Here is a 70,250-nt window from a genome sequence, read left to right as displayed (position 1 = left end):
CTAGGACAACATTCTTCATTATTCTGAGTCAGGTTTTACTGTAATTGAATGAAAGCATTTTGTTTGTTAGTCTTGTTTTGTTTTTTGAGATGGAGTCTCACTCTGTCGCCCAAGCTGGAGTGCAGTGGCGCAATCTCGGCTCACTGCAACCTCCTCCCGGGTGCAAGTGATTCTCCTGCCTCAGCCTCCTGAGTAGCTTGCCACCACACCTAGCTACTTTTTTTTTTGTATTTTTAGTAGAGATGGGGTTTCAGCATGTTGCCCAAGCTGGTCTCAAACTCCTGCTCTCAGGTGATCTGCCCGCCTCGGCCTCCCAAAGTGCTGGGATTACAGTCATGAACCACCACGCCCATCCGAAGGCATGGGTTTTAATTACACTTGCCTTTTCTTAGCTATGGACATAAACGTCCTTACACTAACTTAGGGATTGTTGGTGTATGCCCAGAGTTGCTTGTCTGCTGTCTGGATAGCCCCTGCCAAGTACAGCAAAGGGAGCAATGAAGCCTTTGACCCTTGGGAGCCTGGGAGGCCCAGGCTTTGAGTCTGAGTCAGAGCTATGCCCAGTTCTCCCCACAGGGGTCTCCCTCTGCCTAATTTCTGACTCGGAACCCAGCCCCTAACCCAGTGCAGGAACTTTCCTGCTGAAGTGGACAGCTCTAATGGCTTAATGTAAATCAGAGCATGTGTCATAAAAGCTAGGATGCCAGATGGCTGAGGGTTCAGCTGCCTGCCAGGGTGAGTGGGTGGGACCAGAAAAATGAAAGTGGGGGGAGGGAATGAATACAACTTGTGTTATTTTTAAAGCAATCATGGAAATATATAGCATCCGCCGGCTCCCTCCCTATCGCAGTCATAGTATTTTTTTTCCTTGAGCTTGGCTCCCTGAGGCTTACTTTGAGGGGAGGGAGAGGAATCAGTGTTCTTTATTAGTTGCCCTAGCAACCATGGAAAACCTGGGAGGAATGATTGTAAGACTGGCCTGAGGCTTAGGTCCCCTTGTGTTGTCTGCAGAGGCTGAGAATCATATGCTGTAATGTCTAATAACTGGGTTCTGAAGCTCCTTGAGCACCTCCAGCTCATGGGCAGGGGAGGGGAAATTAATGAAACAAAACAATATTGGCTTTAGATTTTTTTTTTTTTTTTTGAGGACTAAAGCACTCATAGGCCACACTTTGATAGTGGGAATGTGTCATGAATGAAAAAGAATTAACAAATCACAAACAATCGGCTCTTTGTGATCTAGAGAGGGACAGAACATATTAATAAAACCTGCTTCCACCATGAGCAGTAAATGCTGAACAGTTCATTTCATCTTCATCCCAAAGCCAGGCCTGCTCAGTGACCTCTGAACTGGAAGGAGCTAAGGAAAGGAAGTTGATACTTTCTGATAATTGTATCTTGCTGCATCCTGTTGTCAGAAGCCGGTTTCAGGAGGGAGTTGCTTTCCTGGAAGACCTTTATAATAGGCAGTGGCAGCTAGATTGCCAGGGTGGTGGGGAGGCTTTGCCCCGAATTGCCTGTCCCCTCTCCCCTTTGATCCTAGTTTTAGAACCTAGAGAATAGGCTTTGGGAAATTCTCTTCCCTCTAATGCACAGATCTGATTAACCACCCTTACCACCTCCACCCTACTGTTTTCCAGTAAGTTTGTATTTGCAGCCCTTTAAACTTGATAAAGGAGAAAAATCATAATTCACTAACAAATCTGCTTAATTTGATTTCAAACCTCTGGAGGCTTGTCATATGGGGATACTTGTGTTTTTCTTATTTGGGGGTTGAACATTCTCTTGTTCATTCTCTTGTTCATTCTCTTGGGGAAAAGCTCTGTTCAGTTTATCTTACCACCAGCCAGGTTCAAACTCTAGAGAGACTGATGGACATTCCTTCAAAAAAGTTGCCTTGACCCCTCCGAGTTCCCTTGTTTGGTGAAATACATTCATTCACTTTGTAAAATTTAAATTTGTGAGTGTGTTCGTTATCTAGTTACACTGGGAGAAAAATAAATCTCTTTAGTAGATTATTGAAAATCCAACTAGAAGTTAACTTGCCTACAGAGAGAAGCGTAGGAATCCTAGTTTATCTGGCTTTCCGTTTGCATTGGCTTCTACATGCAGGGTACGGCTTTGCTTTCTTCTATAAAGACCTGAATGGGTCATATTTGCTGGAGTTCCAGGGAAGTCATAAACTTTGAGATGGGCAGAAGGCAGATTCCTTAACATTTTCTCCCTGTGAGATCTGGCTGGCCTTTCTGGAACTGAGGGAGAGCCTCTTATTGACTCTGGCTGGAGAGACCTTGAGGGATATAAGGTTTGAGGGCATGCTTTAAACAAGGTTGGATAAATAGCAACATGTTGCTTTTTAGCAATAGCAGTTTTCAGGCCCAAGTTACTTCTTAATCCTGTCACTTTTACTGTCTATTTGATCTTTGCAGTTTGTCTCTTTTTAAACAATGGTTGGCTGGGTGTGGTGGCTCACGCCTGTAATCCCAGCACTTTGGGAGGCCGAGGTGGGTGGATCACAAGGTCAGGAATTCAAGACCAGCCTGGCCAACATGGTGAAACCCCATTTCTAGTAAAAATACAAAAATTAGCCAGGTGTGGCGGCACAAGCCTGTAGTCCCAAACTATTCAGGAGGCTGAGACAGGAGAATTGCTTGAATCCGGGAGTTGGAGGTTACAGTGAGCTGAGATGGCGCCACTGCACTCCAGCTTGGGCGACAGAGCGAGACTCTGTCTCAAAAAAAAAAAAGAATGATTATGTTATTGAGAATAATTAGTGGTATGTTATAAAAGTAGTGTTTGCATCTTGTCGAATACTGCCAGCTCTTATCAGTAGGGCTGCTTCCATTAGTTGGAAATGATTTCTTGATTAATTTCTTCCTCACCAAGTCTGCCTGGTTTTCCACAGAAAATATAGGAGGAATATTGCCACTTAGGTTGGGAACATTTAGATAGTGAACGAGGTGGGCAGTGTTGGCGTGTTCTGCACAGACCGAAGGCTTTGTGCTCTTAATCTCCTTGGAAGGAGGCCCAGCATTCAAAGCAGGAGGGCATTGAACATTGCCAGCTTTGTTTGAGAAGCATTTCAGTGTGACGTTTTGTGTCTTGAGAGCCTAAGAAATGCTCCATTGGCAGGGATTGGGGTCCCGTCTAGCCCAGCATTCTGTGTCTGACAATGGGCACCCATTTGTGGGAAGCATTCTTCATGCTGGCGGCCCCGTGGGCTTTGTAATATGCCCCAGCATCTCTGGCTTCCTATAATAGTCCATGGTGGATGTGTTATCCAAGAATTTTTAAAACCCTCCTTGAACCTATTAATATGTGCCAACTCTTAGGGTGACAGATTCCAGAAGTCAACAAATATTTGAACGCTTAGTTTATGCCTAGCACAGTGCTAAGCATTGTCGAAGATAGAAATGATGCTTCATAACTGTCCTTGCTCTTGCTTGAGCTTATTCTTTCTTAAGGAGACAAGAAGATGTGGTTGCAGTTGTGAAAAGGATGGGCAGTGACATCAGATGTCACCTGTAGAACACCAGGCAGACCGTGAGTGAATCAGACTCACAGTGACAGAGCTCACAGAGACTAACGTCTAAAAACAGAAACATATTATTAATAATTTATGTTGAAAAATAAAACTACCAGACTCAACACTGATTTCTCCTCATATGCAAGTCTAACAGCCAAATTGTAATCAGAAGGCTGATGAGTGAACAAGGGGAGCTTTAGTCAGTGTGATTGAGTCATTGATTATGGCAGCCTAACAGCCCTTTCCACAGTACCTAAAAAAGCCGTATGTTTGTCTTTCTGATGTCTTCTGTTCTAAACCTGGTCGATCTTTTTCATATGTTATTCCATTCAGTCCTAATAGTCCAGCCCTGTTTTTTGTTTGTTTGTTTGTTCATTTTTGAGACAGGGTCTCACTCTGTCGCCCAGGCTTGAGTGCAGTGGCGTAATCACAGCTCACTGCAGTCTTGACCTCCCAGGCTCAGGCTATTCTCCCACCTCAGCCTCTTGAGGAGCTGGGACTACAGGCGTGTGCCACCACATGTGGCTAAATTTTTGTAGGGATGGCCTTTCACCATGTTGTCCAGGCTGGTCTTGAACTCCTGAACTGAAGCAATCGTCTTGCCTTAGCCTCCCAAAGTGCTGGGATTACAGGCATGAACCAACATGCCCAGCGTCAGCCCTGTTTTTTTGTTTTTTTGTTTTGTTTTGTTTTTGAGATAGGGTCTTGCTCTGTCACCTAGGTCATCTAGGCTGGAGTGCGGTTCCACAGTCATGTCTCACTGCAGCCTGGAACTCCTGGGCTCAAGTGATCCTCCCACCTTAGCCTCCCAAGTAGTTGGGACTATAGGCACACTACAGGCACATGCCACCACATCTGGCTAATTTTTTTTTATAGAAACAATATCTTACTATGTTGCCAAAGCTGGTCTCAGACTCCTTAGCTCAAGCTGTCCTCCTGCCTCAGCCTCCTCAAATGCTGGGGGATTACAGGCATGAGCCCCTGTGCCTGGCCCCAGCCCTGTTTTGAAAGTGCCCTTGCACATCTCAGCTCTGTCTATCTTAGTTGTTTAAGAGTTTAATGCTTGAAGATAATTGTTCTTTCCTAAATATTTTGAGAGGAGGAGTGTGTATTGAATATTGATTCCTCCCCATCATCTACCTCCTACATATGCGGCAAACAATACAAAAACAATGTAGGATGAAGTGCTAAATTATGTCGTCTAGACAACATGAGCCAGAAAAACAAATCAGAGAAAAGAGAGGTCAGTGTGGGCTAAAAATGCTAAAGAAGGCGTCTGTGTGTGGCACAGATGGGAATTGAATTCCTGCTTTAAAAAGTAGACAATTAGGGAAAAGCAGATAGGAAGCATGAAGCAGGAGTAACTCCAGGGGAGGAATGCTTTCATTTTTGTTGCTGCCCTCCTCAGTGACACTGAGTTTTTCCTTGGCTTTTCCAGACAAAGAAATCTACGAGGCAGTGGCAGGGTGTGGTGGCTTATACCTGTAACCCCAGTACTTTGGGAGGCTGAGGCGGGCGGATCACTTGAGGTCAGGAGTTTGAGACCAGCCTCAACATGGTGAAACCCCATCTCTACTAAAAAAATACAAAAATTAGCCAGGCGCAGTGACTTACGCCTGTAATCGCAGCACTTTGGGAGGCTGAAGCAGGCAGATCACCTGAAGTCAGGAATTTGAGACCAGCCTGCCCAACATGGCGAAACCCCGTCTCTACTAAAAAAAAAAAAAAAGCAAAAGTTAGCCAGGCGTGTTATTGGGCGCCTGTAATCTCAGCTACTAGGGAGGCTGAGGCAGGAGGATCGCTTGAACCCAGGAGGTGGAGGTTGCAGTAAGCCGAGATCGTGTCACTGCATTCCAGCCTGGGCGACAGAGCGAGACTCAGTCTCAAAAAAGAAAAAAGAAATCTACGAGGCAGTATGAGGCAGTGGAAAGCCTGCTAAGTCCTGAGTCTCCAACTTAGGGTTTGGCATTTGCAGTTCCAGGGTGCCAACGTCCACATTTGTAAAATGGAAATAGTGTCACCTGCCTTGTTTTTACTGTTGTGAGGCTTAAGTGAGAAGGGAATGCATGTGAATATTCCTGGTGCATAATAGGCACTCAGTAGATGTTAGCTGAATCTAAATTGAGTTGATATATTTGGGGAGAAATTTCCCCTGATTTATGGATTACCTGGGATACCCATGGTGGTTGATGTGACCCTGTCTAGAGGTAATAGCATGGCTTACTTACATACAAGCTTCAGTGTACTGTGTCACAAATTTCTATGTACGCCTCTTGGGCTACTGTGGTTTTCTTTCAGTGGTCCTGTTCAGCCTTGTCAGATATTTCAGTACTAATCTAATTTTCTTTCTTGTAGGTGCGGAATGGCCACATCAAAAGAATCACTGATAATGACATCCAGTCCCTGGTGCTAGAGATTGAAGGGACAAATGTCAGGTAGGTTGCCACCTCTCTTCTCCCAGAGACATTGGATGCTAGAGAGGCAGTATGTCATAAAGGTTAATAGCACAGACTGCGGAGTCAGAGTGCCGGATGTGAGTCCAGCTCTGCTGCTTATAGCTTACCTTGGGCAAGTTACTGAATCCCCTAGACCTTAGCATACTCATCTGTACAATGGGCAGAATAATAGTACATTTTCCTTATAGGGTTATTGCGAGGAGTAAATAAGTGAATATATGTAAAACACTTAAAACCAAGCTTAGCACATAGTAAACAGGATGTAAGTATTAGCTATATTATTATTAACCAAAAGTATGTGTTGGGGTCGGGAGGGAGCAGTGTTGTACAGCTCATCCAGTGGGTGGCCAGTGTGGTTTTCAGTGCCATAGAGTTCTCAGTTTTGGTTTTCTATCATTTGATGGCTCTCATAGACCAGAATTGAGGTCTTCTCTCATTGGAGGAGCTTCTAAGATCCACTCTCTGGCTTTGTTTTTCAGCTATTTTACTGCTGCTGTCTAGTCTTTTGTTTCTGGGTCCAGCGTTTGTTAAAGCATCCACTGACTTAAGGGCTGCGGGATTCAGTGGGTGATGTGTCTGAATCTTCTAGATCTGCTTTCCAGTGTATCCTCTTGGACCGTGTGTTGTTATTGTGCATACCACAGAGGAAGAAAGACAAAGAGTGTGTTTATTGGTGTTTCCTCTCTCTACAGCACCACATATATCACGTGTCCTGCAGACCCCAAGAAGACACTGGGAATTAAACTCCCTTTCCTTGTCATGATTATCAAAAACCTGAAGAAGTATTTTACCTTCGAAGTGCAGGTAAGTATGTGCACATGAATGTGTCCAGTCTTGGCTATACCAAAGAGATAGCCTTTGAACTTACAGGGAAAAGTGACCCTACAAAAGTATCTTTATCCTTTTGCGTGTATTCTTTTCTGCTTCTACTGTAAGACCTATGCAGTCCTTGCTGTGATGTAAATTTTGTATCAAAATTTAATGCCAGGTTTTTAAAGAAACAGTAAGCACCTAGAAAATCTAGAGATTTCAAAGCATCAGAGTTAGCATGGTATCCATTTAGGAAGTGATTATTTAATACCGGGTTACTGTTCTCTGTTTTAGTATTTCTGATTTTTCAAAAGGAAGAACGTTTATGAAATCTATGAGAGCCTGCCGACTATGTCATATGTATGTCATAAGCAGCTGTTGTTGTTGTCTTGGTAACAAACAAGATAAACTTGCTACTTCCGGGCCATCTGCATGCAGTGTGTGACCTGTGTCTGGTCTGTTTATTTTCCTCTAAGTCTCAGCCTTGGGAAAGCAAGCTGTGGGAATTCAGGTCGTTGTCTGAACAAAGTCATGTGCTTCTTGTAAGACAGAGCTAGTATGACGCTTCGTCTCTGTTTCACAGGTACTAGATGACAAGAATGTGCGTCGTCGCTTTCGGGCAAGTAACTACCAGAGCACCACCCGGGTCAAACCCTTCATCTGCACCATGCCCATGCGGCTGGATGACGGCTGGAACCAAATTCAGTTCAACTTATTAGACTTCACACGGCGAGCATACGGCACCAATTACATCGAGACCCTAAGGGTGCAGGTACTGCTCCTTTTCCAGAGAGAGCCCAGACCGGGGATAGGGCATACTGTGTCTAATACTGGCTCGTGGCCCATGTAGCAGAACAGTGTGGGATTCTGGCTTCAGTTCCCAAGTCCCTATCCAGTGAGCTTTGCCCTCACAAAGGTCCAGGAAATATTCAGGAGTCAGCTCAGGCATAGAGGTGAATGCAGCAAGTAAGACCCTCCTTTTGACAAAAATCCACCGCTAAGAAAAGTCAAGGAGATGCCAGAGATGAAGCTTTTCCAGCCCTAGAAGAGGGCCTCTAAAAGATTCAGGAAAAGAGGGAGAACGGTCACAGCCTCTCAAAAGAAGCATTGCCTTCACAGATCCATGCAAACTGTCGCATCCGACGGGTTTACTTCTCAGACAGACTCTACTCAGAAGACGAACTGCCGGCAGAGTTCAAACTGTATCTCCCAGTTCAGAACAAGGCAAAGGTAAGCCAGTCTTCCCCAGGGGAAGGCCCACCAGTGAGTGAGGGGAGCTGTGTTCCTGGAAAGGCCTCTGGTCTAAGAATTCAGCTGCAGAGCCTCTCTGGGTTGACACTTGGGAGTGCCTTTATATTGCAAGATCTTACATCTCCTTCCAGCATCAGCACTGAATCAGGAATTATCCTATGAAATATTCTGTTACTGCTGTCTCCCCTCTCCATGGTGAGCCTGCCCTCCTGAGGTGCTTCCTGCTGCTTCCAGCTCCCAGAAAATGTCTTCCATCTTAACTCCTTTTTTTTTTGAGATGGACTCTTGCCGTTTTACCCAGGCTGGAGTGCAGTGGCACATTCTTAGCTTATTGCAACCTCTGGCTCCTGGGTTCAAGTGATTCTCCTGCTTCAACCTCCCAAGTAGCCAGGATTACAGGCACCCACCACCATGCCCAACTAATTTTTGTATTTTTTGTAGAGATAGGGTTTCACTGTTGGCCAGGCTGATTTCAAATTCCTAACCTCAAATGATTCCCCCTGCTACCAGCCTCCCAAAGTGCTGGGGATTACGGGTGTGAGCTACTGTGCCTGCCCCCATCTTAACTGTTAATCAGCCTGAAAGTATTATCAGCTGATAGATCCCTGCTAACACAATGGTGGGCGCCTGCCTGGCTGCTGCAGATGTATGTCCATTCTCCACAGCCACTGTCCACTCAAGTGTCGCCAGAGGCAGAAGGCCTGTGACTCCATCTATTTTCTAGTAACTTAAACTGATGCTTCTTTTCTGTTTTTTCCCTTCAGCAATAACTGGAATTGTGACTCCAGGGATAGACCCTGGATGTGACTCTTCTTTTAAAAAGGAAACTATCTGGAGGACGATGAAAAACATATTTATCTTAGTTCACTCTGCTGTAGTTCTGTTATTTATACTTGATGTTCCTTGTCGTGGACACCGGTGAACGTGCCGTGACTCTGTCACTGCATTGTAAGTGCAGTCCTGTGAGGGTAAGCAGTCCTGTGAGTGTCGTGGGAATGCTGGAGCTTATTCTGCCGCCTGCCCCAGTGTAGGGGCAGATAACCTGTACCCTGAACTCACAGAATTAAAGATGTCCCGGAAGGAATTCCAGACCAATATTTCTTCCTGCAGTTTATTCTGTGTTTTATATATTATCTAAATATATATATATGGTGTGTAATATTCATAATCTGGAAATGAATAAAATGATATATTCCTGGTTTGTAAATTTGTTCCTAGTTTTTCTTTTTTAATGGTGACATTTCTATTTCCTTTGTGATATGAAAAGAGAACTATTTCCATTGAACCTCTTATATTTCATGCTGTGAAATATCTTGTATTAAGTATTTAAAGAATGAGACATATTATGTAGTTGACCCTTGAACAACATAGGTTTAAACCATGCGGGTCCATTTATATGAGGATCTTCTTCCACCTCTGCTACCCTTGAGACAACAAAACCAGTCCCTCCTCCTCTCCCTCCACCTCCTCCTCCTCCCCTCCTTGTCAGTGTGAAGACAAGAATGATGAAGACCTTTATGATGATCCGCTTAATGAGTGGTAAATATATTTTCTCTTCCTTATGATTTTTCCTTTTTTTTTGAGATGGAGTTTTGTTCTTTTGCCCAGTCTGGAGTGCAGTGGCACGATCTTCGCTCACTGCAACCTCTGCCTTCCGGTTTCAAGCGATTCTTCTGCCTCAGCCTCCCGAGTAGCTGGGATTACAGGTGCCTGCCAGTACGCCCAGCTAATTTTTGTATTTTTAGTAGAGACAGCATTTCACCGTGTTGGCCAGGCTGGTCTCGAACTCCTGACCTCATGATCCACCTGCCTCAGCCTCCCAAAGTGCTGGGGTTACAAACATGAGCCACCGAGCTCAGCCCTTCCTTAAGATTTTCTTAATAACATTTTCTTTTCTCTAGCCTACCTTATTGTGAGAATACAAAATAGAATATGTAATTTGTACAAAGTATGTGTTAAATAGCTGCTTATATTATCAGCAAGGCCTCCAGTCAGCAGGAGGCTATAGTAGTTAAACTTTGGGAGAGTCAAAAGTCATACATAGATCTTTGCATAATGAGGTCGGTGCCTCTAACCTCTGAGTTGTTCAAGGGTCACCTGTATGAACTGGCTCAGAACAACTCTGAAGACAAACTACATGGGAAAAAAGTAGCATATGACCAGTGGAATCATTTTGCTAGGGATTGGGTCCTAGGTTGAGCTTAAGACAGAATGACATAGTGTAAATTGCACCTGAACACCTTAGGTGCAGTAATCAGCACATCTTGTATCATTGGAGCAGATCACCATTTCCCTATTTGAGTTCCAGCTGAAGTACTGGCCTCACGTGTAGGGACTTAAAGGAAAATGTTTCTTTAAACGCTGGAATTGTGCAAGGGAACTGGAACCTTATACCACTTTTCCCACTGCACTTATTCTGGGCAGATGCCTGTTTAGTGGAATGATACTGGCACTATTGCCTTTTTTTTTTTCCTTTTTTGAGACAGAGCCTTGCTCTGTCACCCAGGCTGGAGTGCAATGGCATGATCTCAGCTCACTGCAACCTCTGCCTCCTGGGTTCAAGCAATTCTCCTGCCTCAGCCTCCCGAGTAGCTGGGATTACAGGCATTGTGCCACTATTCCCGGCTAATTTGTATTTTTAGTAGAGACGGCATTTGTCCATATTGGTCAGGCTGGTCTCAAACGCCCGACTTTAGGTGATTAACTCACCTTGGCCTCCCAAAGTGCTGGGATTACAGGTGTGAGCCACCACGCCCGGCCTTTTTTTTGTGTTGTTAGGCACAGATGAATTTGCAAAACTTACACACTTTATGTGATGCAACTCTACCACATGCAACATTTCTGAGGGGAAAGCAATTTGAGGGCAGAGAAGAGCACATGTGGTACTCCTGTATCTTGAAGGATACACAACTAGTGTAGTGATTACACCTGGGCAGAATGACTTTTTTAAAATCAGTTTAAAATCAGTTTTCTTCTATTAAAAAAAAAAAAACATTTTTGGCCGGGCGCAGTGGCTCACGCCTGTGATCCCAACATTTTGGGAGGCTGAGGGGTGGGTGGATCACTTGAGGGCAGGAGTTCGAGACCAGCCTGTCCAACATGGTGAAACCCCGTCTCTATCAAATATAAAAAAGTAGCCAGGTGTGGTGGTGTGCTTCTGTAATCCCAGCTACTCGAGAGGTTGAGGCAGGAGAATTGCTTGAACCTGAGAGGCGGAGATTGTAGTGAGCCAAGACCGTGCCACTGCACTCCAGCCTGGGCAACAGAGCAAGACTCCATCTCAAAAAAAAAAATTGGGTGGAGGAGATATTTTTGTAATAAAAATTTCAAAGTTAATGCAAGAGCAAAAGGCTATTCCAGATTCTGTGCCCTCTCGCAGTCACTCCCCCTGGGTTTGCTGTTATTGCACAGACTGGAATTGTGGGCACCTGTCATTTTCACTTTGGTTAGAGGTGAAAACATCAAGTTCTGGGATTTGTCATTACCATTGCTGCCTTCTGAGAAGTTAAAAGGCGTGAAGCACGCTTTTCCCACATCCTATCCTCTAGAGTGTGCTGTGGGGAAGCACAGCCAAGTCTCTGAAGAGGCAGGGGCTACAAGAGGTGGAGAAGTGGAGGGGAGAGCGCTCCATGACTACCTGATAAGACAGCTGTCAAGTGCCTGAAACTCGGTGGTTGCATTAAGAATTTTCCCCTTGGCTGGGTGTGGTGGTTCACGCCTGTAATCCAAGCACTTTGGAGGCCAAGGCAGGCAGATCACCTGAGCTTGGGAGTTCAAGACCAGCCTGACCAACATGGTGAAACTCTGTCTTTATAAAAATAAAAAATAAAAAAAAAATTAAAAAAAAGAATTTTCCCCTTTCTCCTTCTGCCAGCAGCAGCCTGGCGCCACCTTCTGCAGGATGCTGCCCCTGTCCTTTGAGTCCCTACTTGTCAGCATCACAGAACACCCCCTCAGCCCAGGTGACAGCCTGCTCTTGCAGGGCCAACCCCAGTCAAAACTGAATGTGGTCCTGCTTCCCTGTCCTTAGCTTATCAGCTTCCCCGTTAGGCGGTGTACCTGTCTACCTCACTTTCTGGGTTACAGTAGGAATCTTGAAATGGCTGTGGGTGGGGGGTCTGGGCAGTAACTGACAGAGCATCTAGTCTCTGACCACCGTCTAGTGAAATCTTCCCTCCAATCTGGACTCGATTATGGCATGAAAGATGCTTTTGTGGTGACAAGAAAACTGGGTTAACTTCTCATCTCTTCTGGGTGCCAGGATATCAGTGAAGTGCTCCTGAGGGTTCAGAGCAACACAGCAAGGCACTCTCCTCCACACAGAGCCTCTTTCACCCCAGGCACTTGTCAGACCATGTCTAGTGATTACCTCACCACCCTCTTTGGGGTGGCAGGCAGTGACTTCCCAGATGCTTCGCATACCCATCCCAGAGGAAGCAAGGGGCCCCGGGGGTGATGGGAGGTTTTATCTGAACTGGCCCCAGGCCAGGGTGAATAGTGGCATCATGACTGCATAGCCCCTTGCCTGCAGCTTTCCAGCTCACCAGGAAGACGACAACCTCCAGTAAGGCTGAGGGAAGAGGGAATGACAGGCCGCTGCTGGGCTGAGGCGCTCTCATATTGGGCCCGGGTGATCTCAGATCAGCTTAATTGGAGCACGCAGAATTGCATTATCCCCCTCCTTGGAAGTCATGGCGTGTTTTAGAAGGAATTGCCCTCTAAATGAGAGTGTGTTAGGTAATTGGCATGAACTTGGAATAGCACACAGCCGTTCCCAACAGGGCTTATTCTGGGGGAGGGTAGATTTACTATGGCCCTTAATTACCCCTGGCCCGCTGACTGTTTCCTCTATAGCTAGGCTAGAAGACTGGCCGGCACCACACCAGTCCCCTCCTGGGGCATTTCTGAAGATTGCAAGTATCCTGGAGAACAACCCCAAACTAATGTCCCTAGCCCTTCAGTGGCTTCAGCCAGAAGTCTTAAGTGTCAGGAAATTCACTGAAAAAGATCTTGGAGCCCTTATCTGCATCCCCATCCCCCTTGTTTTACTGATGAAGATACTGAAGCCCAGAGAGGGATGGGCTAGCCCCTCTAGAAGCAATGGGGTGGAACGAGGACCCAGTGCACCTGATGGGACCCATATGGCATCCCTGTCCTCTTTTGGGTTGGCGTCCCCTTGCCTCAAGCAGTGGAGTCAGCTCTGCCTCAGCAGTGAGGGCTGGCCTGGCCAGTCACTATGTGGTCACATATTAACTGAACATCAGGGTCTGAGCCTGACAGTAAAAAGCTCATTTGTGCTTAACCAAGGAGTCATAAAAGTAATACGTGCTCATGGTACATTCATGAGCTCATGGTCCAAAGAATATGAAGGGCTGCGCGTGGTGGCTCATGCCTATATTCCCAGCACTTTGGGAGGCTGAGGCAGGCAGATCACCTGAGGTCAGGAGTTCAAGATCAGCCTGGCCAACAGGGGGAATCCCGTCTCTACTAAAATACAAAAAAATTAGCCAGGTGTGGTGGCGCGCATCTCTAATCCCAGCTACTTGGAAGACTGAGGCAGGAGAATTGCTTGAACCTCAGAGGCGGAGGTTGCAGTGAGCCAAGATCACGCCACTGCACTCCAGCCTGGGCAACAAGAGTGAAACTCCATCTCACAAAAAAAAAAAAAAAAAAAGAATATGAAGGAAGATAAGTCCCACTTCCTATTTCTGAAATGACAGCACCTGAATGTATTAATAGAATGTAGTTGCCCTTTCTTCCTGCACCCAGTCTCCTAGCATAAACAGCTTTTTCAGTTTCCTGATCACTGTCATGCATGTTCTCCCAGGAGCCTGGGAAGGCTTGGCACTGCAGGTGACTTCTAAGGAAGATGGCCACCCGTGTGGTACATTTCAATGCTTTTCAGAAGGCAGCATGCTTTCATAGCCATTCCATGTGGCACCCTTGGGATCCTGTCTGGAAGGTTATATGTGGCGCTGCCCCCATCTATGGACAAGCACAGAAGTCAAAGTGCTCACAGCGGCTGCATAGCTCACATGGGCCAGAGTTGGAATAAAGTCTAGGGCTTCCTGCTAGAAGGTCAGGCTCCTGCTGTTGAGCACATCCAGTGTCTACTCATAAGGCATCTAAAATAGACTTGAATAGTCTGGGTGCAGTGGCTCATGCCTGTAATTCTAGCACTTTGGGAGGCAAAAAAAGATCACTTGAGGTCAGAAGTTTGAGACCAGCCTGGCCAACACGGTGAAACCCTGTCTCTACTAAAAACACAAAAGTTAGCTGGCCATAGTGGGCACCTGTTATTCTAGCTACTTGGGAGGCTAAGGCAGGAGAATCGCTTGAATGGAAGAGGCAGAGGTTGCATTGAGCCAAGATCACACCACTGCACTTTAGCCTAGGGAACAGAGCAAGACTCTGTCTCAAAATAAATAAATACATACTTTAAAAAACAGAATAGACTTGATGGGGGACACAATGTACCTTTCCCACAGGAAGATGAATCTACTGAATTTTAATTCATATTCTCAGATTATGTTGCTGAGCCAGGCACAGTGGTTCCTGCCTATAATCCCAGCACTTTAGGAGGCCAAGGCGGGAGGATCACCTGAGGCCAGGAATTCAAGACCAGCCCAGGCAACATACCCAGACCCCATCTCTACAGAAAATAAAAAACGTAGCCAGGCATGGTGGCATGCATCTGTACGCTCAGCTACTGGGGAGGCTGAGGTGGGAGGATCACTTGAGTCTGGGAGGTGGAGGCTGCAGTGAGCTATGATTGCACCACTGCACTCCAGCATGGGTGACACAGCAACACTCAAGAAAGAAAGAAAGAAAGAAAAAGAAAGAGAGAAAGAAAGAAAATCCAGCAAATTCAGATTCCTTGGCTCTGGCCTATTTAAAATGCATATTTCTGGGACCCAGCTTTTTAAAATAATTGTCACCACTCCAAGAGATAACATTCTTATTCTCTCTCTGTCTAAAGCCAACCTAGAAATCTGCATTTTAACACCTTCTCCTGATGTTGTTTGGTGATTGTGTCATCTGAGAGTGGCTCCTAGTTGGAGTGAGCAAGTGGATATGATACATCAGAGCATAGAGAGGTCAGACACTGCTGGGAAAAAAAAGAAACATAACCCATACCCAGCCCCCACCTGCCACCTAGGCACATCTGCAGATTGCAGCCTCCTCCCACCAAAAACAAACAAACAAACAAACTCTTAAGTTCCTCCTTTTATACAGAATTCCAGTATGTCCCTGCTGTCCCTATACTTTTTCCATAACCTGAAAGTGTGAGATCCTGTAATGCAAACCATGAGTGCCTCTGGGCTGTGATAGACGCCCTCCAAATTGTAAATCCACAAGACGCTGAACATCTGGATAGAGCATGAGCCTTGGAAAAATCGTGCCTCTTGGTATCCATGGTGTCTGAAGCAAAGCAAAACAGTGTACCAGGGGTGGATATGGAAAGGGATTGAACAGAGCCCCTTGTTAAAGGGGTATAAAAGGTCACCAAGAGCCTCTACTGTTCTATTGCATGACAGCAATAAACATCAGTACGAGCCTCCGTGGGTTCTCTCATCACTTCAGTATCCCCCAGCCTTGCTTCTGTAAAGTCTTAAAGTGTAAATCCTGGTATTTTGGAGGTAATATAGTAAAATAAAAAAATACAGTAAAATCAGGCCGTAAATACATTAGCCTTTGGGTTTCAAGTCACTCTCCAAAGCTCCCTCCCATCCTCCAAGACCGTCCTCATGTTTACTTGAACCTAAAGCCTCTTTCCAAGCCTGAGACCTCTTTTCTTGGTATTGGAAACTGACCTAAGCCCCCAGCACTGAGAGGCAGGGAAAGCTGTAGTTCTCATTCCCTCCACCTGACTGCTGGAAGTGTGCTACAATGAAAGCAAATCTCAGCCCACGAGGAGAAAAAGAAATTATTAGTGAGCATGCAAAATAGGTTAATGCCACCTGCACCTAAAGCTCGAGGGAGCTGCATGTTCACTGTCTTTTGAGGCACTTCCATGGCCAATTTTAGTATGTATGATGATATGGTTTAGCTGTGTCCCCACCCAAATCTTGAATTGTAGCTCCCATAATTCCCCTGTGTTGTGGAAGGGACTTGGTGGGAGGTAATTGAATCATGGGGGCGGGGCTTTCCCTTGCTATTCCTGTGATAGTGAAAAAGTTTCGTGGATCTGATGGTTTTTTTTTTTATTATTTATTTTATTATTATTATTATTATTTTGAGACAGTCTTGCTCTGTCACCCAGGCTGGAGTGCAGTGGCATGATCTCAGCTCACTGCAACCTCCACCTCCCAGGTTCAAGCGATTCTCCTGCCTCAGCCTCCAGAGTAGCTGGGATTACAGGTGCCCACCACTATGGCCAGGTAATTTTTTTGTGTTTTTAGTAGAGACCGGGTTTCACCATTGTGGCCAGGTTGGTCTGAAACTCCTGAGCTCAGGCGATCTACCCGCCTCGGCCTCCCAAAGTGCTGGGATTACAGGTGTGAGCCACCATGCCCAGCTGGTCTGACAGTTTAAAGGAGAGTTCCCCTGCACGTGCTGTCTCTTGCTTGCCGCCATGCAAGATGTGACTTTGCTCCTCCTTTGCCTTCCGCCATGATTGTGAGGCCTCCCCAGCCATGTGGAACTGTGAGTCCATTAAACCTCTTTGCTTTATGAATTACCTAGTCTTAGGTATGCCCTTATTAGCAGCATGAGAACTGACTAATACCCTTGGACAGTAGGATTGGGTGAGAGAGCAATACCAGGAGGGAATTCCTTCCTAAGTGTGTGGGTGGGAGCGAGGGATGTGTCCTGCAGGAGTTCTGCACTAAGATGTCCCAAAGCTCTTACAAGCCTGGGCTCACTCGATTCTTATGCCCCATTTTAACGGTGGCAGAGGTACCTATATAATGTTTCCAGCCAGTCATTTATTTTGAATTTAACTCGTTTCACTAATGGAAAGGTATTGCTGAGATCCCTGTACTAATGATAGGGGAGCAGAGATTCATTCCCAGAAGGTTGGGATCACTTTGATCAGTGTGCTGGCAGAGAGGCAGCGGGGAGAGATGCTCTGTACCCAAAGCCCCTTTCCTAACTCCACCCCAAGACCACCCCCACCCCAGGAAATCCCAGCAACCTCAAAGAAGGACGTGGAAGAGGTGGAGCTTCCTGAGGCTCCATAAGACAGCGGCACAATCTTTCCTGCCTTGTCTGTAACTGTAACAAGGAGTACAGGGGCCTCCAAATCCCCCTGCAGACAGAGGAGGGGCCAGGCTGCTGGCAATTTTCTAGGTTTATGAGCCACTGAAACACAAAATAGATTTTTAGTTCATGCCATCTAGTATGGTAGCCATTAGCTATGTGGCTACTTAAATTACAATTTATTTTTATTTATTTACTTTTTTGAGCCAGTCTTGCTCTGTCGCCCAGGCTGAAGTGCAGTTGACTCAATCTCAGCCACTGCAACCACCACCTCCCGGGTTCAATCGATTCTCCTGCTCCAGCCTTCCAAGTAGCTGGGTTTATAGGTGCCCACCACCACACCTGGCTAATTTTTTTATTTTTAGTAGAGACATGGTTTCACCACATTGGCCAGGCTGATCTCGAACTTCTGACCTCAGGTGATCCACTTGCCTCAGCCTCCCATAGTGCTGGGATTACAGGCATGAGCCACCGCTCCTGGCCAAGACTCTATCTCAAAAATAAATACGTAAATAAAAAATCAAAACAAAAAACACGTAAGGTGCATTACAGGCATCGAATCTCAGGAATGGAACCTAGGTTGAGACCTACGCGACGAGTGACGCACATCACCTTCTTTGGTTTTGACAGGACGCCTTGGCCACTGAGTAACCTCACTCAGACATGATGTCTCACATCAGGCCTGTTGTGAATGACAGGCCCAGCACAAGGGCCCCTTGCCAGCCTGCGAGGCCCTGACAGTCAGGGACAGCTCCCCTGCCCTATCCCATGTTAGGGCCCCATGAGGCCCTAATGCCCCAGGGCCCGAGGGGGCCTACAGTGACAGCTGCCTGGGACAGCTCTGCTCAGATGCTGAGCTGGGTGCCTTGTCTCAGCCTCCCCTCTAGTTCCTGTCTTTTTTCAAAAGTAAAAATAGGAAAGCACAAAGTACCCTTATTCCCACAGCCCCAAATTACCATTGTTAGAATTTTTCATGCACCGCTCAGTTCTGTGTATGTCGCTATAGTCTGTCAATTAGTGGACCCTGGTGAATGCGGCCTCCGTATTCATGTCTCGCCTCCCTCATGTATTTCCCCCTGAGCTTGGGCTGGCACCATGACATGCTTAACTACAGAATTTGGCAGAAGTGACATTCCGTGCCAGGTCCCAGCCTAAGCCATCAGGAGGCCTGGCAGCTCCTGCTTTTGTGTTCTCGAAGCCCTGAGCAGCCACATCAGCCTAGCTACTGCAGGCCGAGCATGGTGGCTCACACCTGTAATCCCAGCACTGCGGGAGGCCAGGGCTAGAGGATCACTTGAGCCCAGGAGTTTAACACCATCCTGGGCAACACAGGGAGATCCCTGTCTCTGCAAATAATTTTAAAACTTATTTTATTTTATTTTATTTTACAAATTTAGCTGGGTGTGGTGGTGCTACTCGGGAAGCTGAGGCATGAGAATAGCTTAAACATAGGAGGCAGAGGTTGCAGGGAGCTGAGATCGCTCCACTGCACTCCAGCCTGGGTGACAGAATGAGACTCTGTCTCAAAAAAAAGATTAACTAGGTGTGGTGGCAGGTACCTGTAGTCCCAACTATTTTGGAGGCTGAAGTGGGAGGATCCCTTGAGCCTAGGAGGTTGAAGCTGCAGTGAGCTGTGATTGTGCCACTGCACTCCAGCCTAAACGACAGAATGAGACCCTGTGTCTCAAACAAACAAACAAAAAAAGAAGTCTGGCTGCCTTAGACTTACCCTAGAGATCATGTCAGGAGACCACGGGGAGAGGGATGTGGAGAAGAGGAGGGAGGCCGGGCTTCAGCTATCCCTGAGCACACGTGCACAGGTGGTCACCAGCCAGCCCAGCAGAAAGACTGCCCAGAGAGTTCAGCCAAAAGGGAAGAATCGGCTGGGCGCAGTGGCTCATGCCTGTAATCCCAGCACTTTGGGAGGCTGAGGCAAGTGGATCACTTGAGATCAGGAGTTCGAGACCAGCCTGGCCAACATGGTGAAACCTCATCTCTACTAAAAAAAAAAAAAAAAAAAGAGGGAAGAATTGGGAGCAAATACGATGGTGGTGGTTTTAAATCACGAACTTTCAGGTGGTTCCTTAGGTAGCAGCTGATTAGAAAAACCTGAATGATGCAGGTCATAGAAAAGCACCCAGTCCCTTCCTCTCAGTACCTGCCCCTTCTCCTCAGACCCCAGGTGCCCTTGGGCAAGGAGAGAAAAGGGTATAGTAAGGCATAGTCTGGATAAAGAAGGTAATATTTATTCATTTATTAACGTGTATCTCATCTCAGTTCCTAAAAGGATATGAGGTTTACCAACAGTGCATGTAATGTGAAGTTTTCCTTTCTTAGAGACAGGGTCTTTCTCCATCACCCAGGCTAGAGTGCAGTGGCATGATCATGGCTCACTGCAGCCTTAACCTCCTAGGCTCAAGCGATCCTCCCACCTCAACTTCCCGAGTAGCTGGGACTACAGGCATGCACCACCATGCTCGGCTAAGCTTTTTTATTTTCTGTAGAGACAAGATCCTGCTGTGTTGACCAGGTTGGTCTTGAACTCCTGGCCACAAGTGATCCTCCCACCTCGCCCTCCGAAAGGGCTGTGATTATAGGAGGGAGCCACCTTGCCCAGCCAATGTTTTCTTAAAGCTAGAAGGATGAGGAGGCGGAAAAGGCTCAGTAAAGGCTGGAAGGTCAAGGGCCAGCTGCCAGGTGGAGGTCTGTTTTGATGACACCTCTCCTCATATGTGCTTGAGAGGTGGCCTGAAAATGTGGCCCCAAAAGCCTTTGTGACCCGGAGGGAGAAAGTGATCAAGCTTTCCCAGGAAAGGGACAGCAGTGTCATCGTCACCCAGGGAACTGTTTCCCTCTAGAAATACGGTTAGAGAGAGTGTGTGGGCAGGTGAACAGTGTGATTCTGGACTTCGGGTGGTGGCATGGAGGAAGGCTCTGTGGAGGAACAGCCAGGAGGTATAGCACCAAACTGTGCAGGAAGGAGAACCCAGTGGAGCCAATCAAGAGGTCCAGACGTGGGACAGCCAGCTCCCGGGTACAGCAGGAGCATGTGGGTCCTTCACGTCCATTTCCAGGCGGCAGCCCCAGGCTTGGAGGTGGGCGGGTTCCAGCCACAGGTGGGCCACAGCTGGGGTGCTGAAGTAGGGGAGGCAGCAACCCCCAGATCCCCTCTTTCACCTTCTCCAGCTCCGGGGGAAGAGGACCTTGTTTCAGAAGACAGAGCAGCTCTAGGCACAGGAGCAGGGCAGGCTCCTCACCCCATCCTGCTGCCACCTGCTCCAGCTCGGTGGGCTGGGGGCAGTGGGCGGGGGGTTCTCTACTTCCGTCCCCAGCTCTAATCCCCTGCAGCTGTTGTCCTTCCCGGGGAAGACAGTTGTGTCAGAGTGGAGGGGAGTAGTTATTTTGAGTTGATCACTGGCTTCCAACTGGGACACATGGATGGCCTCGTCGGGCCTGGCAGTGGGGTGGGCCTGACAAGGGCAGTTCACACGGCCACAGGGGCACTGGGGAGCAGGATTCTGCCCTGGCGGCAATGGGTGCTGCAAAGGATAGAGATGGGCCAGGGAGGACACAGGCCAGAGGCGGGGGATGCAGGAGATAGAGCTGGCGTCCTGAGCATGGGCTGCAATTGCTGGGTTAAGTGGGCACAGCTCCCCGCATGGGCCCCTCAGCCACTGGCAACAGTGGAGAAGAAAAAGAGGTTCCTGAGACTGAGGCTGGGGCTGCTGGGGGAGGGTGGCATCTCTCCTTGTAAAAGGCTGGCTGGGCGAGGGTGGCGATGGTCCCTCTCTTCCAGGCAGGTGCTGCCCAGCACCTTCTTCCATCAAGAAGGCAGGCTTAGTGAAGGCCTTATACCTCCGGTGGTGCAGGATTGTTGTAGGCAATGAACCAATGGCTGTGCCCTTCTGAGCAGGAAAAACCAAGTGGCCCCGTGGCTCAGCCCTTCCCTTCGAGGCGTGATGACTTGGACTTGAATCCCGGCTCCAGTGCTTACCAGCCTGAGCTCTGCGACCTCAGGATGTGACATTAACCTCACTGTGCTTTCCTGTTTCACAGAAATGGGAATAACAACCACGTGCACCTTCCTAGGGCATGGTGGGGACTCACTGAGAGTGGATGGCACGGGCTTGAGGCAGGACTCAGCCCATGGTGAGTGTTGTCATGGTAACTGTCATTGTCATTGTCTTAGAGTCCTCATGGGGTCCTTGTGGTTGGCATCTGTCTTGGGCCCCCGACTGTGTCTCTGCTGCATAGAAGGGTTTTGTGGCGAGGAGAGGAGAAACGAAGAAATCTTCACTAGATAGGAAGACTGAGGCTCCCAGAAAGGTGGGGAGGAGAGAAGAGACCCCCCAACGACTGTCTGTCCTGGGAGGGCAGGGCCCCTTCTGTTTCTTCCCTGCTGGATCCCCCGCCCCTAGGACAGTGCCTGACACAGGGATGAAAGAGTGAGTTAATCTCTGAGTGAATCACCCTGGGGTGTGGACCCGGCCTGGGCTTCAGGCTGAAGATGATTGCATGATGATCTCCTGGGCCGGCCAGTGCCAGGCCATGGCTGTCGGATTCCTCTCTTTGGTATTTGAAGAGGAAAATAGAGTGAAGAGGTAAGCCGCAGGGGCTCTGGAGCAGAGGGTGGAGTTGGCCCTTCCAGGGGGAGGCCACAGTCAGGGCGAAGGAGTTCCTGCCCCTCCCAGGCTCCCTTCCAGCTCTCCAGCACGTGGAGTGGCCAGAGAAGGGAGTGGGAGAGGAGGGGGTTGCACCTGCCCTCATGCTGGAGCCCGTCCACCTCGAGCACCATTCCTTGTTGTTCACTGGTCCCCTCACTGAGCAAACAGTGAGCCACTGCTGTATACCAGCTGTGCTGCTAGGACCTGGGACTGAGCCATGGCCCACGCAGAGTAGCTGTCCTGTGGGGTAGGCGTCCAGAGAGGGGCTTGTAACCCCACCTTCACGGGGGCGGGTGGGAGGAAAAAGGGAGCGCTTCTCGCAGGAAGCCATGTCTACTGTCTGCACTGAGAGCTGAGGGACGGGTACAAGCTGACTGCGGAAAGAAGGAGAAACAAATTTCTAGGCAAAAGGAACAGCGTGGACAAAGACCTGGAGGGCCGGGCACGGCAGCTCCCACCTGCAATCCCAGCACTTTGGGAGGCCAATGCAGGTGGGTTGCTTGAGCCCAGGAGTTTGTGAAACTCCGTCTCTACAAAAAACAAAATAATTAGCTGGGTGTGGTGGCGTGCCTATAGTCCCAGCTATCTGGGTGGCTGAGGCGGGAGGATCACTTGAGCCTGGGAGGTCAGGGCTGCAAAAGCAGTGATTGCGCCATTGCACTCCAGCCTGGGTGACAGAGCAAGACCCTGTCTCAAAAAAAAAGAAGAAAGAGAAAGAAAGGAAGGAAGAAAGGAAGGAGAGAGAAAGGAAGGCAGGCCTGGAGCTGGAGAGGCTGGAGTGAGCCTGGCTAGTTTGAGGGAACTGCAAGAAGCTCCAGTGGCTGGAGCCAGGGGTGGGGGCAGCTGGTGAGAGATTGGGTGAAACAGGGCAATGAATGGTGTCCCCACTCTGGGGTCAGAGCCCGCCTGTGCCAGAGGGTCCAACCCAGCAGCACAGGGGGCAGACGTACCTGAGTGAGTTGCCTTCAGAGCAGAGCCAAGGGTCGAGCTGGGCCCCATCTCTAGCCCTGCCACTAGCTGGCCTTGTGGCCCCAGGCAGCTCAGTGCTGCCCCCTGGGGCGATATCCCCATCTGCACCGGGAAGGGGCTGCCTTGCTGGTCTCTGGAGCCCTGTCCCTGGCTCAGAGGGGCCCTCTGGGAACTATGGAGGCTGGGGATGGGGGTGGTAGGATGGAGGGGGACATGCCAGGCAGTCTGAGGGGAGGGGATAGGTAGCCCCAAAGTGGACGCCAAGCTTGACCTTTGTAATGAAATCCCCCAGTGCAGTCCAGCCAGCTGCTGTCAGCATCACTCTAGACCCTTCCATAGGCCTGGAAGAGACGAATTCCACATGGCTCCTGGCCTGAGTGGCTTTGCTGTTCCCCAGGGAGAACCTCCCCACCCATGGAGGAGGACCTGGGCCCCCTGCCTGGCTTTTCAGGGGAGGCTGACTCACGGCCTTGGGGGCCCCTCACTCAGCCTTTTCCTACAGCTTTGGGGGAGGAGGGGCAGGGGTGAGCTCTTTCTGGTATTCCCATTCTTCACTTCCTGCCTGCTTCTGGCCTTGGCAGCAGGGCGGGGTGACATTTATGCCTACAGCTTTGCAGCTCCGGTCCTGGGAGCCCCTTCCTGCACATTCTCACCTGTTCCTCACAGATGCACCTTCTGGACAGGTGGTACTGGCCTATTTGACAGGTGAGGTGCTAAGGTTGCAGAGAGGGTCGAAGCCTGGCCTGCTGGCACGAAGCTTGGTAGTGTTGGGCTTGCAGGGGTGAGGTTGAGGAGGGATAGGGCTGCTCTCCTGTTCTCCTGGGAAGGGAGAGTTATGGGCTGGGCTCTGCCTGAGGACCTGGGGTTGGGATCCTTCCACCCTGCAATGGAGGGATTGTGTGGTCCTGAACTTCAAAGCTGCCTCTGACAGGCATCCTTGGGAACATTCCTTAAGGGACAAGCCCTTCTCTCTTTGGATCCTAGCCAGGCAGGGGGGCACAGTGTGTGTGGGTGGCTGTCACCAGGGAGGTAGGAGGCACACTGGTGAAATTACACCTGAGTGTACAAGGTGAGGCGGAACAGACAGCTCCACTTCTGTCTGGGAGGGAGACAGCCCTGAATCTGAATCCCAATTCTAGCTCTTTCTCACTGTGGAACTTGGGAAACATCCCTCAGTTCACTGGGCACCCGCTGGATGTCAGGCCCTGGGTCATAACATAAGTGAATTGGATGTTCCGTTGGAGATTGAACTTCTAGGCACAATCTATGACATGGCAGGCTGGAAGGTGATAGGGCAATGAAAAGAGCCAGGAGGGGCCATCAGATGGGGAATGGGCTGCGTAGGCCCCTTTGAGAAGTTAAAGAGCAACTCCAACATCTCAGAGAACAGCATTCTAAGTGGAAAATACAGGATTTGCAAAGTCCTTGGGGGTGGGCATGTGCCAACTGATTCAAGAAACAGAGAAAAAGTCCACTGCAGTGGCACAGGCCTGTAGTCCCCACTACTCAGGAGGCTGAGGTAGGAGAATCACTTGAGCCTGGGAGTTCGAGGCTGCAGTGAGCTGTGATTGTGCCACTGCACTCCAGTAAGACTCTGTCTCTTAAAAAAACAAAAACAAACAACGTGGCCAAACGTGGTGGCTTACGCCTGTAATCCAAGCACTTTGGGGGCCAAGGTGGGAAGATTGCTTGAGCTCAGGAGTTCAAGACCAGCCTGGGCATCATAGCGAGGTCCCATCTCTAAAAACAAACACACACACACACAACAGCGAAACACAGTGGGTGAGGGGAGAGTAGGTGAGAAGAAGGTCAGAGAGGTGGGGTGGGCATTGCCTCCTGTGTGACCAATTCCACAAGGAACTCAGTCTGCAGTGGCTGTTGAAAGAACAGAGTCGGTTTGGACCCAGGCCGCAGCAAGTCTCTCCCCACTCCTACATGCTGTGGGTGCATGTCCTCTCTCATTTCCTGCTGTCTGATGGCCTCTTCCTTGGTTCTTAAGGCCCAGAGGCCTCCCCAGACATGGCCTGTGACCTCACCCAGACAGAGACCCCCAGCTGGCTGCCGCCGCCCCCCGCTTGGGGAGGGCTCTGTGTCCACCCTGGCCAGACTCAGGGAGCATCACAAAGAGTCCTTTCACCAGAGCGCATTGCGGGGGACTGGGAGGGGAGCGGTGCCCTTCTGCCTGTGGGCATAAAGACCCCCTTTCTCTTCTGCAACACTGGCTCTTGGCAGGGGAAGGGGCCGGACGTGGGGAGATTATTGTCCTTCCCTTTCAGTGCATGGGCAAGACGGTCCAGACAACAGCAGAGACTCCAGGCTGCCGGCCTCGGACTGTCCGCGGGTGGCCCGACCAGCAGCGGCGCTTCCGCCTCATCGAGTGTCCACAGCAAACAGCCCAGCACCCGTGGGTCTAGGGGTGCCTGCCTAGGATCCTGTGGGAGCTAAGCCTCCCAGCCAGGAGTGAAGGGGTTGGGCTTGTAGTATCAGAGGCCTTCCCAGCTCTGCTCTTCTGGGGTTCCCCCTGCCCATTCTTTACCTGGATTTCTTAATTTTTATTTATTTATTTATTTTGTAGAGACAAGGTCTCTCTCTGTTGTCCAGGCTGGAGTACAGTGATCATAGCTCACTGCAACCTCCACCTCCCAGGCTCAAGGGATCCTTCCACTTCTGAGAAGTTGGGACTACAGGTGTGTACTATTGAGCACAGCTAATGGTTTTTTTTTTTTTTTTGTAGAGATGAGGCTTGCTATGTTGCCCAGGCTGGTCTCGAACTCCTGGCCTCAAGTGATCTTCCTGTCTCAGCCTCCCAAAGCGCTGAGTTTACAGGCATGAGTCACCGAGCCTGGTCTTTACCTGGATATCTTACTCCTGACATGGCTGTGACGTTCTGTGCTGGACGGAGACCTGCTCTTGGAGGGAGGCAGGCAGGAAATGGGAGCACAGAGGGACGACCCAGGGGCTGTGAGAGAGGGAGCTCCTAGTCAGCTGAGTGGCCGGGAGAGAATGTGTGCCTGTGACATGGGGAATCAGGGGGACAAGGCTTTCTAGGCGGAGCGGGCAGCACATGCAGAGGCCCTGGGGAGACAGGCGTGCCGGGGAGACAGGCGTGCCGCAGACACGCGGGAGTGGTGACGGTGCTTGGCTGGGAGGGGAGGAGCCAACAGGTCTTGCTCCAGAGCAGCAACTTCATCCAGAAAGCACTGGGCCCTCACCCAAGATCCCATGTAGGCCCTTAAGTGGAGGTTTTTGGGGAAGATGGGAGCCAGAAGCAGAGGTAGGAAGAGGAGCCACCGGGGCCCTGGGGAAGGTGAGGAGGTAGATGGGCCTGGACAGTAAGGGGCCTGAGGGTAGAGTCAACAGATCAGCTCAGGATGAGCCCTGGGTTTTGACTTGAGCAATGGAGGTGGGTGGAGGAGCCACCAGTGAGGCCGGGAGCACTTGGGGAGGAGCAGGGTGGCTGGGGGCAGTCTGAGGAGCTGCTGGAACACGTTGGGGAGATGCCCACATGATGGGTATGAGGCTAGGAGTGCTGGAGAGCTTGGGAGAGAGAGCAGGATGAGGGTGGAGGAAAAGTAAGGGGAGATGGAAGAAAGGAGAGAGAGGGAGAGAGAGAAGAGAGCAAGAAAGCAAGAGAGAGGCCGGGTGCAGTGGCTCACACCTGTAATCCCAGAACTTTGGGAAGCCAAGGCAGGCAGATCATGAGGTCAGGAGTTGGAGACCAGCCCAACCAACATGGCGAAACCCCATCTCTACTAAAAATACAAAACTTAGCTGGGAATTGTGGCACGCGCCTGTAATCCCAGCTACTTGGGAGGCTGAGGCAGGAGAATTGTTTGAACTTGGGATGTGGGGGTTGTAGTGAGCTGAGATTGTGCCATTGCACTCCAGCCTGGGTGACAGAGTGAGACGACTCTGTCTCAAGAAAAAAAAAAAAAAACAAAGCAAAGTGAAAGTGAGAACCCTAGAGCTCCGTGCTGTGGCCTCTGCTTTCTGTGTGAGAAGAAAAGATGCTAGAAACACAGGAGAACGGCATGACTGACCTACCTGATGGTGAGCATGTAGAAGAGGAAGCTTTCCTCCTTTCCCACCTCCAGCCTCTCCGGAGAGACAAGATGGTGAAGGAGCTGAGCCTGATGAAGAGTCGGGAAGTGGAGCACCTGTGCCTGCACCTCCAGAGAGAACAGCTGAAAGAAATATACCCCAGCTGGATGCTAAGAGATTAATTTCAGAGAGAGGACTTCCAGCCTTAAGGCAAGCATTTGATAAGGCAAAATTCAAAGGTAAAGGTCATGAGGCTGAAGATCTGAAGACGCTAATCAGACACATGGGGGACCGGCACATGAGCGATTCCCTAAACTGCACTTTGAGGATTTTACTGACAGAGTTGAATGCCTGGGAAATAAAAAGGAAGTCCAGACTTGTTTAAAACAAATTCGACTTCATCTCCCTGTTTTGCCTGAAGATTTTGTTAGCAATAATAATGAAGTTGTGGAGACTCATCGTTTCAGATGAGTTTGTCAGAAACGGATCGAATTCAGTAGCAGTTATATCAAGTCCTTTTTTTTTTTTTTGCTTCTGAGTCAAGTAGAAGATTAACAGAAGAGCAACAAAGACAACAAAAATAAATTGAGAGAAAGAAACAACCGGCCTTAGAAAGAACGCAGGCAAGGCCAGGTGCGGTGGCTCATGCCTGTAATCCAGCACTTGGGAGGCTGAGGCAGGCAGATTGCCTAAGCTCAAGAGTTCGAGACCAGCCTGGGCAACACGGTGAAACCCCGTCTCTTCTAAAATGCAAAAAACAAAACAAAACAAAAACAAAGCTGGGTGTGGCAGCATGTGCCTGTAATCCCAGCTACTCAGGAGGCTGTGGCAGGAGAATCGTTTGAACCTCCCTGCTTAGACAGGGAGGTGGAGGTTGCAGTGAGCCAAGATCATACCACTGCACTCCAGCCTGGGCGATGGAGCAAGACTCCGTCTCAACAAAAAAAAAGAAAGAAGGCAGGCAAAGCTGCTGAGTAATACCCTAGGAAATTATATGTTAATGAATACACCCAGGACACAGGCAGTTGAAGAGGTTAATACTGATGAGGATCAAAAGGAGGAGTCAAATGGATTAAACAGAGACATTCTAGACAATTCATGTAATGATGCTCCTGCTAATATGTTAAACGAAAAGGAGGAATTAAAATTAGAGGACACACTGCTGGACCAGTCTTTAAAAATGTGCAACAGTAACTTGATGCTTCATCCAGAAATGTTACTGAATGTTAGATACGTTTCCTTTAAGAGAAAATGTGTCTGTCAACTCACTATCCTGAAAGCTTGCTGTTACTATGTATTTTTTCTTTTCTTTCTTTCTTTTTTTTTTTTGAGATGGAGTTTCCCTCTTGATGCCTAGGCTGGAGTGAAATGGTACGATCTCAGCTCACTGAAATCTTCACCTCCCTGGTTCAAGCGATTCTTCTGCCTCAGCCTCCTGAGTAGCTGGGATTACAGGCATCCACCACCACATCCGGCTAATTTTTTGTATTTTTAATAGAGGCGGGGTTTCACCATGTTGGCCAGGCTGGTCTCTAACTCCTGACCTCTAACTCCACCCGGCTTGGCCTCCCAAAGTGCTGGGATTACAGGCGTGAGCCACCTCGCCCAGCCACATTTTTTCTTCTCTGAGTGAAAATCTTTAAGTAGTAAAACTTTTACAGATTCTTGTTTAAAATCTGGTAATCTGGTATTTATTTATAATTATGCTTGTCACTTTAGTTAAATCTATTCTCTTTAGTGTTTGATATAGATATGACTTCATGAACTGATTAGCAGGTAATAAGCAGTTTCTGCTGCTGGTCTGTCATTGAATGCCTTCTTTTCACTAAGTTGGAGGTTGTGTTTGTTTGGCTCTTGCTCTGTCGCCCAGGCTGGAGTGCAGTGGCGCGATCTCGGCTCACTGCAACCTCCACCTCCTGGGTTCAAGCAATTCTCCTGCATCAGCCTCCCGAGTAGCTGGGATTATAGGTGCACGCCACCATGCCCAGCTAATTAATTTTTGTATTTTTCGTAGACATGGGTTTTCGCCATGTTGGCCAGGCTAGTCTTGAACTCCTGACCTCAGGTGATCCACCCGCCTCAGCCTCCCAAAGTGCTGGGATTGCAGGTGTGAGGCACCATGCCCTGTGTTTTGTTTTTTACTGCTCCTTGCAGAGCAGGGCTAACCCATGGACAGTGTGCCCAGAGTAGCCCGGGTGAAGTTGTAACATGTACATATATATTAAATATGAATGTCCATTTTTTTAAAGAAGTAAAAATAAAAATTACCTTGCAAAAAAAAAAAAGTGAGAGTCCTAGAAAGAGGAGGGCAAGGGAAGGAGAAAGCAATAGTGAGAAAGACGGAGCTAGAGGAAGCAGGACGGAAGGGAGAGGAGGAAGGCATGAGAAAGCCTAGGCTGGAGCCAGGCAGAGCGCAAGGGAGAGGCCTTCTCCCCGGTTCTCCCACTGCCTGCCCCGGACACACGGCCCAGGCTCACAGGCCACGGAGGGCAGTCGGGACAGGCCTGGTGCGGGTCTGTTTCCCACCTCCCAGAGGAGAAAGTGGGGATAAGCCACAGCCAGAGGACGTGGTTGGACACAGCAGGAACTTCTTGATTAAACAGCAGAGCATTGGCTGGGCGCGGTGGCTCATGCCTGCAATCCCAGCACTTTGGGAGGTTGAGGCAGGAGGATTGCTTATGCCCATAAGTTTGAGACCAGCCTGAGCAAGATAATGAGACCCTGTCTCTACAAAAATAAGAAACAGTAGAACAGGCCCATTAGGGAAGGGGCCTCCTCCTAGGAGCCATGGCCTTACCTGAGGCAGAGACTGACCACAATGGCCTCTCAAAGGGCATGGGCTGCATGGTGTTTCTCTGGGTTAACGGTGGGGGAAGGTGGATTTTCTGCTCTGGGCCTCAGTTTCCCTCAGTAAGGCAGAGTTGTGTTTAGTGGCCTGGACTCAATGATAGGGCAGGGAGGGGGCTCTGTAGCCCAAGCCTGGCTGGCAACGTCACTGTGTGTCCATGTTCAGGTGGGCCCTGGGGCCTCCTCCTCCCCACCCCCAGCCTTTGTTCCAGGAAAGGTAGGAAAAGGCAGCTGGAGGACAGGGGTGGAGGGCTGGAGCCCGCGGAGCGTTTCCAGGGAAAAAGTGATCCTTCCACGGAACAGCCAGTCAGTGCCACCTCCCCGACGTCACCGCATTCCCACCCTTCCCCCTCCCGCTGCCGCCTCCATTTCTTCCTCCCTCCCTTTCTGGCAGAAGGATCCCAGCAGCTGGAAAAACCATGCTCTGCTCCCAACTTCCACCCTTAGCGCTGCCCAACCCCAGTCGCCTGTGGGTGGGGCAGGGGTGCTTGAGGGTGTGTGTGTGTGAGTGTATGTATGAGTGTGAATGTGTGTGTATGTGTGTGAGTTTGTGTGACTGCGTGTATGAATGTGTGTGCATGTGTGTGAATGAATTTGTGTGAATGTGTGTTTGTGTGTACGTGAGTGTGTATTTGGGAGTGTGTGCGAGGTGAGTGTATGATTGTGTGTGCATGTGTGAATGTATGTTAGAGAATGTGTGCCTGTGTGAGCATGTTTGTACGTGTGTGTGCACGTGCAGTGCAGCGTTTGTGTGCAGTTGTGTGAGTGCATGGGTGTGACTTAAAGTATGAGTGTGCATGTATGAGCAGGTTTGTGTACGTGTGGTCGTGTGTGTGTTTGCGTGTGCATGTGTGCACTCAAGTGAGTGTGCATTTGAGTGTGTGCATGTGTGTTTGAGCATGCAGGTGTTTGAGTGAGCGTGCGTGAGTTTGAGTGTGCCTGTGTTCGAGTGTGTGTGTTTGAATGTGTGTTACGTGTGTGTTCGTGAGTGTGGGTATTTGAGTGAGTGTGCATATGTTCGAGTGTGAGTGTGCATGTGTGGTTGAGTGTGTTTGAATGTGTTGCGTGTGTTCAAGTGAGTGTGCATGTATTTGAGTGTGTGCGTGTTTGAGTGTGTTTGTGTGAGTGTGCATGTGTTTGAGTGTGTTTGAGTGCGAGTATGCGTGTGGGTGCATGTTTGAGCGTGCATGTGTGTATTTGAGTGTGCATGTATGTGTGAGTGCATGTGCATGTGTCGAGTATGCATGTGAGTGCGTTTGTGTGTGCATGTATGTGTGTTCGAGTGTGAGTGCATGTATTTGAGTGCATGTATTTGTGTGAGTGCATTTGAGTGTGCATGTTTGTGAGTGTGCATGTGTGTATGTGTTTGGGTGTGAGTATGCATGTGTGAGTGCATGTATTTGAGTGCATGTGTGTGTATGCATGTGTGTATTTGAGTGTGGGTGTGTGCATGGGTGAGTGTGTGTGTGTGAGTGTGTGCGTGGGTGTGCATGTGCATGCATGGCTGCCGCTGACATAGCCCAGGTGCATGTGAGGACATGGGAGTAGTGTGGCTGTCACCTGTAGTCGTGGGTGCTGGTGAGCAGCAGAGTGCATAGATGGGGAAAGAAGCCAGCCTGAGTCGACACCCTGGTGCCTCAGTTTTGCCCCCTGCATATGAGGTGGCACTGGCCCTGCTTCCCTAGGGCTGATGTGTCACAGAGAAGCCAAGGTGGAAAGGGCAGGAACACGTCCCAGTCCCCCGGCTACCAATTGAGCTCATAGCAACCCTTGAGGCAGGTGCTGCTACTGTCCCCGCATCCCATGTGGGGAGCCTGAGGCTCAGGGCTGCACAGTGGCTTGCAGCTGGCAAGTGGCTGACTTGAGACCAGAACCCAGGTCTGCCTGACTTCAGGGCATCTCCCCCAACCCTGAGCTGCTGCCCCAGGTCACACCGAGGCCTGGTCACCTTATCCTCCGTTCAGGCTCTGGGCCTCAGTTCCTGTTCCCTGGGCAGCTAGCTGCTTCTCCCTTGCCGGTAGGACCTGAGACCCTTCCTTGACTCAGGGATGTTCAGTAGGTTGTCCCAGGCCAAAGAATCCCATCAGGCCACCTGGTCCAACCCCTTGTCATTCATTTGGGGAGCCCGAGGCCCGAGGCCTAGTGCTTAAGGTTGCAAAGTACATCTCGCCAGAGCTGGGGCTCCAGCACCCTGCCTGGTAGTCCAGGAATGGGCTGTTTTTCTCTTTCTTCTCCCGAGCAGATTGGCTCCTGGAGGGGCTATCAGCACAGACACACACGCCTTCCTCTCTCTCCTCCGCCGTCCTCAAGCCCCACCACCATTTCCCTGCCCTCCACAAATGGGGCGGGGCAGGAGGGGTGCTCAGCTGCTGGGAGAAGTCGAGGTTTCTGGACATCCCTCCCTGTTCCCTCCATTCCTGGGCATGGATCCCTGTTCAGATTCATGGAATCCACAGGCTGCTCAGAGGGACCCAGTCTCCCCAGCCCCCGTATCCGCCCCCACCTCCCAGTATAAATACCACGGCTGGCCGGGCTTGGTGGCTCACGCCTGTGATCCCAGCACTTTGGGAGGCCGAGGAGGGCAGATCTCCAGGTCAAGAGATCAAGACCATCCTGGCCAACATGGTGAAACCCGTCTCTACTAAAAATACAAAATTAGCTGGGCCTAATGGTGGGCACCTGTAGTCCCAGCTACTCAGGAGGCTGAGGCAGGAGAATCGCTTGAACCTGGGAGTCGGAGGTTGCAGTGAGCCGAGATAGTGCTATTGCACTGCAGCCTGACGACAGACTCTGACTCAAAAAATAAAATAAAAATACATAAACACCACAGCTAATAATGTATATTTACCCAGGGCCTTGCAGCCTCTCAACAGCAAGCCTATAACATCCAATTGGTGCCACACGGAGGGTGTCAGGGGACTGCTGGGGCATTAGTGCCCTTGCCTGACACTGGCTTCATGGGCCAGCACGCCCCAGGTGGGCCGGCCTCACCACCTTGCACAGCCACAGCAGGTCCACCTACCTTTGTGGTGTATGGTTGTAAAAATGGGTGACCCAGAAAAACTCTTTTAGACTATTTTGAAACTTCTAATATTGAGGCTCCTGCATACGCCATCTTCTATCGTGTAAACCTAGGCGCCTGAAGCCAGTCCCTTGGTGGGTCGGGCTGGAGACCACCCCAGCACCACGGGTGGTGGAGAGATGCTGGGTTCGCTGGAGGTGGCAAGAGCAGTGGCACCCTACCCATTATCGCCTTTCCCTGAGTCCAGTCCACCACTCCCCTGCCCCAGAGGTTCGTCCTCCTCTTCTCTCCGCACTGGTACATCCCACGGGCTAGGGTTTATGTGGTGGGATTGCGGGTGCCATAAGGATAAGAAAGGACTGGATTGGTTCATTATGTTGATTCATTTCAGCTCTGGACTCCACAGAACTAAATTGGAATCCTGGTTCTGCCACTTGCTTGCGACCTAGAGCAAGCGACACTACCTCTTAGAACCTCAGTTCTTTATTCGTAAAGCAGGCACTTATCCATTCATTCACATCCACCCATTCATCCATCTACTCACCTGTGAATCCACCCACCCACCCACTCACTCATTAGTCCAGCCACTTTTTTTTTTTTTTTTTTGAGACGGAGTCTTGCTCTGTCACCCAGGCTAGAGCATAGTAGTGCAATCTCGGCTCACTTTGCAACCTCTGCCTCCCAGGTTCAAGCGATTCTCCTGCCTCAGCCTCCCGAGCAGCTGGGACTACAAGCTTACGCCACCAAGCCCAGTTAATTTTTTGTATTTGTAGTAGAGATGGGGTTTCACCAAATTGACCAGGCTGCTCTTGAACTCCTGACCTCATGATCCACCATTCTTGGCCTCCCAAATTGCTGGAATTACAAGTGTGAGCCACAGTGCCCAGCCACCGTCCATTTGCTTCTCGATATGTACTAAGGGCCAGGGTCTGGCCCAGGGCCCGAGGTATGAAATGGGCTCATAAAGACTATATCTGTCATCATTTAGTCCTTATTTCCATGATGAAACATATTTCTGGGCCAGGCATGGTAATCCCAGCACTTTGGGAGGCTGAGGTGGGCGGATCACTTGAGGTCAGGAGTTCGAGACCACCCTGGCCAACATGGCGGAACCCTGTCTCTATTAAAAAAGCAAAAAAAAAAAAAAAATTTAGCTGGGCATGATGGTGAGTGCCTGTAATCCCACCTACTCGGGAGGCTAAGACAGGAGAATCGCTTGAACCCAGGAGGTGGAGGTTGCGGTGAGCTGAGATCACGACATTGCACTCCAGTCTGGGGGACAGAGCCACACTCTGTCTCAAAAAAAAAAGAAAAAAAAAGAAAAAAAAAAAGAAAAGAAACATATTTCTGAATTTTACAGACCTAGACTTCAAATGGGCACAGCAAACATCAAAAGGCAATGCTGATGGTGCGTGGGGACTAAACCATCAAACAAACAAACAAACAAACAAAAAACAAATAAGGCAATGCTTAAGCCAGTGATATATATCAGCCGGGGCCATATGGCCTCTTCACAGCCGTTACCCATGCAAGTCCATATAACAACTGGCCAGCGCCACACAGATGGTGTCAGAGGATGCTGGGCGGTTGCTGCCCCCGCCTGACACCAGCCTCATGGGCCAGTACGCCCCAGGTGGGCCAGCCTCACTGCCTCGCTTGGCCACAGCAGGTCTATCTACCTTTGTAGTGTATGGTTGTAAAAATGGGTGACCCAGAAAAATGCCTTTTAAACTATTTTGAAACTTCTAATATTGAGGCTCCTGCATACGCATAGTCTTCTATGGTATAAACCCTAAAACTGTCACCGGGATGGGGAACAGAGCTGAGCAGTCCCTTGGCCAGGCCAGTCTGGGAGGCTTCCAGGAGGAGGGGTTTTGGGGAGCTGTGTGCCAGTCTAGAGGTTACTTGTGTAGGGATGATGCCTAAGGCAAAGAGGGGAATGGAAGGTGCCCAGGGCTGGGGAGAGGTCCAGAATCAGAACACCTACCCAGAAGCCCACGGCCTTCCCAGAGCCTGCTGGACACCCAGCCAGGCTGGCCAGCACAACCAAGGGCAGGGAGGATGGGACGCAGCCACAAGATGAGGCCCCAGGCTTGCTGGGAAGATACTGGGGTGGAAGGTGGCCTCCACCAGCCACAGAGTCAGCCAATAGTGTAACCACCCAAGGGGTTTACCTTGCCCACTCCCTAGACAGAGCTGATTCATCAAGACAGGAGAATTGTAATAGAGAAAGAGTAATTCACTCAAAGCCAGCTGTGCAGGAGACCAGAGTTTTATTATTACTCAAATCAGTCTCCCGGAGCACTCAGGGAGCAGAGTTTTTAAGGATAACTCGGTGGGAGGGGGGAAGCCAACAAGCCAGGAGTGCTGATTGGTTAGGGATGAAATCATAGGGAGTCCAAGCTGCCTTCTTGTGCTGACTCAGTTTCTGGGTGGGGGCCACAAGATCAGATGAGCCAGTTTATTGATCTGGGTGGGGCCAGCTGATCCATCAAGTGCAGGGTCTGCAAAATATCTCAATATCTTAGGAGCAGTTTAGGGAGGGTCAGAATCTTGTAGCCTCCAGCAGCATGACTCCTAAACCATAATTTCTAATCCTGTGGCTGATGTTAGTCCTACAAAGGCAATCTAGTCCCCAGGCAAGAAGGAGGTCTGCCTTGGGAACGGGCTGTTACCATCTTTGTTTAAGCTGTAAGTTATGAACTAAGTTTCTCCCAAAGTTAGTTCAGCCTATGCCCAGGAACGAACAAGGACAGCTTGGAGGTTAGAAGCAAGATGGGGTCAGTTATGTTAGATCTCTTCCAGTGTCTTAGCCATAATTTTGCAAAGGCGGTTTCAATAGCAGCACTGAAGCTGTTGCTGCCCCTGGACTCAGCTTAGCTCATCAGACGCTAAACTATGTGCTTTCTGGTGCCCAGTCTGAGCTCTGCAGACACCCTACCTGCCCTGGGGAGTTACACTGGGCGGGTACTGCCCCCAGCTCCCCGGGCTGGTGCCCCCTTCCCCCAGCTGTTGCAGCTGTGAGCTGCCAGGAGCTTGAAGCTCTCCAGAGGACACATTTGGCTGATGGGAGCCACGCTACCGGCCCTGCCTGGGAGGTTACCAGTGATGATTGACGGCGGGCAGCGTGGGTTGGGTGGGGGTGTGGAGCGGCGGTGTGGAGCAGCCCAGTCGCCTTGGGATTTCACAGCCTTTTTGGTGCCATTCGTGCCCTGAAGCTCCCCTTCAGATCAGGCTGGGGCAGCATTTCTTCCAAAACCACATCTTGGCCCAGTCCTGCCCTGTCCCGCTTCTCACCCTCACAGGTTTCTTGAAATCTCAATAAAACTCCTGCACGAGAATTCCCATCTCTGGCTCTGCTTCTGGGGAGCTCGATGCTCACCAACTTGGCAATCTCTTCCACTGAATGTATATCAGAGCTGGGTGGGAGTGTGGCCCAATCTTGGGGGCACAGAAAAGCCTCCCAGAAAAGGTGACATTTGAATTGGGGTCTTGAAGTTTCAGTAGGAATAGCCCAGTTAACTGGTCCAAGTTTACTACCAATTGATCACAACCTGGAGCAGATTTCTTTCTTCCTTCTCTACACTCACTGCTTCTCCTGACTAGCCTTAAAAAAAAAAAAGAAAAAAAGGGCCAGGCATGGTGGCTGACGCCTGTAATCCCAACACTTTGGGAGGCTGAGGAGGGTGGATCATGAGGTCAGGAGGTTGAGACCAGCCTAGCCAAGATGATGAAACCCCGTATCTACTAAAAATACAAAAATAGCTGGGCATGGTGGCGGGTGCCTGTAATCCCAGCTACTCGGGAGGCTGAGGCAGGGGAATCGAACCTGGGAGACGGAGGTTGCAGTAAGTGAGATTGCACCATTGTACTCTAGCCTGGGAGACAGCGAAACTCTGTTTCAAAAAAAAAAAAAAGGAATTGCTCATTTGAAAGTTGCCTGCTGCGTTAGATCAAGCTGTCTGCTGTAATTGCTGAGGATGAGGGGAAGGACAGATTAGGAAAAGGGGCAGCTTGAGCAAGGCCCTGAGGCAGGGAGAGGCAGGGCACAAACAGGAAGAGATGGCACGTGTGGCTGGAGATCAGAGATATGGAAGGGGTGCAGGAGATGAGATTAGAAAGGAATTTCGGCTGGGTGCTGTGGCTCAAGCCAGTAATGCCAGCACTTTGGGAGGCTGAAGTGAGTGGATCACTTAAGGCCCAGAGTTGAGACAAGCCTGGCCAACATAGTGAAACTGTGTTGCTACTTAACAATACAAAAATTAGGCTGGGTGTGGTGGTTCACACCTATAATCCCAGCATTTTGGAAGGCTGAGGTGGGTGGATCACTTGAGGTCAGGAGTTCGAGATTAGTCTGGCCTACATGGTGACACCCTGTCGCTACTAAAAATACAAAAATTAGCTAGGTGTGGTGGTGCATGCCTGTAGTCCCAACTACTCAGGAGGCCGAGGCAGGAAAATGGTTTGAACCTGGGAGTTGGAAGTTGCAGTGAGCCGCGATCGCACCACTGCACTCCAGCCTGGATGACAGAGCAAGACTCTGTTTCAAAAACAAGGAAAGAAAGGAATTTAGTGCCAGCGCAGAGAGAGAATACCTGTCACCATGTAAGCCAGCGGCTGTGAGTTCACACCACCCACCACCCGCTGTCTTGAACACATACAGTCGAGGCTGATGGACAGTCACACTCTTTCTTGTTGAGCCCAGACAGAACCTCAGAATCCTCAACCTGGTGCCCTGGCAGGTTCTATCTACTGATGGAATTACCACATGAGGTGACACCCATTGACCATCCCCGCCCTGGGCCAAGCCCAGGCTGGACCTGTGAGATGCAGGCTGAGTCCACAGGCCTCCTGAGAGTGGGCCTGAGTACAGTAGGGGTCCCTGGGGAAGCAACCATTGTGGCCCATAAATAGGTTAGGTGGTCAGGAAACGGGAAATCCTGCAACACAATGAGGCCTGCTGTGCAGGGGTTTCCTCCGGGCTGAGGGCCGGGCTGAGGATGCTTCTGGAGCCAATAGCCTTGCAGTGGAGCAAGACTCCTGCTTGCTGGCCCCAGGCACCAGGTCTTCCCACAGCTCTCAGGAGGACTCAAGGCCCAGCCTCACCCCACCCAGCCCAGCAAGGGCAGCTCAGGACAGCCCAGGATGAGCCAGGACAGGCAGCGTTCCACTGAGGGGACAGCGATTATCCACCTGGCTCCCAGCTAAGCCCTGGCACCAGGCGGTGGTTGGGGGCTACAGCGGGAGCCAGGCAGGGGCCAGGGAACAGATGAACCCCCTCCAGGGTCAGTGAGTACTTCTGCCAGCCCTTCCGAGCCCAGGAGCCCAAACACCTCTAATGTCTGTGTCTGTGGCCCTGTCTCCAGCCAGGGCTCCCCAGGGCACGGTAAGCACCAAGCTGACCCTCCCTGGACCCCAACAACAGAGATATGATGTAGTCCCTCAATAGAGAAATGTGGAAACGTGCTCCAGAAAAATCCTATTAAATAGGCAAGTAACAAAACACAAAACCCTATAGGATCGCAATGCTGTTAAAATACAAACAGCAATCTGTGTTCGTGTGTGCACAAGCATGTGCAAGAAAAAGGCAGGAAGGAGAAGCGTCATGTCGGGGTGGTAGGGGATTTTTATTTTCTTTTTTGAGCTTTTCTGGACTTCCTAGATTTTCTACAGTGAACTTTGAAATCATTTGAAAAAAGAAAAAAAAAAAGGCTAGGTGTGGCGAGGTGCGCCCATAGTCCTGGTTACTTGGGAGGCTGAGGTGGGAGGATCATTTGAGCCCAGGAGATAGAGGCTGCAGTGAGCTACGATCATGCTACTGCATTCCAGCCTGAGCAACAGAGTAAGAGTGTCTAGTAAAAAAAAAAAATGTTGGCTGAGTGTGGTGGCTCACACCTGTAATCCTAGCACTTTGGGAGGCAGAGGCGGGTGGATTGTGAGGCCAGAAGTTCAAGACCAGCCTGGCCAAGATGGTGAAACCCTGTCTCTACTAAAAATACAAACGTTAGCTGGGCACGATGGCAGGTACCTGTAATCCCAGCTACTTGGGAGGCTGAGGCAGGAGAATTACTTGAACCTGGGTGGCAGAGGTTGCAGTGAGCCGAGATCACGCCACTACACTCCAGCCTGGGTGATAGAGTGAGACTCCATCTCAAAAAAAAAAAAAAAAAAAAGTTTTTTTTTTTTTTTAAAAACACCCAAATCCTGCAATACCTGTTTTCTTTTTTTTTTTAAATCTTACCTTACACTATTTAACAACTGAACAATACCTGTTTTATTTTACATACCATGTTTACAAAGAATTTTTAAAGCAGTGGGAAAATACTGATAGAGACTGTAACACGGAGGGGGAAACAGGATGCGACATTGTATACATTGTATGTAAAGGAGGGGATGCCCAGGACAGGAGGGAACAGGAAGGAAGCCCGGGATTAGAGCCACAGGCCCACCATCTATAGTACAGGACGATGCCCACACCCTACATACACCGCATACCACTAGGTTTTAACAGTTTTGGCAATCCAGTCATGGAACATAGTGTCTCATCATTTGCACATCCCTGATCACTGAGCCTCGCTTTTCTTCTCAATGTGTCATTACTAAAATTTTCAGCATATGGAAAAGTGGAAAGAATTATACCATGGGCCGGGCGCAGTGGCTCATGCCTGTAATCTCAGCACTTTGGGAGGCAGAGGCAGGTGGATCATGTGAGCTCAGGAGTTTGAGACCAGCATGGAAAACGTGGCAAAGTCCTGTCTCTACTAAAAACGCAAGAAATTGGCTGGGCGTGGTGGCTCACGCCTGTAATCCCAGCACTTTGGGAGGCCGAGACGGGCAGATCATGAGGTCAAGAGATTGAGACCATCCTGGACAACATAGTGAAACCCCATCTCTACTAAAATACAAAAATTAGCTGGGCATGGTGGCACATGCCTCCTGCCTGTAAGGCCAGTTGCCTTGCCGGGAGTTCGGATGCACACCCCGCCCACCGCCTTTTTTCCGAAAGCTCGGACATGCTTGGACATGTTCCCTTCTCCCCTTCTCGCACAGCCTGGCTTTCCCTTAAAGAACCCAGTATGCAAGTGGGGTCTTGTGATTCTAGCCAATAGTAGCCAAGTCTTTCTAGCCAATAGCAGCTGAGTCTTTCTAGCCAATAGCAGCCAAGTAATTCTAACCAATAGCAGCCAAGTCTTGTATGCAAACAAAGGCTTGTAACCTTATCCAATAGTAGTCCTGCTCTCCCACAACCAATTGAGCTCCTTCACTCCCTATAAAACCCCACGTCTGAGAGGAGTCCCTGCGACTTCTCCTGCCCCTCCTGTTGGACTGCAGAACCTCGCCTGGGAGCCTGAATAAATTCCTTCACATTGGATCTTCTTGTGTTGGCCTCAGTTTCTTCCTTTTAAAACTCGGCAAGAACCTAAGAACAAACCTTACACTGCCTACTCGGGAGGCTGAGGCAGGAGAATTGCTTAAAGCCAGGAGGTGGAGGTTGCAATGAGCTGAGATTGCACCATTGCACTCCAGCCTGCACCTGGTGAAACAGCGGGACTCTGTCTCAAAAAACAAAACAAAACAAACAAACAAACAAAAACACAAAAAATTAGCCAGGGGTGGTGGCACGTGCCTGTAGTCCCAGTTACCCAGGAGCCTGAGGTAGGAGATTCATCTGAGCCCAGGAAGTCAAGGCTGCAGTGAGCCGTGATCACAGCACTGCACTCCACTGCACTAGAGCCTGGGCAATGGGAGTGAGACTCTGTCTCAAAAAAAAAAAAAAAGAAAAGAAAATTGTACAATGAATACCCAACTACCCACCATATGGGTTCTGCAATTAATATTTTACTACACTTGCTTTAGTACATATCTATCTATCCATCCATGACTACTTTTTCAATATATATTTCACTGTAAATTACAGACATTAGACACTCCATCCCTAAACACTTGTGCATGCATATTATTCACTAGAATTGAATATTTGTTTATAGTTCTTCCCCCACCCCAGATCAAATTTACATATGGCAATCTAACAATTTTTTCTTTTTCTTTTTCTTTTTTTTTTTTGAGGTGGAGTCTCGCACTGTCACCCGGGTTGGAGTGCGATGGTGCGATCTCGGCTCACTGCAACTTCTACCTTCCAGGTTCAAGTGATTCTCCTGCCTCAGCCTCCCAAGTAGCTAGGATTACAGGCACCTGCCATCATGCCCAGATAATTTAAATTTTTGTATTTTTTTTTTTTGAGATGGAGTTTCGCTCTTGTTACCCAGGTTGGAGTGCAATGGCGCGATCTTGGCTCACCGCAACCTCCGCCTCCTGGGTTCAGGCAATTCTCCTGCCTCAGCCTCCTGTGTAGCTGGGATTACAGGCACGCACCACCATGCCCAGCTAATTTTTTGTATTTTTAGGTAGAGACGGGGTTTCACCATGTTGACCAGGATGGTCTCAATCTCTTGACCTCGTGATCCACCCGCCTCGGCCTCCTAAAGTGCTGGGATTACAGGCGTGAGCCACCACGCCTGGCAATTTTTATGTTTTTAATAGAGACAGGGTTTCACTATGTTGGCCAGGCTGTCTTTTTTTTTTGAGATGGGATCTCACTATGTTGCCCAGGTTGGTCTCCAACTCTTGGCCTCAAGTAATCTTCCCACCTTGGCCTCCCAAAGTGCTGGGATTACAGGCTTGAGTCATCGTGCCTGGTCTGGTAATGTAACAGTCTTAAATGTGTCATTTGATTAGTGATGAAAATGCATACACCTGTGTAACCCAGTTCCCCGTCATGATATAGAACATGACATCCAGAAAACTGCCTCCCCGCCACCGGCCACCTTGTCAGTCTGTAACCCACCACTCTCTTGAGGCAATTAGGAATGCCTGATTGCACTTATGTTTTCATCATAGATTATTTTTGCCTATTCTGAAACTTCCTATCAATGGAATCGTGCCACTTGTGCCTGTTTTTGTCTGGCTTCTTTCATTCAACATTATGTCTGTGAGGTCTATCCATTTGCAATAGTCATTGCAATAGTTAACTACTATTGTCAAACAGTGTTTCATTGTATGGATAGACACATTGTTTATTCATTCTCTTGTTGATGGACACCTAGTCTGCTTACGTTTTTTACTTATTATTAATAAAGCTGCTATTCATAGATAAGTCCTTTTGTGAGCACATATTTTCATATCTCTTGGAATGCAATTTCTCTAGGAATGTAATTGAGCTAGGCTTTTCTTCTTCTTCTTCTTTTTATTTTTTAATGAGCTAGCCTCTTTCCATGTTTGTTAGACACTTGAATTTCTTTTTCTTTTGCCTATCTTTTGGTCTTTTTCTTCTTGATTTGGAGGAGCTTTTTGATTTTAGTGTTAGACCCTAGGGATGCAAAAGAAAAAGTCTTTAGGCACAGTGCCTGCCCTCAGAGCACCCATGCTTTAGGAGGGTAGGCAGACGGGGACATAACCAGGATGTGATGGGGTGGCTGCTGTACACTCATTTATTCCTTTGCTTATTTAAACAATAAGTCCAACCGTGTCACTCCTCTGCATAAGACTCCTCCTGCGGCTGCGCCTCACTGCGGGTAAAAGCCAACAAGGCTCTGCAGCATCTCACCTCACCTGGTCCCCTGAAGCCTCTCTGACCTCACGCCCTGCCCCTGTCCCCGTTCAATTGGCTCCGGCTGCTGTGGCTCCTTAACTCACCGAGCACAATCCGTGCCTCAGGGCCTCTGGCCATACCAGTCCCTCTTCCTGGAACATTCCTCCCCAGAGGTCCACATTATTTTCTTCCTGTATTAATCTCCCACGGCTGCCATAACAAATTACCACAAACCTGGTGGCTCAAACAAAAGAAATTCATTCTCTTACAGTTCTGGAGGCCAGAGGTCCAAAATCACTCCCCTTCCAAAGGCTCCAGGAGAGGATGCCAGTGTCTCCCAGCTTCCCGTGGCTCCATGGTCCTTGGCTTGTGGCTGCCTCTGTCTTCACACGGCCCTCGCCTCTCCATCTGTCTTTGCTTTGTGTGTTTCTTTTTTCTTTCTTTCTTTCTTTTTTTTTTTTGAGACAGAGTTTCACTCTCGTTGCCCAGGCTGGAGTGCAATGGCGCAATCTCAGCTCACCGCAACCTCCGCCTCCCTGGTTCAAACAATTCTCCTGCCTCAGCCTCCCCCATAGCTGGCATTACAGGCATGCACCACCATGCCTCACTAATTTTGTATTTTAAGTAGAGACAGGGTTTCTCCTTGTTGGACAGACTGGTCTTGAACTTCCAACCTCAGGTGATCCACCCATCTCAGCCTCTGAAAGTGCTGGGATTACAAGCGAGAGTCACCCCGCCCTGCCCTCCTTTGTGTATTTCTTTTTCTTTTTTTTGAGACGGAGTCTCACTCTGGAGTGCAGTGGTGCGATCTTGGCTCACTGCAACCTCCACCTCCCTGGCTCAAGCGATTCTCCTGCCTCAGCCTCCAAGTAGCTGGGATTACAGGCGCTTGCCACCATGCCCAGCTAATTTTTTGTATTTTTAGTAGAGATGGGGTTTCACCACCTTGGCTAGGATGGTCTCGATCTCTTGACCTCGTGATCCACCCGCCTCGGCCTCCCAAAGTGCTGAGATTACAGGTGTGCACCACCGCGCCCGGCCCGTGTATTTCTTATAATGATACTTGTTGGATTGAGGGTCCACCTGGATAATCCACCATCTAGAGATCCTTAACTGCAAGAACTTTTTTCCCAAATAAGGTTACATTCACAGGTTTTGGAGACTAGGACACTGACATATCTTTTTGGGGGCCACCATCCAAGCCACCAGTCCACTCCCAAGCGCCCCCAGATTCATGAGTGAAATACACTGACCCCATCACAACATCTCCAAAATCTCTATCCATTAGTTTTTTTGGTGGTGGTGGTGGTTGTTTTTGAGACAAGAGTCTCACTCTATTGCCCAGTCTGGAGTGCAGTGACACGATCTCGGCTCACTGCAACCTCTGTCTCCCAGGTTCAAGTGATTCCCCTGCCTCAGCTTCCTGAGCAGCTGTGACTACAGGTGCATGCCACCATGCCTGGTTAATTTTTTTTTTTTTTGTATTTTAGTAGAGACGAGGTTTCACCATGTTGGCCAGGATGGTCTCTATCTCCTGACCTTGTGTTCCACCTGCCTTGGCCTCCCAAAGTGCTGGGATTACAGGCATGAGCCACTGTGCCGGGCTCCTCCAGTTTTCAATGAATGTTCCTCATTTCTTAGCTGGGCACAGTGGCTCTTGCCTATAATTCTAGCACTTTGGGATGCCAAGATGGGAGGATTGCTTGAGACCAGCAGTTCAAGAACAGCCTGAGCAAATTAGGGAGACTCTCTCTGCAAAAAATAAAAAATTAGCCAGGCATGGTGGTGTGTGCCTGTAGTCCTAGCAACTCAGGAGGCTGAGGTGGGAGGATTGCTTGAGCCCAGGAGGTCGAGGCTGCAGTGAGCTGTGATCACACCACTACACTCCAGCCTGGACAACAGAGCAAGACTCTGTCTCAAAAACAAAACAGAACAAAACCATGTTCCTCTTTTCCTTCTGAGCTCTCATGGCTTTAATGTTCATATTTCTAGCCACATTCTGTTCATAACTAGATATTATTTAAATTTACAGAAGGTTTCTCTTCCATGCTCCTAATTCCCTTCTGAGCCCTTAACTTCAGTATCTTTATTTTTATTTTATTATTTTATTTATTTTTGAGACAGAGTCTCGCTCTGTTGCCCAGGCTGAAGTGCAGTGGCATAATCTCTGCTCACTGCAACCTCCGCCTCCCAGGTACAAGCGATTCTTCTGCCTCAGCCTCTTGAGTAGCTGGGATTATGGGCACCTGCCACCACACCTGGCTAATTTTTGTATTTTTAGTAGAGATGGGGTTTCATCATGTTGGTCGGGCTGGTCTCAAACTACTGGCCTCAAGTGATCCACCCGGCTTGGCCTCCCAAAGTGCTGGGATTGACAGGCCAGCCTAAAGTACCACTTTCAAAGTCACCTTTAAAGGGCTTGTTTACAGCGTTATTTAACACTTGCAATTGTGAAGTCATATCCCCAGGAAAAGTTACTAAAACTGGGTTAAATTTGCCTCTTTTTTGCCCCAAGTAATTCTTTCGGATGACTGTCATAAACATCCAAAATTAGAATTCTCTGAGGTCATTTCAGGCTATTGTGTCTTCCCCAAATAGTACTTCCTTGTTTAAAATAATCAGAAAACGTCAGGTAATGCAAGACCTTTTGAGAACTTGTGCAAATGGGGACTCCCTCTTTTCTGAGGAATTATTTTCGAAGAGGAAAAAAAAGCTTGCCTAATATTCAGAAATAGCTGGTCTGTACAAAAGTGTTTGTTGCTCCATTGCTGTAATAGAAAACCACTTAAGGTTGGGGGCCGTGGCTCATGCCGGTAATCCCAGCACTTTAGGAGGCTGAGGCGGGCAGATCACCTGAGATCGGGAGTTCGAGACCAGCCTGGCCAACATGGTGATATCCCATCTCTACTAAAAATAGAAAATTAGACAGGCGTGGTGTCGAATTCCTGTAATCCTAGCTACTCGGGAGGCTGAGGCAGGAGAATCACTTAAACCCGGGAGGTGGAGGTTGCAGTGAGCTGAGACCAGCACACTGCATTCCAGCCTGGGCAACAAGAACAAAACTCCATCTCAAAGAAAGAAAGAAAGAAAACGATTGGAAATGCCCAAATATCCTAATTAAGTTATTTTACTCAATGGAATACTAAAAAGCCATTTAACAAAAACAAGGTGAGTTTATGCATAAGAGTATTGACCTAAGAGGTGTGTGTGTGTCTCTTTTTGTATATACACAATCTGTTTGGAAGGAACTGCAGTCAGTGATGGGATGGGAGGAGTTGTCGAGGTGGGAGGGAGAGTTATACACCTTCGCAGATAATTTGGGGCTTTCGAAACATGTTTTAACCCACATACATTTATTATTTGTTCCAAAAACTAATTTAACATTTAAAAGACTGGGCATGATGGCTTAGGCCTTAATTCCAGTACATTGGGAGATCGAAGCAGGAGGATCGCTTGAGCCCAAGGGTTTGAGACCAGCCTGGGCAACAAAGTGAGCCCTTTCTCTACCAAAAAAATTAAAAAAAAAAAAAATTAGCCCGGAGTGTTGGCATGTGCCTGTAGTCCCAGCTTCTTGGGAGGCTGAAGTGGGAGGATCCATTGAGCCTAGGACTTCAAGGCTGCAGTGAGCTGTGATCATGCAGGTGCACTTCAGCCTGGGTTACAGAGTGAGACCCTGTCTCAATTTTTTTTTTTAAATTAGGAAATATAGGCATTTGAAAAAGAAGAAAAATTTCTAACCCAAGACTTGTATGCAATTATTTTGTCTAAGCCCTTAATGGGTCCCTTCAAAGCTGTCAAAAACTCCCCCTGCCCCTTACTATTGAGACAAGGGCTAAGGCGTGGGACTAACCACCGTGGGTGTCTCCTTTGGGGGCTCTGTTCTTAGCAATGGGAGGACCCCCGTGTGACAAACTTAGGGTTCACCTCTCCATGAGGTCCAGCAGGCCCAGTGTCCAGGGCCTGTGATATTTCTAGGGACCCACAAACATGTTGCAACTTTTTTTTTTTTTTGGAAGACTGAGTCTCACTCTGTTACCAGGATGGATGGAGTGCAGTGGCATAATCTCGGCTCACTGCAACCTCCACATCCCAGGTTCAAGCGATTCTCCTGCCTCAGCCTCCTGAGTAGCTGGGATTACAGACGCCTGCCACTGCACCTGGCTAATTTTTGTATTTTTAGTAGAAACGGGGTTTCACCATGTTGGCCAAGCTGGTCTCGAACTCCTGACCTCAAGTGATTCGCCCGCCTCAGCCTCCCAAAGTGCTGGAATTACAGGCCTGAGCCACTGAGCCCAGTCTGTAACTTTTTTTAATCAGCTAAAAAATAATAATAATAATAATTCGGCCAGGCACTGTGGCTCACGCCTGTAATCCCAGCACTTTGTGAGGCTGAGGTGGGCAGATCACAAGATCAAGAGATCAAGACCATCCTAGCCAACATAGTGAAACTCCATCTCTACTAAAAATACAAAAATTAGCCGGGCGTGGTGGCACCTGCCTGTAGTCCCAGCTACTCAGGAGGCTGAGTTAGGAGAATCTCTTGAACCTGGGAGGAAGAGGTTGCAGTGAGCCGCGGTGGCGCCGCTGCACTCCAGCCTGGCACAGAGTGAGACTCTGTTTCAAAAAAAAATAAAAAGAATCCAATGCACCCTGAATTCGTTTGTTTGTTTGTTTGTTTGTTTGTTTTGAGATGAAGTCAATTTCTGTCGCTCAGGCTGGAGTGCAGTGGCATGATCTTGGCTCACTGCAACCTCCACCTCCCCGTTTCAAGTGATTATCTTGGTTCAGCCTCCTGAGTAGCTGGGATTCCAGGCATGTGCCACCACATCCAGCGAATTTTTGTAATTTTAGTAGAGACGATGTTTCCCCATGTTGGCCAGGCTGGTTTTGAACTCCTGACCTCAAATGATCTTCCTGCCTCGGCCTCCCAAAGTGCTGGGATTACAGGTGTGAGCCGCCATACCCAGCCTGGGTTGTATTTATTTTGATATCAACACAGTCATAAGATAGGATTTTGTTTGTATATGCATAAAAAAATTATACAAATTGTATATATTTGTAATTTAAAAATTATATATATGAAACACATATTTATAATTTTTTGTTTAACAAGGAAGGGCTCATGAAGACAAAATGGCCTAGAAAATCATAACGTGGTTCATGGGCAATTTTTTTCTGCAAAGAGACAGATAAATTTTTCAGGCTTGGAGGCCAGGTGGTCTCTGCTGCAACTCAGCTCTGCCATTGTAGCAGGAAGCTACTGTAGACAATACACAAATGGGTGAGAGTGACAGTGCTTCAACAACCATTTTTATAAAAGCAGACAGTGGTCCCAGTTTGGTCAGAGGACCATAGTTTGCAGCCTCTGTAGCTGGTGCTCAGTAAATGCCGGCACAGTATTTGCCGAATGCACGAAGGAACTGGAGAGGGAGGTTGCTAACCAGGTCTGATCCCTGGCCGGCGGCTGTTAGGGGAGGGAGGAGAGTGATAGGGAATGGCTACTGGGCTGGAGGTCAGTTTTCTTTGTGTTTCTCAGCCCCTAATTTCCTTTGTGACCTTGGCAAGCTGTCGCCCCTTGCGGAGCCTCAGCCTCTGTCTGGAGGATGAGGGCGGCACCTCTCATGTGCTGGACTGTGTGGAGAGGATGAAACGTTGTGGAGGATGTGGAAGTGCTTGGAATAGGAAGAGGAGATTCCCCGTGGGCAGCGCAGGGCAGGAACTACCCGCTTCCGGGAGGCCTGGCAGCCTGGGGAATGTCAATTTGGCAGAGGAAAGAAGTGGGTGGGGGCAGCCAACAGTGTGACCCGAAACACAAACAGTTCCCGGAGAGGGGCCGAAACTCTCAGGCTGGTGAAAACGCCCTCGTCAGGTTTCTATCCTGCCTCTGAGCAGGACGGGGAAGGTGCCTGGTGCCCCAGTGTGAGGACTGTTTGTTGATTGGCCCGGACACCTGCTTAAAGTTGGAGTTTGCTTCTCTGCAGCCAGAGTCCCAGCCCCGTGGAGGAAGCCCCATGTCCCCGTCTCACTGCAGGGCCGCCTGATGGCTTGGTCAGGCAAGCTGTATTGTGACCTGGACGGGCAATCTGGAAGCATTATTGAAATTGGCAACACACAGTGTCAGGTGTATGACTTAGAAGAGCCCTGGTAAATTACACAATTCACTCCAGGTGGGCGAAATGAACAACAGAATTTTCACTACTCATGTGGTGTGGGCAGGGTCACTAGACCCTGCAAAGGTTGTCAAGGTACCCACCTCCCTCCCCAGCCAGCACAGCGGGGTGCCATTGTCACCCCAGGCCTAGAGGGCAAGCGGAGGGGAGACCCCAGTGGGAGCTGCAGCCGGCTGTGGGTGAGAGTCTGCCTGCTTGGAGCTGTACTCATGGAAGGCATAGCCACTGCCAGACTCCACAGGGAAGCCCCGATGAAGTGGGAAAATACCTTGATCTCCCTCTCTAGCCTTCCAGTCTCCTGCCAGCACCTCCCAGGGGTAGAACCCAATCAGAAGCCAGAGGGCAAGGGAGCTGGCTGGAAAATGCAGCCCACAGGGGCCCGGCTCCCGGGAAGGTAGAGCAGAGTGGAGATGCACGCAGGGAGGTAAATGGAAGAAAACCTTAGAAAGTCACTTGAGAACGCGTGAGGAGGCGCAGACAGGAAGATTACTTGTACCTCTGTCTGTAATGCCAACAGGAGCAAACAATCGGTGAAGGGAATTGTTTGAAAAACGATTACATCCAAAACTGTGTCAGTCAGGATAGACAAGGTTAAACTGCAGAAACAACTTAACTCTGAAATCTCCACGGTGTAACACACGAAGTTTTATTTGGCTCAGGCTATGTGTCCAGCGCAGGCTGAGGCAGTCTCTTCTATCTCATAATGACCCGCCATCTCAAGAGGCTTCAGGGATCAGGAGACGGGAAAAGCCTCAGGGGAAGAGGAGAGGGCTGAAACTCACCTTTCTTTTAACTGCCTTTCACCAGAAGTGACCCTTGTCATTTTTGCTCATAGCCCATTGGCCAGATGTAGTCATTTAGTCCCCTACAAAGGAGGTGGGATACCTTCCTCTATACTTAGGGAGGGAGAACTTGCTACCTTTATCCCTAATAATCTTTATTGCACAAAACAGGTACCAGCTAAAAACAATGAGATAGGGGCAGGGTGTGGTGACTCACACCTGTAATCCCAGCACTTTGAGAGGCTGTGGGATCACCTGAGGTTAGGGGTTCAAGACCAGCCTGGCCATGATGGTGAAACCCTGCCTCTACTAAAAATATAAAAATTAGCTGGTTGCCAGGTGTGGTGGCTCACGCCTGTAATCCCAGAACTTTGGGAGGCTCAGGCAGGTGGATCATCTGAGGTCAGGAGTTCGAGACTAGCCTGATCAATACGGTGAAACCCTGTCTCTACTAAAATTACAAATATTCATGGGATGTGTTGACGTGCACCTGTAGTCCCAGCTACTCAGGAGGCTGAGGCAGGAGAATTGCTTGAATCCAGGAGGCAGAGGGTGCAGTGAGTTGAGCGAGATTGCACCATTCCACTCCAGCTTGGGTGACAGAGCAAGACTCTGTCTCAAAAAAAAAAAAAAAAAGAAAGAAATTAGCTGGGTGTGGTGGTGCCACCTATAATCCCAGCTACTCAGGAGGCTGAGGCAGGAGAATCGCTTGAACCCCGGGGGGGCGGAGGTTGCAGTGAGCCGAGATTGTGCCACAGCACTCCAGCCTGGCAAGAGGGCAAGACTGTATCTCAAAACAAACAACAAAAACAACGAGGTAGATTCTTAGGTGCCGACATGGAAAGATATCCAGGATATAATATTGGGTGAAAAGATAAGTTGCAGAACACTGCACACAATGATAACATTTCTGTTGAGCAAAAAAAATCAATCACAAAACAAATGCTATGCACGTTATGAATATATAGATACATAATATATAAGTGAATAGACAGGGTGTGGAATGATGTATTGCAAACTGAAAAGGGGGTTCCTTCTGGGGGGTGAAAGAGATCTGGGTTTCAGCCTTCTTGGTAATGTATTAACTTTATTTATTTTTATTTTTTTGAGATGGAGTCTCTCTGTGTCGCCCATGCAGTGGCACAATCTCAGCTCACTGCAACCTCCGCCCCCCCGGGGTTCAAGCGATTCTCCTGCCTCAGCCTCCTGAGTAGCTGGGATTATAGGTGCCCGCCACCATGCCGGCTAATTTTCGTATTTTCAGTAGAGACAGGGTTTTGGTATGTTGGCCAGGCTGGTCTCAAACTCCTGAACTCAAGTGATCCACCCGCCTTGGCCTCCCAAAGTGTTGGGGTTACAGGCATGAGGCACCACACCCGACCTCTGTAATGTCTTCACTTTAGACACACAGAATGTATACATATACCGCACTTGAGTAAGGAAGAGTGGCAGGTGCACCCTCCTCAGGGTCAGAGATCAAGTCTGAATCTAACTGCCACTCACCTCTGAGTGACCCTGGGAAAGTCATGGGGTCCTTTTGGACCTCAGTTTGCCCAATTAGGAGAGTGGACCAGGAGCTCTCGAAGGTCCCTTTCCACTTAGAGCCCCCGTGACGCTCATTTCCCATCTCCTCTCCCCTCTGTCCTCTCTTAGACCCGAGCAGAGTCCTCCTGCTCTGGTGGCCCCTTGGCATTACACACAGCCCAAGCACCAAGCACCACTCTGGGACTCTGTCTGAAATGGGTCACTTGGCCCAGTCCTGCAGGGCCCTGGGGCCTCCCTCCCTCCCAGTCTGTCTCCTGGCTACTCTGGCAAGATGTTCAGGGAGTCAGCCCCAATCAGAGCTGTGCTGCATACTTCTGAGAATGCCGGTGGGAGTGGCCAGGGGCTGGCACAGCCTTGAAGACCCTGAGTGCTTTGGCCTAGTTTTACATGTCCTGAAGTGCCTCCGATACGCCCATGGCATGAACACGGGGTCACATGCAGCCAGGCTGCAAATCCCCCATTCATTCCTGCTGCCACGCACTGACCTGTGCCGTTCCTCTACCAGTCTCACCTTTCTCCTTAACTTTCCAGATCCTTTCACCCTGCAGAACTCAGGCCATGAAGCCCTTCTCTAGGGCTTTCTCACACCCAAAATCTCCCTGCTTGCCAGCTGGAAGTACAGACTGAGCACCCTGAGAACTTTGGTCTTCAGTTACGTCTATACGTATTGGTCTTTTGTTTTATTTAGATTTTCATATCAAAGTATTTATGCTGTCTCATTCCATGAAATAACCGAGGCATCATTTTGCTGATATGTCTGTATGAAAGGCCTAATTATAACTAAAAAACAAAACGAGTGGGTGTTTTCCATAGTAAAAGCAGCAAAATCACAATATTAATAGTTTGGAAGAGATCAAAGAGGGAAGAAAAGCCACCCATTATCCCACTGCATCTAACACAAAATCTAACACTGCCAGCAGGTTTTCTTCCCAATCCTTTTCCTGCTCATTTGCACTTTAAAGATCATCATTGTTCAATTTCTATCCTGTTTTTTCACTTAAAATTGTATCAAATCTATTTCCACGTTGTTGCAAAAACTAATTCCAGAATGACCATCTAAAAATTATTGTATGGGGCCGGGCAAGGTGGCTTACACCTGTAATCCCAGCACTTTGAGAGGCCGAGGCAGGCGGATCACCTGAGGTCAGGAGTTCAAGACCAGCTTGGCCAACATGGTGAAACCCCATCTCCACTAAACTACAAAAATACAAAAATTAGCTGGGCGTGATGGATGGTGGGTGCCTGTAATCCCAGCTACTCAGGAGACTGAGGTGGGAGTATCACCTGAACCCGGGAGGTGGAGGTTGCAGTGAGCCGATATTGCACCACTGCACTCCAGCCTGGGTGACAGAGCGAGACTCCATCTCAATAAATACATTAATAAATATTGTTGCATGACATTTCTTTTTCTTCTTTATTTTTTGAGACAGGGTCGCACTCTTGCCCAGTCTGGAGTGCAGGTGGCATGGTCACTGCTCACTGCAGCCTCGACCTCCCAGGCTCATTATCCCTTCCCCCTACCAAAAAACTCCCAAACCCAAAAGGGTTAACAACAAACAGGCAAAAATGTTCAGATTCAGTGGCAATCAAAGAACTACAAATAAAACCCACAAAGCATTATTTTTAGCAGTCTCACCAGTTATGTTGCTAAAGGTGATCTCACACCTAGTGGAGAGGATGGGTACTCAGCCACTTCAGGGAGAAATAGAAACAGGTGCGATTTTCTTTCTGGGAGTAAGTTGTCGGTGTGGAGTATAAGCCTTAGAGCACTGTGGGCTGGCAATTCCACTTCTAGGACTCTCTCTGAAGGGGTCATGGATGTTTGCAAAAGTCGTTTAGCAAAACAAAAAGAATGTATCTTTTTTTTTTTTTTTTTTTGAGATCGAGGCTCGCTCTGTCACCCAGGCTGGAGTGCAGTGGTGCAATCTCGGCTCACTGCAACCTCTGCCTCTCGAGTTTAAGTGATTCTCGTGCCTCAACTTCTGGTGTAGCTGGGACTACAGGCATGTGCCACCACGCCTGGCTAATTTTTGTATTTTTAGTAGAGATGGGGTTTCACCATATTGGCCATCTCTCTCTCTCTATATATATATACATGCACACTTTATTTTTATATGTACATATAAACATATATATATATATGTTTTCCTTCTGAGGATATACTAACGTGTGTGTGTGTGTACGTGTATATACATATTACATATATACATATGTTATATGTACATGTGTTAGTATATCCTCATCAAGAAAAGCCTGGAGGATTTACATTAAATGTCTAAGATGTTTGGTGGGAGAGTAGAGATTGCTGGCATTTTTCATGGTCTTTTTTGACTTTCCTTTTCTGAGACAGGGGGTCTTGCTGTGTTGCCCAGGCTGTAGCACAATGGACCAATCACAGCTCACCACAAACTCAACCTTCTGGATTCAAGTGATTCTCCCACTGTAGCCTCCTGAGTAGCTGGGACTATAGACACATGCCACCATGCCCAGCTAATTTAAAAAAAATTTTTTTTTTTTTTTTTGCAGAGATAGTGTTTTGCCATGTTGCTCAGGCTGGTCTCTAACTCCTGGATTCAAGGGTTTCTCTTGCCTCGGCCTCCCACAAGGCTGGGATTACAGTCGTGAGCCATGCCCAGCTATTTTTGGCATTTTCTTGGCTTCCTCACTCTCTATGATGGCTGATCACATTTTACCTGATGTAATGTGAAAAAGCCCATGTGACAGTTAACTTGATGTGCCCTGCCTCGCCCCACCCCTACCTTCCACCCTTTGTCTACTTGAGCCCCAGGGGCTCTTGGGAAGACCCAGGTGTCCTCTGCTATCTTTTTTTTTTTCTTTTGAAAGAAAGAAAAAGAATAAAGAAGAGGAGGAAAAAGGAAGAGAAAGAGAGAGAGAGAGAATGAGAGTATTGCTTTCTTGCCCAGGCTAGAATGCAGTTTAGTAATGGGTATTGAAAACCTCTTTTATACCAATAATTATACTTGTACTTGATGTAAACAGGAAGGAATAAGGGAAGAAAATAACAAACGAGCAGCCAACCAATATTTAATTTAAACCTATGAAATGCTATGCGATTACTGAGGAGTGATTTACTTCCAATTATGTAGTCGCTTTTGGAATAGGCGTGAGGTGGTAATGTATGTTTTATGTATTTGAAGTGGAGAGTTCTATAAATGTTTATTAAGTTTACTTGTTCCGGGTCTGAGTTCAAGTCCTGGATGTCCTTGTTAATTTTCTGTCTCGTTGATCTATAAAATCGTTAGCTCTTCTTGTTACATGGATCCTTTTGCCATTATGTAGTGTCCTTCTTTGCCTCTTTTGCTCTTTGTTGCTTTAAAGTCTACTTTATCAGAGGCGAGAATTGCATCTCCTGCTTTTTATTTATTTGTTTATTTTTACTCTCTGATTGGTTGATAAATCTTCCTCCTTCTCTTTGTTTTGAGTCTTTGTGTATCCTTGCATGTGAGATGGGTCTGGATGCAGCATACCAATGGGTTTTGGCTTTTTATCCGATTAGAATATATATAACTTTAATACTGGCATTTGATGCTAGCTGGCTGTTTTGCCCATTAGTGTAAATTTTTCATTGTGTTAATGTTCTTTTCTTTTTGATATATTTTTGGAAAGGCTGATATTGGTTGTTCCTTTATATGTATAGTGCTTCTTTCAGAAGCTCTTGTAAAGCAGGCCTGGTGGTGGTGAACTCTCTAAGTACTTGTTTGTTCGCAAAGGATTTAATTTTTCCTTCGATTATAAAGCTTAGTTTGGCTGGATAGGAAATTCTGGGTTGAAAGTTCTTTTCTTTAAGGATGTTAAATATTGGTCCCCACTCTTCTGGCTTGTAGGGTTTCTGCTGAGAGATCTGCTGTAAGTCTGATAGGTTTCCCTTTATGGGTAACCTGACCTTTCTCTCTGGCTGCCCTTAGTATTTTCTCCTTCATTTCAACACTAATAAATCTGGCAATTATATGCCTTGGGGTTGGTCTTCTTGAAGAATATCTTTGTGGTGTTCTCTGTATTACCTGGAGTTGAATATTACCCTGCCTTGCCATGTTGGGAAAGTTTTCCTGAATGATATCCTGAAGAGTATTTTCCAACTTGGATTCATTCTCTTCATCGTATTCAGGTACACCTATCAAACGTAAATTAGGTCTTTTCACATAGTCCCATATTTCCTGGAGACTTTGCTCATGCCTTTTCTTCCTTTTTTCTCCAATCTTGTCTTCTCATTTCATTTCACTGAGCTGGTTCTCGACTTCTGATATCCTTTCTTCTACTTGATCAATTCGACTGTTTAAACTTGTGCATGCTTCGCGAAGTTCTCGTGTTGTGTTTTTCAGCTCCATCAATTCACTTACATTCCTCTCTAAATTGTCCATTCTCGTTAACATTTCGTCAAACCTTATTTCAAGGTTCTTAGTTTCTTTGCATTGGGTTAGAACAAGTTCTTTTAATTCACAGAAGTTTCTTATCACCCACGTTTTGAAACCTGCTTCTGTTATTGGAACACACTCGTAATCTATTAAGCCTTGTTCCATTACTGATGAGGAATTGCGATCCCCTGTAGAGGGAGAGGCATTCTGATTTTGAGTATTCTCTGCCTTTTTACGCTGATTTCTTCCCTTCATTATATATTTATCCATCTGTTGTCTTTGTAATTACTGACTTTCTAACTAGGTCTCTGAGCAGACGTCCAACTTGTTGGTGCCCAGCTCTGAAATCTGAGCAATCCACTGTGCCAGCCAAAACAGCAGTGTTAAGATTGATGGTGCTTTTCTGCCCGGGAATCTCCGGACTCTGCACCAAAAACTGGCGTGCTAAGGCACCAGCAAAACCGCCGTGCCGGCCACAAGAGTCACCCTGGCGACACGTGGGGCTCCTCTGCTGGGAATCTTCTGGTCCGTGAGCAACAAATATTCGTCTGAAAGTGTGGCATCCTCTCGTTCTCTGCGCTTTCACTGGGAACTACGAGCCAGAGCTGCTAGTGATCAGCCATCTTGGATCTCTCTCCTGCTATCTTAAGCAACTGGGGGGTTGTGCTAGAGACCCCAGAAGGAGCCCTGGTTCTCAGTACACTTTTGAAGAATGAAGAGATGGGTGCTTGTGGTCCTGGAGTTTGGCAAGCTCCTGAGGAGTCCTAGGTGGCTAATAAAAATGCAGGAAGGGAGGCATGCATTTGGAACTCAAGGTACCCTAGGACATCAGTCAAGGCAAACATTTAAAAACCAAACCAAACTGGGACCAGGCTCGGTGGCTCATGCTGGTAATCCCAGCAATTTGGGAGGCTAAGGCAGGCAGATCACTTGAGGTCAGGAGTTCGAGACCAGCCTGGCCAACATGGTAAAACTCTGTCTCTACTAAAGATACAAAAAAAATAAAAAAAAAAAACCAAATAGCAGGGTAGGTGTGGTGGTGTGTGCCTGTAGTCTCCAGCTACATGGGAGGCTGAGGTAGGATAATCACTCAATCTTGGGAGGTGGAGGTTACAGTGAGCTGAGATCATGCCACTGCACTCCAGCCTGGGCAACAGAGTGAGACTCCATGTCAAACAAACAAAGAAACAAACAAACAAAACCAAAACCTGACAGCTCTCACTGGCTTCAGAAATAAAGTGAGTTTATCAGTACATGAAACTGCAAAGTCTTGGGTCCCCAAACCCTTAGGCACGGCTGGATCCAGGGGCTCAGATGATCCCTTCCCACATCTATGTGCCACTTCAAGGCTCTGCCTTCCTCTGTGCTGGCTTCACTCTGGGGCAGGCTCTCTCCCTGTAGGGGCAAGATGACCTGTCTCACAGGCTCCAGGCTCACATCCCAGTAGCTCAGCAATCCCAGTGGACACAGGTTTCTCCCTCCCGGAGGCGTCAGGGAAGGTCCCAGGGAGGCCCTAATGGGCTAGACTTGAGTTTCCTGCCCACCCCTGCACCAGGCACTGGGGGCTGCTGGCTGGTCCCAGGCCACAAGCCCATCCGGCCACTAGGGGGTGAGCAGTCACCAGGGGGTGACAAGGAGGAGGGGTTGTTCTCGCAGGGCAACGTAGGGGCCACTGGCAGAGGGAGGGGATGCCACAGAGTTCCTCCTCACTAGGTGCTTGAAACCCGTGCTACAGGAAGCACAGAACTGCCCTTTATCAGGAAAGCTGAATTACTCACAACCCCTGCCCTCGGTTCTTCAGAAGAACAGATGAGGGGGTCCTCCATGGGGGTGGGAAGGTGGGGGCGTAAGACAGGGGAGGGTGGGAGGAGAGTCCTGCCTAGGGATCAGAAGACACAGTTCAAACAGTGGGTGGCCATGGCCTAATCAACCCCCTCTCCAGCCCTCAGTATCCCCATCTGTAAAGGGAGATTCATTGGGCTGGAGTCTACAAGTTGTAGGATAGTGCTGCATATTTTGGGGTGCAGATGCCCCTCCCTTTACACTGGCTCAGAGAAATTTTTCCTTCCTTCCTTCCTTCCTAGCTCCCTCTCCGCCTCCTTCCTTCCTTTCCTCCCTCCTTCCTTCCTTCCAAGCTCCCTCCCTCCCTCCTACCTTCCCTCCCTCCCTCCCTCCCTCCTTCCCTCCCTCTTTCCTTCCCTCCCTCCCTCCTTCCTTCCCTCACTCCCTCCTTCCTTCCCTCCCTCCCTTTTTTCCTCTTTCCTTTCTGCCTTTCTTCCACCAAAAATAAAATTCTAAGCCCCTTCTCTCCAGTCATCTGAATGGACTCCCTCCTTTTGGCCAAAGGCACTCCAAAGTTAACCTGAAAAATTGCTAGAGGCCATGACAGAAAAGGAGGGTGGGGGTGGGACATGCCTCCTTAAACTCTCCTCCCTTTTGGAATTCAGGAAAAAACCAACCAGCATTTAGTATCAACACAGATCTTACATCTGATAAAAAACTTTTACAATCTGTTCTCAGAAATCCTGCTGCCTGGAGGCGTCATCTGCATGATGAAACCTTGGTCTCCATAACCCTTTATTGCAACCCAGACATTCCTTCCTATGGATAATAACTCTTTTCAACAAATTGCCAATCAGTAAAATTGAAAATGCGTGTAACTTGGAAGCCCCCACTTTGAGTTGTCCTGCCTTTGTGGACCAAACTAACGTATATCTTAACTGTATTTGATTGATGTCTCATGTCTCCCTGAAATGTATAAAACTAAGCTGTGCCCTGACCACCTTGGGCACATGTTCTCAGGATCTCCTGACAGTTGTGTCACAGGCCATTGCTCACTCATATTTGGCTCAGAATAAATCTCTTCAAATATTTTAGTTTTTTTTTTTTAATCAGTTTGATTTTTTTTTTTTAAAGACAGAGTCTTGCTGTGTTGCCCAGGCTGGAGTGCAGTGGTGCAATCCTAGCTCACTGCAACCTCTGCCTCCCAGGTTAAAGTGATTCTCCTGCCTCAGCCTTCTGAGTAGCTGGGATTACAGGGGCCCACCATCACGCCAGGTTAATTTTTGTATTTTAGTAGAGACTGGGTTTCACCATTCTTGGCCAGGCTGGTCTTTAAATCCTGATCTCAGATGATCTACCTGCCTTGGCCTCCGAAAGTGCTGGGATTACACGCATGAGTCACCGTGCCTGGCATCAGTTTAACTCCCTTCCTTAATTCATTCCCCTCCCTCCCTCCCTCCCTTCCTTCCTTCTTTCCTTCCTTCCTTCCTCCCTCCGTCCCTTCCCTTCCTCCCTCTTCCCTCCATCCCTCCCTCCTTCCCTTCCTCCCTTTTCTTCTCTCTCTTTTTTTTAAGAGTCAAGGTCTTGCTCTGTCACTTAAGCTGGAGTGCAATGGCACTGTCAGCTCACTGCAGCCTCGACCTCCTGCCTCAGCCTCCTGAGTAGCTGGGACTACAGGTGTGCACCACCTTGCCTAGTTTCAGAACCGTTTTAAATGGAATCCAGTTGATCCCATTAAGAAATCATGCTGTGAACCGTGTCGAGACGGGAATAATATTTTGTCCAGGAGAGGCCTGTGAGCTTGGCTGTCAGTGGAGGGGAGTTACGAGGCTATTTCTGGCAAACACTGGACCGGGTGAAAGATGTGGGGGCGGGAGGTGTCAGAGGAGCTTGGAGAGGAAACCTGAGCCTGGGGCTTGGAGCCCAGCGTCTGGGAAGGGCTAGTGCCTCAGTGAGGGAGGAGCTGGGGCAGGGCAATCTCATCCCCAGGGCCCAGAGGGGTGAGGCCTCGGCAGCTGGGAGGAAAGCGGGTGGGACAGGAATGGCCCTCCTCCCAGGCACCTGTCCTCAGGCTGGCCGACCTGTGACCCCATCCCACAGGCAGGAAATGGACACTGCCCCAGTGCCCCCCAGGTACCTGCAGTTAGAGTAGGGATATTGGTAACGAACCACCGAGAGCCTTTCATGGGCCAGGAGCTGTTCTACGGGTTTCTAAGCATCAGCTCCACCAAGCCACATGATGGGACATGTATGGCCGCGTGCCCATTGTACTGGTGGGGAATCAGCTCAGAGAGGCAAAGGGATTTGCCCAAGGATGCACCCCCACCCTGTGAGTGATGGAGCCATGGTCAGTGTCTGGGTGCCTGAACGAGAGGCAGGCTGGGCTCAGAGCTGAGGAGCGGCCAAGACCCATGTGCTGGGGAGCCAGAGGGGGAAGGAAACACCCACCTTGAGGAAGTTGGGCAGGAATCTGGGACAGGGAAGCCACACACCGAGTCTTGAAGAGTCTGTGCCATTTGCACAGGATGAGACCTACAGGGAAGTGTTTTCCAGGGGAAGGAACAGCATAAGGAAAGGCACAGAGGCAGACAAGTGCAGGGGACATTTGAGACGGGCAAGAAGCCTGGCAGGGGCCTCTGCCAGCGCTTTGTGGGTCATGAGTCCACTTGAGAAGTGAGCTGACGGTGGAACTGCTGCGTCTTGAAAGTGCTGTAAGCCTTAAAATCCCCGACATTTACCGAGGTAGCCGAGGGGGCTGTCCCCTACCTCCCTGTGTGGTTTCTCAAATTGTTGAGGGTAAGGAGGAAGGTCTGGGAGCCGAAGTCCCCAGAGCCTCCAACCCAGAGGCAGGGCTGGAGGGTGTGCAGGGGCTCTTCTGGGACCTACGTGCAGGACCCCACTGTGGCCTGGCCGCTGTGGATGCGCAGGAAGCCGGCATTCCTTCCCGTGAGCTGGAGGAGAATGGCCTCTGTGTGAGCCACAACAAAAAGGCTTTTCTGCCAAGTTGAAGTGGGAGGAAGCAGCCAATTCAGCCCCTGCCCCGGCCTGAAAGGAGGCTCTGTTGGTGGCCCTGGGGTCTTCGATGCATAGAATGTGGGGGAGGGAAGGCTGGTGGGCAGGGGCCACCTCACCCCTGTCCTGATGCTCCTGCAGCATCAGGGTGGGGTAGAGCTGAGCTGCTGTGCCAGCTGGTTCAGCTGGGTCCTAATCCTGGCATGGCCATTTCCTAGCTGTGTGACTTTGGCCAAGTCACTTCACCTCTGAGTCTCTGTTCTCCTGAGTAAAATGTAGATGGGGAGCTTGTGAGTCTTGGGGTCACAATCACACAGCACATGCTGGGTGCCAGGCCCTGTTGCCAACACCTCGCAACCACCCAGCATCCTCTGCCCACCTCCCATAGGCTACAGCATCAGGGCTCAGGGCCCAGATTTTTTTTTTTTTTTTTTTTGAGATGGAGTCTCGCTCTGTCGAGCTGTTGCCCAGGCTGGAGTGCAGTGGTATGATCTCAGCTTACTGCTACCTCCACCTCCCGGATTCAAGCAATTCTCTGCCTCAGCCTCCAGAGTAGCTGGGATTACAGGCGACTGCGGCCCAGCTAATAATTTTTTGTATTTTTAGTAGAGATGGGGTTTCACCATCTTGGCCAGGCTGGTCTTGAACTCCTGACCTCATGATCCACCGCCTTGGCCTCCCAAAGTGCTGGGATTACAGGTGTGAGCCACCACGCCCTGCCAAGATGTTTTCGACTCTAGCTGTGCAAACTCAGGGGAAAAAACGGTTATAAGGAAACACGTCAAATTGTCAACACAGGCTGTGGGATTATGGCAGCTGAGACTTTTCTTCTTTTTGCTTATCTTTAATGTCGCAATTTCCGCAGCTGGAAATTAGTAAAAATGTAAAGGAAAAAAAGGGTGCTGAGGGAATGGGGACTGTGAAGGGCCCCAGGTGAGTTGAGGCGGCAGTCACATTAAAAAACAAACAAACCAAAAAATGATTTAAAAGGTGCACGCCCCTGTTTAATCCTGGGGTTAGGCCCCAGGCAGGCCTGGGCTCTGGGCTCTCTGAACATGGGGGAGGCGGGGCCTAGCTGCCCCACCCACCCCTCCTGATGAAAGTCCCCCTCCCCAAGGATAGACAGGGCTCTTGGATGGGCCATGCCTTCAGCCACTGGGGCTCTTGAGCTTTTAGCAGCGAGCTTGGGGGAGGAAGTCTCATTAGGCAGTTTCCTGAGGAGCTGAGGCCTCTGCCAACTCTCTGCCCTGGGCTTGGCTCTGCGGAAGGGCTTGACTCAAGGCCTTTCATCCTCTCCTCTCATCCCTGGGCTCCTACCCCACACTGCCCTCCACCTGCCCGGTGACCTCTGGGCTTTTGGGTGACCCTAGGAACTCAGGTAGGGGGCAGACCTGGAGGGACCCTGTGGCTTCTACCACAGGAAAGCTGTCAAGATGGCGGCTGCTTGGAATTCCCCTGTTGCCACCAAGGCCCCTATAAGTGGCTGTTTCCTAGATGAGCCCGAGAGGCCTTCGAGGTTTCCAAGGGCCAGCACTTCCTACTCTCCTTAGCCGGATTCAACACAAAGAGAGGAAGGGGCAGGACAGGATGAGACCAGTTGTGGGGGTGGGAGCTGGACCTGGAATGGGCAGAAGGACCCTGCCTGAGGACTTGAGAGGCTTGGCCTGCTCCACGGTGGGGGTGCGACCCCTACTGTGGCGAATCACCACATTCCTGGGGCCCAGGCCAGTATCTAAGAGGCTTGGCCAAGAGCACGGACATGTGGGCTAAGGAGGACCTCTGGCTCCGCGGCCAGGCTGATTCAAGGGATGGTGACGCCTCAGTCTCCTGCCCTCCGGGGTATCACTTGCATCCTGCACAGGCCTGGGTGGGATTTTCTGCTTCTCAAAGATGAGAGGGCAGGCCTTGGGTGCCCCCACTCTGAGCAGCATGTGTGGGGAAGGGAACTTTTGGAATCAAAATGGCACCATTTCCCATCTCTCTCTGTGCCCTGCTCTGGGCTCCCATCAGGGTGGGCCTTCAGGCCCACCTGAACCCAGCCTGGGAGGCCTGGCCTGCCTCTTCCTCCCTGCTAGACAGACAGGCAAGCTGGGTTGCGTTTTCTCAGCAAGAACAAATGGCAAACTAACTCTATACTCCTTCCCTGCTCCGCCCCGCCAGGGTGACCCCAGGTGCCCTGCCTCTCCCTTTTCTGGACTCTCGAGGGCAGCCTTAAGCTCCGCCCCTCCCAGGGCCTAGTTTCCAAGGGTCATCGTGAAGGAGCCTCCACAGAATTGGAACAAGTTCTTGGTGCTGAGGTCAAGCTCCCTAACCTCGCAAGGGCTGGACCCCCGCCCCCTGCATGCTCTTCCAGCTGGAGGCTCCAGCCCAAGGCCTTACAAACAAGGACACATTTGCCGGCTGTACAATTTATTCAGTGCACATTATTTACAGAAATAATTGTATGGAGGTGGACACGGAACCCTCGCAGCCCCACCCCTTGGCTGGCTCTCTGGTTCTGCAGGGGGCAGAAGCTGCTGGACCCACACGTGGTGCCAGCGCACGAGAAACCACTCCCAGAGGTCAGCAGAACCCCTTACCCCCAAGGCGCCTCAGGGATCCTGGGTGGCAGACCCCATTCACTCAGGGACATGGGGAAGCAGAGCCAGTTGTACAGTACCATTTTCCACAGCAGCCATGGCCTCCTGCTTGCTTTGGGAAGGAAAAGAGGAAGGAGGCATCTCCGCCCTCAGGGCCCAGCCCAGGAGCAGGGCAGCCTCTTAGGCCACGGTGGGGGCTCCTTTCGGGGGTTCACAGTCTGATGCGCTGCTGGCCTATCCCCAACAGCATCTCTCCTCCCAGTACGCTGAGAGGACAGGGAGCTGGAGGGGAGGAACCTCTCATACCCAGTGCCTGGCACTGTGGGCACCCACATAGGTGGGCACCCATCTGTGGACATCCACTGCCCAGGCCTAGACACCCATCAGCCCCCTCTCCTGGGGGCTCAGGACACTGGCAGCTGAAGCCTGAGGCAGCTGGAGCTCAGGCCTCTAGGTTGGTGGCGTGAATGGGAGAGGGAGGGAGGAGGCGCAGGGAAGGAACAGGGGGTTCTAGCTCAGGGAGGTATCTCTGCTACGGGCGAGGCTGCTGCCACCCAGGGAGAGGGGCCTTGGCAGACTCCTTTTGGTCCATGGTGAGGCAGGCCCACGGCCCTTTCTCCAGAGAGGGAAGAGGGGTGGGCCCCAGGGGAGGTGGGAGCTGGGAGCTGCTGCTGGGGGTGGGCTGGGTTCTCAGGCACGAGGAGCCAGGCTCGCTGAGACTGTGAGAAGTGGGTTGGGAAGGAACCAAGCTTCAACTCAGGCTCAGGGGCCACGGCCCATCTCCCTTCCATGTCCCCTTTGGCCTGGGGCTGCCCCTGGGTGGAAAGCTCTTCCTAAGGCCCAGAGAGACTCACTTGGGACGGAGGGGATCCAGGGGGGCTGGCCCGTCTCCAACTGGGCAAAGGGAGCCTGCAGTTACGGTCCTGGGCTCGGGCTGAGGAGGGGCTGCTCTTCCAATGTGGGCCTCTGCCCTCTGCTCCTCTGCCAAGTCAGAGGATGATGGGGGGTGTTCTAATTCCCTGACTGGAGCGGAACTACATTCAGAAAACTCTAAACACCCTGCTCCGGTCAGGGAAACAGAAACAAATGGTTAAGGTGCCAAAAACAAAACAAAACACCTGGGCATAAATAATGAGGGCAGGGCAGACAGGGTGTGTGAGGGTTGGGAGGGGCCCCAGCCTGGGGGCGGAGGGAACCCCCAGGAGTCATCTCAGAACCACAGGCGCCGCAGTGGGCCCTGTGGGCCCCCTGAGCACCGTGAGCAGGAGCGCTGGATGCTCAGACCCACTCCTGCAGCGAGCGCTTGCAGTAGAGCAGCACCCGTGGAGCGCCCTTGCGCTGCATCTGCACCAGCGCGTAGGTGAGGCCCAGGACGCAGAGCAGCAGCAGCAGCGGCACCAGCACCATTACCACGTTCAAGGTCCGCGCCACCTCCTCCATCTGCACCACCACGCGGCTGCCTCCATCCTTGTCAGCCCCGGTCCCGAAGTCCCCCTCTCCATCGCCCACGTCACCCTCTGCACTGTCCACCCCGGGCTCTGCGCCCCCATGGGGGTTGAAGGGCGGCCGGGCCACATCAGGCCATCGGGGGCCTGGCTCCACGTGCTCCTGGCAGCCCATGAAGTCCCGCAGGATGGACTTGGGGTAACCAGGCTCCATCCGCAGGCGGTCATTGTGGAATTTCCAGTATTTGGTGCCCTTGTAGAAGTAGGTATAGGCTGCAGGGACAAGGAGGCCAAGAGTGGCTTCAGGCAGAGCCCCAACACCAGTGGGATCCTCAAAAGCCAGGACATGCTGAGGGCTTTATTTATTTATTGAGACGGAATCTTGCTCTGTCGCCCAGGCTGGAGTACAGTGGCTTGATCTCGGCTCACTGCAACCTGCCTCCCCGGTTCAAGCGATTCTCCTTGCCTCAGCCTCTGAGTAGTTGGGACTACAGGCGCCCACCACTACGTCCGGCTAATTTTTGTATTTTTAGTAGAGACAGTGTTTCACCATGTTGGTCAGGGTGGTCTCGAACTCCTGACCTTGTGATCCGCCCACCTCAGCCTCCCAAAGTACTGGGATTACAGGCGTGAGCCACCGCGCCTGGCCATGCTGAGGGCTTTAAAACATCTTTCTTCTTCTCATTTGCTTCTCTGAGCATTTTCAAATCTGCCTCTTCTCAACTTACAGGAGCCAGACTGAGGCTCAGAGGGTTTTGGGCCAAGGGCAGGACTAGAACCCTGGGCTTCCTGACCAGACTGACATTAGCTGGGGCAGGGCCTAGAAGGGTCTTACAGCCTGCTGGGATGGGGGCTGCAGTCAGGGACCCTGCTGCCTCATCCCAGAACCGGCTTTACCTCATACCACAGAGGTCGGGGTCTTGCTCAAGGCCACACAGCACCCTACAGTTATTCTAGAGTGGAAGGAACCTGGTGCTCCCCTGGGCTGGCTCTCTGGCCTTGGGCACCATGCCAGCATCCCATCAACATGAGGCAGGGCCCAGGTTTCAATCAAGGGGTGAGCACAAGAGATCAGAGCGGCTGCAGAGTGCCAAGCTCACATACAGAAGCTGTGTGACCGGCCTGAGCACTGGCAAAGCAGGCAGGGTCTCCCCTGAGTCACCCAGGCTGGGGTGTAGTGGCAAAATCATGGCTAACTGTAGCCTCGACCTTCTAGACTCAAGCAATCCTCCCACCGCAGCCTCCTAAGTAATTGGGACTATAGGTGCAAGCCACTACACCCGGCTGATTTAAACATTTTTTTTGTAACTATGTTATCCAGGCTGGTCTTGAACTCCTGGACTCAAGTGATCCTCCCGCATCACCATGTCTCTTCAAGAGCTGGGATTACAGGCGCGAACCACTACACCTGGCTGGTTTTTTTTGAGACCGAGTCTCCCTCTGTTACCCAGGCTGGAGTGCAATGGCGCGATCTCGGCTCACTACGACCTCTGCCTCCCAGGTTCAAGTGATTCTCCTGCCTCAGCCTCTTGAGTAGCTGGGATTACAGGCATGTGCTACCATGCCCAGCTAATTTTTACATTTTTAGTAGAGACAGTGTCTCACCAAGTTGGTCAGGCTGGTCTCGAACTCCCGACCTTGTGATCTGCCCGCCTTGGCCTCCCAAAGTGCTGGGATTACAGGTGTGAGCTACTGTGACGGCCCCGGTTTTTCTTAAGTGCACTAAAGACCTTGCTAGAGAAATAGAAGAGGCACAGCTCCCTGTCTCTTAGTTATAATGACAGAGACAAGGCTTTCATTCTAGGTAGATATCCTGGGAGGATTTTCATCCCCTAACACTCTGAGCCACGCCTGACCCACTCAGGCTCAAGGCTCCCCTAGGATAGCCTGGGGGCAGCTGGCTTCTGCGGGCATCAGGGCAGTGCTGAGCTCCAGCTCCGACACAGGCAGGACTGGGCTGGAATCCTGACCCTGCACCTTCCTGGCTGTGTGATTTGGCACACTCTGCTAAAGCTTGCTGGTTTATTAGTTTGCCTATCTGTAAAAAGGGAATTTTAACTATTCAGGGTGTCAAGCTAGGTAAGCTCCCAGCCCAGAGCATGACACAGCATGTCCCACATACACACCATTACAATGCTGGTGACATGGGGCAAGCCCTGACCCATGGTATGTAGCAGGAGGTATGGTATGTGCTGGGCAAACTGGGAGGGGCTGGCCAGGTACCTCCATCATTGCTCAGGAAGGCCCCTTTAGGGGAGGCAGGGATCCCTTGCCAGACGCTGATGGGCTTGGGGTATCCAGGGTCTCCACGCTGCGTCTCCTCATTGAAGCGCCAGTACCTGTGACCAAAAGCATCAGGCTGTGGACCTCAAGACCCTGCATGGGCCAGGACCCATTAATTCCCCACAGGCAATGGATTCTTTATGGGTACGCCTGAGGTTGAGGAGGGCGTAACTGGGTCCTTCTCCCCTTGGGGAGGGGATGTACTGCTCACCTGTCCTCTTGGAAGAAGAAGGTGTGACCCGTGGGCTCCCACCAGATGGCTGTGTCGATGCGGTCATAGGGGATGCCCCAGCCATAGTTGGTCAGCGGCTGTGGGTAGCCAGGTTCTAGGTTCGCTTCTCGAAAGAGCCAGTAGCGGTCACCTGCAGGATGGGTGGGAGGCGGAGTGAGGACAGGCCGGGGGCTGAGAGGTGTGTGTGGGAAAAGAATGCTCTTCTGTGCCCGCAAATCCCTTCACATCCACTGCCATCCCCCTAAAGCACACAAAAACACTCTCACTCCCTTCTGCACACCTGTGACAACATACACTGCGGTCACCCACGCATCACACATTGCACTCACAGACACCTGAGGCACACTTGTTCCCATGAGCACGAGTCACCTGCTCACACCCGCACACCCCCCCATGCCACCCACAGTCCTTGCTTCCCTGTGCAAACCCAACCCTGCACATATAGCTCTGTATGGGGAGGGGGCTGCCTGGCCTCTGGGTCTGGGAGCTGTGTCCCTGGAGCACATCCGCAGCCCTCACAGCGTGTGGCCCAGGACTCCCTGCTTTTAGTGTGAGCCCAGCCCTGTCCTCAGGGAGCTCCTGCCTCGATGAAGCTCAGGACAGTGGGGTCCAAGCCCCGGCAGATCCATCACAGGGCGCTGCCCTGCAAGGCCTCGTCTCTGCAGACAGACCACAGAAATCCAGCCCCAGAGTAGGCTGGGGGGCACCTGTTCTTATGAGGATGCAGCCGCAGGAGGCAAAGAGGCAAGGACAGAGGGAAGAGGCTGAGCCCTGTGCTGCATGGGGTGGACAGGCACTTCAAGGCCGCAGGTCCAACCCTGCCCCTGGCCTCTGTCTTCCTCCCATCCCCGCCTTGCTGCCGTGTCCCCACCCTCCCAGAGTGAGCCCACAGTAGGGGCACCGGACCAGACATGCAATGCAGCCCTTCACTTCCTCTTCCCTTGGGTCCAGCAGGGTCAGAGGTCACGGCAGGAAGGCTACCCAGCCCCCTAACCCTACCCTCGCTCACCTTTGAAAAAGACAAAACGACCATCCTGGCGCTCATAGGCAGCACTGATGTCACCAGGCAGGCCACGCCAGAAATGCCCGATGGGCATGGGATAGTTGTCCAGGACGCGGTTGTGCCGGACTCGCCAGAACCAGCGGCCCTGGGGAGGACGTGGTGTTAGCAGGCAGCAGGGCTTGCTGCCTTGGCTGGGAGAGGCGCCGTCCTCAAACCGCCCTTCCCAGGTGAGGCTGGGCCCAGGGAAAGGACACTGAGATGCTGAGGCGGGCAGTGGCTTGGAAAGCCAGGGCTGCACAAGGAACGGGGAGCCCTGAGCCAGGGAGCTGGCACCTGGGCTTGCTGTGTAACCCTGGGCAAGTCCCTCAGCCTCTCGGGCAGCTTTCCTCCCCGTCTAGAGCTGAGGGCTTACTGGCTCCCGGGGTCTGCTGAGTGAGGGTGGGACAGGGGCCTGGAGCAGCCGGGGAGAGCGAGGCTCAGGGACAGGTATGGGAGGCGGGGCCAGACCTTGAACACGAACATCTCCCCTCGAAGCATGGCCACTGTGTCAAAGTCCCCGTCGCAGATGTTGGGGCCATACTGATCGGGCCGCTCTGTGGCTCGGGGTTGGGCTGGGGGGCCCGGCCTTGGGGGCCGCTCTGGCTTCCCACCTGGGGGTTGTGGCTGGGGAGGCTGGTGGTCGGGTCGGCCTGGCCGCCTTGGCATCAGAGTGGGGAGAGGCTGGGTAGGCCGTGGCCGACCATCTGGGGTACCTACAGAGAGGCAGGGGTTCAGAAGTAAGGTCTGTACTCCTACGCAGAACCCTGGGCCCCAGGGCCCCCAGCACAGACCCACCCAGGTGGCAAGTAAAGTCTTGTCCATCAGTAGACCCCTCCCCAACACCCGCCTCCATCCTCTGTGGGACCTGGGTCCTCCTTCCAGCCCCTCCTTGACCTCCCCACACTGGGCTTGGGTCACTGCGCTCCTGAGGCTACCTGCCTGTACATCCCCTTGGGGACATTCCCCTCAGGGTGCCAGCCTGCTCCAGCAGAGGCTCCAGGCCCTGGCTTCAAGCATCTTGGACTCTGCATTTCCAAGTTGCTGGGGATACAGCAAGGGGCGCCCATCAAGTACCCAGTACAGCGGGAGCTGCCAGCCCCAAGGAGGGCTCTGTGTGGGTAGAGTGCATGCCTTGGCCTACTGAACTGGCCCAGGGGACCTCACTGCTGGAGACTTTCTTGGGTGGGCCCTGGGTGGGGGGTGGCACTTGATCAAAGCCACTGGGAAGTGATAAACCAGCAACACTCGGGGCAGAGCTGTGACAGGCTGGGAGTCACGGTGGGAGAGGGTGGGTCCTGGGATCCCCCAGGCACTGGTGGTCTAGTAAGAATACCGCCAAGGGTGAGGAGAAGAGAGGGTCATGAGGAACACTGGTGCCACTTGTGTCCCTTCAAGGCCTCCATCCAGCAGCCACAGCCTCGAGTGAGAGCCAGGCCCTGAAGACAGCCAGCCCTGGGTTTTATTCCCAGCACCACCATTTACTCCCCAAATGATGAGGGCAAGTCACTAATCCTCACTGGGCCTCGGGTTCCTCATCTCCAGAATGGGGATGGCAGTAATGCCTCCTCCTTATCGGGCAGGGACTTGAGAGTGGTATGCTGGGCCCGCTGGCCACAGCGCACGCACCGTAGAGATGCTGGATGCCCTGGAGGTCGTCCTCGGGCAGCTGGAAGTTGTCGATGTCCTTCCATTGGTAGTAGGGAGCCATGATGGCACTGGGGTTGTTGGAGTGCTCCAGCCCCAGTGCGTGGCCCAGCTCGTGCACCGCCACCAGGAAGAGGTTGTTTCCTTTTGGGGAGAGAAGGGAGCAGCACAGTCAGCGCTGGCTAGTCCCAGGACCCGATCACCCTGGGCCCTCCAGGCTGAGGCCACCAGAGACCCTGCCCTTGCTTCCCTCTTGGAAGAGGCTGAGCTCTTTTGGCCTACAACAACCCCATCTGAGAAATGGGTACAATCATCCCTTCTTGCCTCCCCTTTTTGATGGTAGGGCAACAGACTGAAATTGAGTGTAGTGATCCCGAGACCAACCCAGGGAACTCATCCTCTCTTCAGCGGCCGCTGAACCCACTCAGCAGGGCGCTGTGCCCAGCTCCGGCGCCACCTGCCCTGCCCCACCCTGGCCAGCTGTCCTCACCACTCAGGTCAGTGTTGGAGAAGGTCCAGGGCTCATCTGCATCAAAATGGGTGTCCCCGCCCAGGCCAGGGCCAGGGAAATAGGCGTGGGCCAGAAAGCCACCCGAGCCGTCAAATGGCGAGCTGTCGCCGTGGAAGCCAGAGGCAAAGAGTACCATGATGTCAGCCTCCTTCTGCCGCCGAAGCCGGATGTCCTCGTAGGGCACCTCCTGGAAGACCAGGGGCGTGGCCTGCTCCCACACGCGGAAGGCCCTGCGTACTGCCTCCATCGAGTGGTACCAGCCCAGCTTCTGCGTGTAGTTCTGGATGCTGGGGGCAGGTGGGAGATGAGTGAGTCGAGGCGGGGCCAAGGGCCTACTATCGTCTGCTGGCATGTTCCCAAGAATGCACACAAGGTCACCAACAAGCCCGTCAATATCAACTGGCAGTTTGATGTAAATCATAAATTGAATTTGTCAAATCCAGGAGATCATGAAGAGATCACTGAATTAAGATT

The 70,250-nt window shown here is 50.3% G+C and overlaps 2 protein-coding genes and 1 pseudogene across 2 annotated transcripts in view; 2 read left to right on the top strand and 1 right to left on the bottom strand.

Annotated features, from left to right (window-relative positions):
* CFAP20 (cilia and flagella associated protein 20) overlaps positions 1–9,250 on the top strand; it is a 16,892-nt gene extending 7,642 nt beyond the window's left edge. Inside the window, exons 2-6 of the mRNA XM_021665003.2 lie at positions 5,882–5,961; positions 6,675–6,786; positions 7,376–7,564; positions 7,912–8,022; positions 8,808–9,250. Of these exons, the coding sequence (XP_021520678.1) occupies positions 5,882–5,961; positions 6,675–6,786; positions 7,376–7,564; positions 7,912–8,022; positions 8,808–8,813 (498 nt within the window). The 3' untranslated portion in view covers positions 8,814–9,250. The remainder of the gene's footprint in view (positions 1–5,881; positions 5,962–6,674; positions 6,787–7,375; positions 7,565–7,911; positions 8,023–8,807) is intronic.
* Positions 9,251–26,884: 17,634 nt separating this feature from the next.
* LOC105714087 (TIMELESS-interacting protein-like) lies at positions 26,885–59,365 on the top strand (annotated as a pseudogene).
* A 3,067-nt stretch (positions 59,366–62,432) lies between these two features.
* The window catches only part of MMP15 (matrix metallopeptidase 15), a 22,144-nt gene continuing 14,326 nt past the window's right edge, over positions 62,433–70,250 (bottom strand). Inside the window, exons 4-10 of the mRNA XM_012447847.2 lie at positions 69,756–70,063; positions 69,248–69,409; positions 68,090–68,334; positions 67,589–67,727; positions 66,559–66,709; positions 66,288–66,403; positions 62,433–64,337 (exon numbers count right to left, since the gene is read on the bottom strand). Coding sequence (XP_012303270.1) covers positions 63,898–64,337; positions 66,288–66,403; positions 66,559–66,709; positions 67,589–67,727; positions 68,090–68,334; positions 69,248–69,409; positions 69,756–70,063 — 1,561 coding nt within the window. The 3' untranslated portion in view covers positions 62,433–63,897. The remainder of the gene's footprint in view (positions 64,338–66,287; positions 66,404–66,558; positions 66,710–67,588; positions 67,728–68,089; positions 68,335–69,247; positions 69,410–69,755; positions 70,064–70,250) is intronic.

Source organism: Aotus nancymaae, unplaced genomic scaffold, assembly GCF_030222135.1.
Source record: "Aotus nancymaae isolate 86718 unplaced genomic scaffold, 86718_ANA_hifiasm-v0.15.2.pri h1tg000030l, whole genome shotgun sequence".
Taxonomy (NCBI): domain Eukaryota; kingdom Metazoa; phylum Chordata; class Mammalia; order Primates; family Aotidae; genus Aotus; species Aotus nancymaae.
Note: the sequence above shows the minus strand (reverse complement) of the source record. Positions and strands in the feature narration are given on the sequence as shown.